Source organism: Saccopteryx leptura, chromosome 3 (genome assembly GCF_036850995.1).
Source record: "Saccopteryx leptura isolate mSacLep1 chromosome 3, mSacLep1_pri_phased_curated, whole genome shotgun sequence".
NCBI lineage: Eukaryota > Metazoa > Chordata > Mammalia > Chiroptera > Emballonuridae > Saccopteryx > Saccopteryx leptura.
Genome location: NC_089505.1, coordinates 161,775,957 through 161,848,045, shown reverse-complemented (window position 1 = coordinate 161,848,045; position 72,089 = coordinate 161,775,957). Strand labels below are relative to the sequence as shown.

General features: G+C 37.6%; 1 protein-coding gene across 2 annotated transcripts; it reads right to left on the bottom strand.

The window, feature by feature from the left end:
* Positions 1 to 35,236: 35,236 nt before the first annotated feature.
* Positions 35,237 to 68,495, bottom strand: LOC136400301 (calcium-activated chloride channel regulator 1-like). 2 transcript variants are annotated; one of them, XM_066376717.1, is made up of 14 exons: positions 68,316 to 68,495; positions 67,007 to 67,147; positions 66,667 to 66,814; positions 66,200 to 66,308; positions 63,505 to 63,685; positions 59,341 to 59,568; positions 57,956 to 58,180; positions 54,903 to 55,080; positions 52,798 to 52,901; positions 52,214 to 52,438; positions 51,652 to 51,922; positions 50,481 to 50,651; positions 49,726 to 49,965; positions 35,237 to 35,373 (listed from the first exon to the last, which is right to left on the bottom strand). In XM_066376717.1, the coding sequence occupies exons 1-14, from the start codon at positions 68,472 to 68,474 to the stop codon at positions 35,252 to 35,254; spliced, it is 2,502 nt and encodes an 833-aa protein (XP_066232814.1). In that variant the 5' UTR covers positions 68,475 to 68,495; the 3' UTR covers positions 35,237 to 35,251. The 2 variants fall into 2 exon arrangements, with proteins under 2 accessions (XP_066232814.1, XP_066232813.1); XM_066376716.1 differs by lacking the exon at positions 35,237 to 35,373 and adding an exon at positions 44,419 to 45,065.
* Positions 68,496 to 72,089: the final 3,594 nt, after the last annotated feature.

Sequence of the window (72,089 nt, the reverse complement as noted above, 5' to 3'; positions counted from 1 at the left end):
CTTTTCATATATCTATTGGCCATTTGTATTTCTTCTTGGGAGAAATGTCTGTTCATGTTCTCTCCCATTTTTTTATTGGATTGTTTGCTTGTTTGTTGCTGAGTTTTGTGAGTTCTTTATATATTATGGATATTAACCCCCTATCTGAACTGTTGTTTGCAAATATCATCTCCCATTTAGTTGACTGTCTGTTTTATTGTAAGTTTCTTTTGCTGTGCAGAAGCTTCTTAGTTTGATATAGTCCCATTCATTTATTTTTGCCTTTATTTCCCTTGCCTTTGAGGTCAAATTCATAAAATATTCTCTATGGCCAAGGTCCATGAGCTTAGTACCTATGTCTTCCTCTATGTAGTTCATTGTTTCAGATCTTATATTTAGGTCTTTGATCCATTTTGAATTAATTTTTTTAAGGAATCAAACTTTACTCAGTTTTATTATTTTCCATGTGTCGTTATAATCTTCCTAGCATCGTTTATTGTAAAGGCCTTCTTTTTTTTTATTGTGTATTTTGGCTTCTTTGTCAAAGATGATTTGCCAATATATATGTGGTTTTATTTCTGGTCTCTTGATTCTGTTTCATTGGTTTGTGTCTCTATTTTTTTCTGCCAGTGCCATGCTATTTGATTATCATGGCTCTGTAGTGTAATTTGAGTCAGGTATTGTAATGCCTCCCGCTTCATTTTTTCCCCTCAGTATTACTTTGGTTATTTGGGTTTTTGTATGGTTTCATATAAACCTGATAATTTTTTGTTCCATTTTAAAAAAATGACATTGAAATTTTAATGGGAATTGCATTAAATTTATATATTGCTTTGGGTAATATGGCTATTTTAACTATGTTTATTTTTTCTACCCAAGAACATGGGATATTTTTCCATTTCATTGTGTCTTTTGATTTCCTATAATAATGCTTTGTAGTTTTTGGTATATAAGTACTTTACATTCTTTGTTATGTTTATTCCTAGGTATTTTTTTGTTGTTGCAATTGTAAAAGGGATTTTTTATAGTTCATTTTTCAAAGTTTCATATTTGGTGGATATGAAAAATAGACTTCTGTATATTAATTTTGTATCCTGTGACCTTACTGTATTGATTTATTGTTTCTAATAGTTTTTCTGTGGAATATTTGGGGTTTTCTACATACAGGATCATGTCATCTGCAAAAAGTGAAATCTTTACTTCTTCTTTTCTGATATGAATGCCTTTCATTTCTTTCTCTTGTCTGATATCTCTGGCTAAAACGTTGAGAACTATGTTGAATAGGAGTGGAGAGAGTGGGTAACCTTGTCTTGTTCCTGATTTTAAGAGGAAAAGCTTTCAGTTTTTTACTATTTAGTATGATGTTCACTGATGATTTATCATAGATGGCCTTTATTACGTTAAGGTATTTTCCTTCTATACCCATTTTGTTGAGTGTTTTAAACATAAAAGGAAGTTATATTTTATTGAATGCTCTTTCTGCATCTATTGATAGGATCATGTGGTTTTTGTTCTTTGTTTTGTTAATATGGTGTATTGTGTTAACTGTTTTACATATGTTGAACAATCCTTGTGCTTCTGGGGTGAACCCCACTTGATTGTGATGTATTATTTTTTTAATGTGTTGTATTTGACTTGCTAGTATTTTGTTTAGAATTTTTGCATCTTTATTCATTAGAGATACTGGTCTGTAGTTTTCTTTTTTTGTATTGTTCTTGCCAGGTTTTGGTAGGAGGGTTATGTTGGCCTCATAAAACTTTTTGAAAGTGTTGCTTCTTCTTCAATTTTTTGGAAGACTTTAAAAAGGGTGGTAACCAAATCTTTTATGAATGTGTGGTAGAATTCACTAATGTAGCTGTTTGGCCCTGGACTTTTATTTTCGGGGAAGTTTTTGATAGTTGTTTCTATTTCCTTCCTGCTTATGGATCTATTTAGGCTTTGCACTTCTTCATGATTCAGTCTAGGAAGATTGTATAGTTCTGAAAATTTATTCATTTCTTCTAGATTGTTAAATTTGGTGGCATATACCGTATTTTTTGCTCCAGAAGATACATCTAGGGTTTTAAGGAGGAAAATAAGAAAAAAAATATTCTGAACCAAATGGTGTGTTAAAATATTTAATAAAATACCATATTTTTTGCTCCATAACATGCATGGACATTTTCCCCTCCACTTTTGGGGCAAAAAAAGTGTGTCTTTTGATGTGAAAAATATTGTAGTTTTTCATAATATTCTACAATTATCCTTTTTATATTTATGATATCTGTGGTAGTTTCTCCTCTTTCATTTTGGATTTTGTTTATATGAGTCCTTTCTCTTTTTTCCTTAGTGTGTCTTGTCAGGAATTTGTCAATTTTGTTGATCTTTTCAAAGAACCAGTTCTTTGTTGTTTTAATTTTTTTCTATAGTTTTTCTGTTCTCTATTCATTTATATCTATTCTAATTTTTATTATTTCTTTTCTTCTGCTGGTTTTGAGTTGCCTTTGTTCTTCTCTTTCTAGTTCTTTAGGATATGATATTAGGTTGTTTACTTGGGCTCTCTCTTGTTTTTCATATAAGCCTGTACTGATATGAACTTCCCTCTTATTACTGCTTTCGCTTTATCCCAGAGATTCTGATATGTTGTGTCGTCATTTTCATTTGTCTGTATATATCTTTCCATTTCTGCTTTTATTTCTTCTTTGACCCAGACATTTTTAGAAGTATGTTGTTTAATTTCTACATTTTTGTGGGTTTGTTTACTTCTTTTTTGCAACTGAATTTTAGTTTCAAAGCCTTATGGTCAGAGAATATACTTGGTATAATTTCAATCTTTCTGAATTTGTTGATGTTAGTTTTGTGGCCCAACATATGGTATATTCTTGAGAATGTTTCATGTACACTGGAGAAAAATGTACTCTGACATCTGTGATGAAATGTCTTAAATGTCTATTATGCCCATTTGTTTTAGTGTTTCATTTAAGGATGATATTTCTTTATTGATTTTTCTATTTAGATGAATGAGCTAGAATCATCAATGGTGTATTGAGATCTCCAAATATGATTGTATTTTGGTTGGTTTCTCTTTAGTTGTCCTATATTTTGGTGCTCCCTGATTTGGTGCATATATATTTAGAAGTGTTATATCTTCTTGATACAATGTTCCCTTTACCATTATGAAATGTCTTTGTCCCTGGTTACATTTGTTGTCTTGAAGTCAGCATTGTTAGATATGAGTATTGCTACACCTGATTTTCTTTGGATATTATTTGCTTGGAGAATCATTTTCCAACTTTTCACTTTGAATCTATTTTTATCCTTGTAGCTTAGATGTGTCTCGAAGGCAGCATATGATTGGGTTTTGCTTTTTGATCCAACCTAACACTCTGCCTCTTTAATGGTGAGTTCAATCCATTTCCATTAGTGTAATTATTGACACTTGAGAACTTTTGAGATGACGTCAGAGTAATGGCGGGGTAGGAAGCGATACCGATAAGTCTCCCCCAAAACTCAACAAGATCTTCAACCAGAAACAGAAAAACCTATCCTTGGAGCCTCCAGATGTTTCGCAATACACCCAAAGGTATTATCGAGCGAAAAATTGGCTAAATATATAACCAAAACCTGAAGGAAATAGGGAGTAAGAAATGCTCCGCCTTCCTCACTAACCTAAACAGGGCGGCTTTCACTGGAAACTGAGAATATAGAAACTAAGGCAGGCAAAGGGGGTGAATAGATCCAGGCCGTGGCACAAACGGCCGAACCAGGCTGTGGCACAGAGATCCAAGCCGAGGAAAAACTGTTCCTGTGGTAACCCGGGCAATATAGCTAACACTTGCGCCAAACCCAGACAAAGAAAGACAAGCAGGGCAGCCATTTTACCCAATCTCCTGGTCAGCGCGCACAGATAGTGGGCGAGAGATTCCTTCCAAAGCCCCGGGAGTGTGCACCCGTGTTGTACCACAGAGGGGCAGAGTCAGGGGCCTTTGTGTGGGCCTAAAGCGGAATCTCAGGCCGCCCCAGCGCCTTGAAAAAGCTGCACATGGGGACGGAGCAAGAGCCAATTCCAACGCTGGAACTTTTCAGTGCATGCGGGGGGTTTCACTCAGAGGGCGAGACTTCGGTCTGACATCCTGGTCTGCGCGCACAGATAGTGAGCGAGAGATTTCTCCGAGTGCCTCAGCAGTGCCTGCCCATGTTATCCCACAGAGGGGCAGAGTCAGGGGCCTTTGTGTGGGCCTAAAGCGGAATCTTAGGCTACCCCAGCGCCTTGAAAAAGCCGCACACGGGGATGGAGCAAGAGCCAATTCCAACGCTGGAACTTTTCAGTGCGGGCGGGGGGGGGGGGGTTTCACTCAGAGGGCAAGACTTCCAGTCTGACATCCTGGTCTGTGCGCGCAGATAGTGAATGAGAGTTTCCTCCAAGCGCCCTGGGAGTGGGTGCCCACCCGTGTTACCGGACAGAGAACTTCCTATTGAAATTTTATATATTGCTTTCTGATTGCTCTGGGTCTTGTTTGATTCTTCTCTTTTGTTTTTGTGTCTTTGTTTTTGTTTGGTGGTGTTCCATCCTTCTTTCCTCTGTTCCTTCTTTTTTTAAGCTATGTGTTTTACTAGTGGTATTTTTGGGGTGGTTACCATTGGGTTATTAAAAGAAAATTATCATATTCATTGTAGTCCATTATCTCATGAGTGCTTCTGCACTCCATCCTCCTTTGCTACTGCCGATCTCTGTCCTCTCCCCTTTTGTTATTGTTGTCACAGATTATCCTTGTTTTTATTGTGACCTTGTTGGAGCTTTTACTTATAGTTTTGTTTTGTTCTTTGCATCTGGTTGGATAATGTTCTTTAGTATTTTTTGTAGTGGGTGTTTTCTGGTGATAAATTTCCTCAGCTTCTGTATGTCTGTAAATGTTTTTATTTCATCTTCATATTTGAAGGATAGCTTTGATGAATATAATATTTTTGGCTGATAGTTTCTTTCTTTCAGTACTTTCAATGCTGGGGTCCACTCTCTTCTGGCTTGTAGACTTTCTGCTGAGAAATCTGATAATAACCTAATGGACCTTCCTTTAGAGGTTATATTCTTCTTTTCCCTAGCTGCCTTGGGGATTCTTTGTCATTTATTTGTGATAATTTCATTACAATTCGCCTTGGAGTAGGTCTGTTTAGGTTGAGGTAACTTGGTGTTCTGTTTGCTTCTTGAATTTGAGGCTCTAACTCTTTCACAGGCTTGTGAATTTCTCATCAATTATTTGTTTGAATATGTACTCCATTCACTTTTCCCTCCCTTCTTTTTCTGATATATCCATTATTCTTATATTGCTCTTTCTGATGAAGTCAGACAATTCTTGTAGGGCTTTCTCATTTTTAAAAAATATATAAGTCTCTCTCTTCTCTCTGTAGTATCTCTAGTTGCCTATCTTCAATGTCACCAATTCTATTCTCTATCTGACTTATTTTATTAGGTAAGCTTGTTACCTCATTTTTCAGTTTATATATTGAGTTTTTCATCTCTGTTTGGTTCTTTTTTATAATTTCAATTTCCTTGGTGATGTACTCTTTTTGTTCATTAATTTGTTTTTTGAACTCACTAAACTGCTTGTCTGTGTTTTATTGTAACTCATTGAGTATTTTTAGAACTTTAATTTTAAATTCTCTATCATTTAGCTCCCAAGTTTCTATGTAATTGAGTTTTTTTTCTAGAGATCTTTTATCATCTATCTGAGCTATGTCTCTGTCATGTGTATTATGATATTTGATTTCTTTCCCCTTGAAGGCATTTGAGAGTGATATTGCTAATAACACTAACAAGAGATAACCAAAAAATAAAAAATAAAAATTGGAAAATACAGTGAAAAAATGAAAATTTTATAATAATAAGTTGAACATAATCTATAGAGAATAAGGAGCAGGAATTGAAGGAAAATGAAAAAAGAGTTAAAAAGTGAAGTTAAAAACAAACAAAACACCACAAAAAGGTATGAATCAAAAATTTAATAATTTGAAGAAAAATAAAGTTCATATGAAAGGGGAGAGAAAGGAAGGAGAAGAAAAGGGAAGGGAGAAAAAAAGAAGTAAAAGAGAAAGTGTCAGAAATTAAATCCTCACAAAAAAAATATAACAACTAATGATAATGAAGTTCAATGGGAAAAAGGGAAAGAAGAAAAAGGAAAGAGAAAAAAGTGAGAAAAAGCAAAAAAAAAAGTATTTTTTTCCACTTTCTAGTAAGTGGTACTGCACTACAAGTTTTACCTCTGTCTGGTTCTTGGGCAGTGTTCTGCTGAGGTGTTGCTGTCATAATGATGTAGGCAGGTCTGCAGTCACTTTGGTAGGAGGGATTTGTTGTTAGGGCTTTGCAAATTTATGGCTATAGCAATGGCAGTCTTAGGTCTCCTTAGCCTCTCCCCAAGTCCCAACAAAGCAGGGAATTAAAACAATGGGCAACTCTGCCTTTTACAAGAGGGAGTGGCCTGGAGACTCAGCTCTGGGAGATTCATTATCCCCACTGTTTGCACAGCAATGAGAGCAATGCAGAATGTGGGAGGCTGGGGGAGATATAGCCTGGTCCTTCCTCCAGTACCACTCAAAGCTCAGCCTTGGGCAGGGCAGGGGCTACACTATGTGAGCTAGTGGCCAAGCTGTGGGAGTGGGGTAGGCGGGGTGCAGATCACAGATGAAGCACAACTCTGTGCCATGCAAGCCACACTTCATGGACCATGCAGGGAGATTAAGTATGCCTCAGCACCCTGTGGGCCAATCTCCATGCACTATTCACAGACAGTTCTCAGGAGCAGGCAGCAGGCTATGTATGTGCCTGGTTCCTGTGATTGCAAATGGAGCCCAGCAATGCTGGCAGATGCTGGGGAACTGTCCTGTTCCTGCTCTTGGTTGTATACCTGTCTTAATTCAGTTCCTTCCCCTCTGCCCTTCAGTCTCTCTACTTCTCCCAACTCCAAAACAAAACCCATGCTGAAAGTGCTTTCCATCCTTAGATCAGTGAGGAAAGAGAAAAAATCGTTCTCCAGCTTTTGTCCTCTATCTTCCACCCACCTTTTCATCCGATCAAACCTTTGTCCATCTGGTGTGTGGATATTTCAGGTGCACCTGGGTCTCCTTCTCTGAATATAGTTGTTGAGTTGTTGAAATTTCAAGAGGAGAGATCAGGAATATCTCTCACGCTGCCATTTTTCTCAGTATCACCTCTGACTACTCTCCTCATTATTCTTGAACAACAAAATCTATAACCTTTCTGAAAGACCCTACATGATTGTCCTGACTTATCTAGTTCATCAAGTCAATAAAATCAAATCCAGAGATGTAAATTTTTTCATATATATTGTCTGGAGTTGACATCCAACTGATGTAGTAATACTAAATCAAACAGGGAACTAAAGCCATAATGGTGAAATTTGCATCTTTTGGGCTTTGTTTTAACAAAAAAAATGGAAATAAGAACACTGATTAGGGAAATGATATAGACTTGGTTTAGTAAAGGTATAGATAGTAATGGAGGAGCCTTGACAAACACTATTATATTTGGCCAACCTCATGGCTTAGGGAGGTATAAGCAGGGCTTTGTTAAAGGGTAGGTCAATTTAAGGATTCAGGATTTATTGTTTTATCATAAGTATAATGGAAGCTGTTTGAAGTATTTAAACAGGGAGAGACATATGATGAAATATATGGTTTAAAAATAACATGCTAGGCCTGACCTGTGGTGGTGCAGTGGATAAAGCATCAACCTGGAAATGCCGAGGTTGCCAGTTCGAAACCCTGGGCTTGCCTGGTCAAGGCACATATGGAAGTTGATGCTTCCAGCTCCTCCCCCCCTTCTCTCTCTCTGTCTCTCCCTCTTCTCCCTAAAATGAATAAATAAAAAAAAATAAAAATAACATGCTAGCTTCTCTGGTGAAATTAATTGAAGGGAGATGAAAAATGAGGACCAATTGAGAGACTGTTTCAATAGTCAAAACAATAGATGGTTCAGCCTCAGACCACAGTTGCTGTCATCGTACGAACACGGCATGGCAAAATGAGGTTTACAGTTGAGAGTATGTGAACACAGAGCTTATTCTTCCATTACTGATTAATCATTCTATTATATTTCATATGAACAATTGCAAACCTGCTTTTGCCTTACTGTGTATCTTCTATACTAATAATTGGCACTTTTGAGTGTGTGCTAGGCATTAATATGCATTATTTCATTTAATCCTCACAGCAATCATGTGACATAAACATTGTTAATATCTTGGTTTTACAGATTAAAAAACTGAGGCTCAGAAATATTAAGTTAGAAGCCAGTGGCTACACAACTATCAGGTAACAAAGCAGGGCCTCTAATTACTTTATCGGTCTCAGAAAAACCCATTTCTTCAAAACAGTTTTAATTATTAGCAATCCAGTCTGTATTATTACAATGCATTTTTTTTGTTATTGTATCATATGCTACTGGTAAAGGGAATAATATCAATATACAGAGAAACTCATGTTGGTTCTTCCATGATTTTCCAACTATGTTAATACTTTGTAGCAACTAGAAGAAAGTTCTTTCATAATTAAAGAGAAAGCATTAACTACATGTGACTTAAGAAAAAAAACCTGTTTAAGATAGTTTTACTTATGGGTAAAAGGTAAAATTGTTCTTGAATCCACTAAACCAAACACCTGTTACACTCAAGGAATGCACCTTGCAGGTTTGTCAAGATATTGAAAGTGGATTCAGTAACTGATAATGAATTGGATATTGGGAGGGAGCTAGGGGTAAGGGACAAGAAAGCACTAAAAATAGTCCCATATTTCTGTCTTCAACAACTGAGCAGGTAGAGGTATTAATGTGAGAAAGAGGAGAGAAAGAACTCAGACATTTAGATATTTATTTATTTCATGTATAGGGAACATGAACAGATATTTCATGTATAGGGCCAATGTATAGTCATTAGACTATTGTTTAGGGACAAGGGCCAAAAACTGTACTGGACAAACTAGGAAAACTATGTCTTCTTTTTGAGCTTCTTTAGAGGTAAACTTATTAGCTAACAGCAAAGTTGTCAGCTTAGTCACTCTCTTCTTTTGAAGGTTGTCCAGGGATAACAATGAAAACTATGTAAATTGTATTGAATTTTTTCCAAACCTATCACTTTCTCAGAGAGGCCCTTCCTAAACTCCCTACTAAATTTAGGTCTCTTCTAAAGTTCTTCATAGATCTAAACAGAATTTATAATTTTATTAATTTACATAATAATTAGTTTAATAACATTCCCCACTAGTCTATGAACTCCAAAAGAACAGGGATTATTTATATCTGCTTTTTAAAAAATCTGTAAAAGTGCATTGAGTTAAATTCAATGCTTAGCTAGCATTGAAGAGCTAGCATTGAATACTTATTTTGAAAAATAATTGAGTGAGATAAGATATGTGGAAGCATCAGTCCAGTGCCTGAAATATAGACAATACACAATTTGATTTTACTTTTTTATTTTAAACATTTACATACAATTCTGCTCTTACATTTACTGGAATGTTAGTAGATTAAAAAAGTGTGTATATTTTAAATCTTTTGGATGGTAACTGTCATTCCACTAGATGTCAGGCTAACCTAAATAATTAATTGCTATAAAACTAAAGGATGACTCCAGTATTCAGTTGAGCTATTAGATGAAGTCCACATTTTCAGTTTAATGGAGAGAATTTTTTAGATAACTTTGAAATTAAGATTCTAGTGCTCCATGATTGTATATTGAATACCAATGGTGTGATTTTCTTGTACTGTAGAAGGTAGTAGATTTTGGGTTCTTTATCAATGATTTGAACTCTATCAGTAATAAGATATTTATGAAATACAAGATAATAGCAGCTAATACTTATTTAGCACTAAATACATGCTAGAAACTGTTAAATGCTTAAATGTTTCATCTGATTTAATCTCAGTATGTTAAGACAGTAACTCAAGGAGTCTCAGTTAATAAAGTAATAGTATTACTAACCTCATTTCAAAAGTGGAGCTTAAAGAGTTGAAGTAGCTGTTATTAAAAACTCTAAAATAAATAGCATAACAGCATAATTATTTACTTACAAAAATAAAGATATTTTAATAATGATAGACTTATCAACATTCACTGTCACTTGGAACTCAGGATTTTATTTATGTGAAGCTAAATAGATGATGTCATTTAGTAGAAGAGAATAGGATGGTGGTGGAAAAGCATAGATTTGGATCTAGGCACACCTTGGTTTGCATTTTAGTATCACCATTTACTAGCATTCATCTGATTAGGGGCAAGTTATTTCATAACTTTGAGCCTCAGTCCCCTTACTAGTTAAATGGTGATGCAATAAAATTTCTACTTCACAGTGCTGATATAAAGGTTAAATAGGAAAATGTATGGAAAGTGCCTACTAGGGTACTGGTATGTAATTAGTTATAGTTCAATATTATGGGTAAAAAAAACCTTTATATTTTTATCATGGTAGATGAATATGCAAAATAGCAATGTCAAGTTCATACTTCAGTGACTCAAAATTTCTCTATAGACAGTTCACATACAAAGATATTTAACTTTAAATATCTTGGAGAGTATTTTCCACTGAAGAGCTAAGAATTAAGCTTACTCACACTCTGGCCAGATAATTCATTTGTTTAAGGCTGCATCCCAAAACACAGAATTTGCTGGTTCAATCCCCAGTCAGGGCACATACAAAAACAGATCTATGTTCCTCTCTCTCTCTCTCTCTCTTTTTCTCTCTCTCTCCCTACCTTTCTTTCACTATCTCTCTCTCCCTTCCTTTCAGTTAAAATCAATAAATAAAACATTAAAAAAAGACTGTATATCTTGTACATAGTTATTATTTTTCAAGTACCTCTGCTACTTGGATATGATCATAAAGGAAGTAGAGAGAGATGAGATTCACTTTTTTCTTTTTTATTACTACTTACTACTTATTTATACTAATACATTCATTACTTCTTGCTTAGATCTTGTTAATAGCCTTCAAAATCATCTATTTCAGTCCCTTTACACATTTTGAAAGATGAATACCCCTAAGAGTGCAGCTCAAACTATACCACGACTTGCTCAAGCATCTGCAGTTTCCATTGCCTACCAAAGTAAGTATAAACTAGTCTTGTTCAGAGTCATGTTGTTTCTCTCATTTTTAATATGGTATTCCCCTGTATACCCAGAGTTGGATCAAGATACGTAGGCACACAAATACCCTTAATTCAAAAATTAAATTTGTGATTTTATTTAATGGGTGGGAGTGAACATATTTTTCTTTTATATTTAAAGAAAAATTTAAAATTCAGAAAAATACAAAGAATGGGTATGACAATATTCTTATTCCTCTGCTATAGAATTAGACATTCTTAATTGTTATCATATCTTGAATTTTTTTTAAAGAGCTAAACATTGCAGTTTAAGATTAAGCCCTAAGAAACTAAAACAACACCCCATGAGTCCCATTCACCTTCCTTTCCCCCTCAAAGCTTTTTTTCTGTGGAGTTTAATGTGCCTCCTGCTCAAACAATTTAAAAAATAGTTTTGTTTTATCTATGTTTATAATACGTTTTGTATTTTATATGGTTTTAATTTATACATGATATCTTACTCTATTATCTGCAGGTTTCCTTAATATTATATATTTGAAATCTGTTTAATATAGATTAGAGATAGATAAAATCTGTTTCTTTCAGCTGTTGTATAAGCTCATCTCTTGAATAAACCATATTTTATTTGTCAAGTACCCTACTGCTGGACACTTAGATTATTTTGTATTTTCACTCTTAAAAACCTTGCTGCAGTGAATGTCTTCCTACATCCCGAAACACAGATGTGAGTTTCTCTTAGGGATCTACCTATAAGTGCATGCATATTTTTTAATTTTATTTTACTAAATACAACCGAATTGCTTTCAGCAAAAAGTCTGTAGTTCCTTCCATTTCACCAAAACTGGATAGATATTGTTATTGGGTAGAAATGGTATCTTCTTTTATTAAAATCTGCTTTTCTCTGGTTACTTTCAAGATTAAGACTCTTTGCCTAAAATGATTGTCCTTTTACATTTTTTTTCTCTGTACAATGACTTTTCATGTTCTGTGCCCATTTTTTGATGATTTGCTGACATCTTCTTTCTCACCCAACCATTTTTTTGTATGAAAATACCTGCTTTGTATTTGTTATAAAGTTAGTATTTTGTGTGTGTGTGAGAGAGAGAGACAGAGAGAAACAAAGAGAGAAATAGAGAAGAGAGAAACAGAGACAGATAGACAGGAAGGGAGAGAGATGAGAAGCAGCAACTTGAAGTTGTGGCACTTTAGTTGTTCATTAATTGCTTCTCATATGTGCCTTGACTGGGGGACTCCAACTGAGCCTGTCACCTCCTGCTGAAGCCAGTGACTGTGGGCTCAAGCCAGCGACCATGGGGTCATGTCTATGATCTCACGCTCAAGCCAGCAACCATGTGCTCAAGCTGGATGAGCCTGCACTCAAGCTGGTGACCTGTGGTTGTGAACCTGGGTCTTCAGCGTCCCAGGTCGAAGCTCTATATTCTGTGCCACCACCAGGTCTGTGATGGATTTTCTCTCTTAGTTTGACCTTTAAAAATGTTTTTTAGTAATTTTTTTTTTTTTTGCATTTTTGGTTGGGTATTTTCCTTAGGTGCTTTATAAGTTTATTCCTATTGTGAATGAGAATTTTTAAAATTAATGTTTCTAATTTATTTGCTTATAAATAACATTATTGAATTTCATATTCATATTGTTTTGTTTACATCTCAATTTTCTATAAAGATGATTGTGGTTTTTAAATATGACAGTTTAGTTACTTTATGTCTCTCATACTTACTTATTATCTTGTGTTTTTACCTCAATTAAGTTTTCCAGCATAATATTGGTTAGTAGCAATGCTGGTGGGTATGCTGATGTATTCCCATCTTTTATGGAAATGCTTCTAATGTTCCCTATAACTTATGATACTTGTTTAAGGTACTCTTAAAGTTCTGTTCAAAACCAAGTTCTCCATGTTTTTTGTTGTTCTTTTTTAAAGTCTGGAATAAGTACTTGAATATACCAAATGACTTTTCTGCATCTGTTGAGACACTCATTTCTCTTTTTTAATGTGTTAGTATGGTGAATTGACTTGACAAGTTTCTTTTATGTTACTATTACTTTTAGGGTTTTGTTATTATCAGTTTGTTCATTTGACATTCAACTATAAAATTTGATTCATAGTTCTCCTCAATTAATGCTACACTATTACATTAGCCCATGATTCCTCTATTGTATCAATTTACTTATTTTTTCACTATCCACAACCCTATTCCATTTCTCCTACCCCCAAATGCTTTTACTTTAATGTGTTTGTTATGTATCTTAGTAAATTCAAGTGTTATTTTCTGTGTATTCCTAATATTAACTTATAAAAATGGTGTTGTCTTAGAGATCTTACTTTGTTTCACTTTCTTTTCATTCAACAATACATATTTAAGATCTATTTTATTGCTGTATATGTATCTACTGTATTGTTTCTAAGGGTAGTACATTATTTGAGATTATATTTACTTATCTATTGCTGAAGCTATGGATACCTATGTAAATTTCAACTTTCTGAAACTACAAAAGAACACTGTGATAAATATCATTACAGAGGCTGCTTTTTGATTTGTATGCTAATTTATTTGGTGTTTAATGCCAGGTTTGTGATTGTTGGAGCATAGGACAATGTGTACGTTGAATTAATTAAGGACCATCAAACTATTTTTTATATTACTACTTCAGTTATATTCCTGCCAGAAGAGAATGAGAAATATTGTTTGTCTACTTTCTTGTCTACATTTGATATTATCTGATATTTAATTTTCATTATCTGATGGATATTAAGGTATATCTCAATGTTGTCATGACTGGCATTTCTCTGATTTTGGTGCACATCTCTGATTTCCACATTTATTTGCCAGAGGGCTTCCCTTTAAAATGATTTGCCAACTTATATCTTTTGCCTGTTTTTCTATTGAGGTTTCCTGTCTTTTTCTTAATCATTTGTAGCTGTTCTTTATGCATGCCATATATTAATTTCTTAGCATATTTTAAACACTGTCTCACTCTAATCTGTCAACTGTTTATTTTACCTTTGATTTTCTATGTGATTAGAAGTGCTGAATTTGGATGTATATAATGAATGCAGAGGAATTAGTGGCTTTAAATGTATTTTTCCCAACACTTTAAATATGTCACTCCACCATCTTCTTGCTTTCATGGTTTCTGAAGAGAAGTTTTGTTTATCTCATCTTTGTTCCTGGTTTTTAACTCTTAAGCTCAGAACACCGAGCCTCTGGAAACTCATCCTTTATAGCTTGAGCTCCTCCTGGCACTGGCTTCATGGGCAGACTTCTGCTCCAGGTAAGTTGTGATTCTCTGCATTTGTCTGTCCCTCTAATTTTGGGCGTAAAATATGTGACTTTAATTCTCTGATGGATGTAAAAAGAATTGTTGCTGTTCAGTTATTCAGATTGTTCCTTGTGAAGATGGAATGATGACATTGAAGCTCCTCACATATCAGACTGGCACTGTTGATTTTTGTAAATTGATCTTGTGCCTGATAGCTTTGACTGAATTCATTTTTCTTTTTAGTTTTAATTATTTGTTAATTCTATTACAACATCACCTGCAAATAGTTACAGTTTTGTATGATTCTTTCCAGTTATTGTATCTTCTATTTCTTTTTTTTCTTACTGTATAGGAATCTTATTTTCCTCTGTAACTGCTAAATCTCTATACATTATATCTCAGTATAGTGGCCATGTAGAGAGAATGCATTATCTTGAGACCTTTTGAGACTTTCATAATCAATAATAGTTTAAAAATGATTTATAGACTCTTCAGTAATTTATTTTCTTAGGAATTTAGAATTTTCCTTCTATGGAATCTAATATGTCATGCATACTGGAGGATTTAATGCCTCTTTTTATTTTATTGTTTTTTATTATTATTGTTTTAATTTATTGTATTGAGATGATTTCAAACATCCCACGTAATTTAACACCCTCTACCCCTGAATTCGTGACACCCATGGACCATGCAAAGTGTTTTTTCATTCCCATTTTATCCCCTTTGCCTTTCCTCCCCCTAGCTCCATACCCCCTTCCTTTCACTCTACTCTGGGAATAGCTGTCCTGTTGTCTGTATCTGTGTGTGTGTGTGTGTGTGTGTGTGTGTGTGTGCGTGTGTGTGTGTGTGTATTTTTTTTCTCTAATCCCTTCACCTTCTTTGTTCTCATCCTCTCATCCCCCTTCCCTGTTATAGCTATGCATTTGTTCCCTGTGACCCTACCTCTGTTTCTGTTTTGTTACTCAGTTTGTGTTCATTAGATTTCACATATAAGTGCAATAATATGATATTTGTCTTTTTCTGCCTGGCTTATTTTATTTAGCATAATAATTTCCAGGTCCATTCATGCCATCTCAAAACAGAGGACTCCTTTTTCATGGCCACATAATATTCCATTGTATAAATGTATCACAGCTTTTTTAGCCACTCATCCACTCACATATACTTGTGCTATTTCCAGATCTTGGCTATTGTAAACTATGCTGCAATGAACATGGGGATGCCTATCTTCTTTTGAGTTAGTGCTTTGGGATTCTTAGGATATATTCCTAGAAGTGGGATAGATGGGTCATAAGGTGGTTCCATTTTTAATTTTTGACAAAACACCATACTGTTTTCCACATTGGTTGCACAAGTCTGCATTTCTACCAGCAGTGCAGGAGAATTTCTTTTTCTCCATACCCTCACCAGCACTTGTTTGTTGACTGCTAATGAAAGCCATTCTGACAGGTGTGAGCTGATAGCTCACTGTGGTTTTAATTTGCATTTCACTTATGATTAGTGATGTTGACCATTTTTTCATATACTTATTAGCCATCTGTATGTCCTCTTGGAGAAGTGTCTATTCAGTTCCTTTGCTCATTTTTTAATTGGATTGTTTACCTTCCTGGTATAGATTTTATAAGTTCTATATAAATTTTGCTTATTAACCCCTTATCAAACATATCAGCAATATGTTCTCCCACTGTGTTTGCTGGTTTTTTAAATTTTGTTAATGGTGTATTTTGCTGTGCACGTTTATTGATTTCGGAATATGGTACCAGCTTTGCATCCCTAAGATAAATCCACTTGATCATAATCTATGATCTTTTAATGTATTGATGGATCTGGTTTGAGAATTTTAGCATTTGTATTTATCAGGCATATTGGCTTATAGTTTTTTTCCTTTGCAGTGACTTTACCTCATTTGGAAATTAGGATAGTGCTGGCTGGTAAAATGAGCTTGGAAGTCTTTCCTTCTCTTGCTTTTTGTAATAGATTGAGAAGGATAAGAGTTAGTTCTTCCTTGAATGCTTGGTAAAATTTGTCTGTGAAGTCATCCAGTCCAGGACTTTTGTTTGAGGAGAGTTTTTTGATAACTGTTTCAATTTTATTTGTTGTGATAGGCCTGCATAGGATTTCTGATTCTTCCAGATTCAGTTTTGGAAGATTGTATGTTTCTAGAAATTTTTTCATTTTACCCAGGTTGTTAAAATTTTTTGGCTTTTAATTCTCCATAGTATTTTTTACAATTCTTTGTATTTCTGTGGTGTTAGTTGTTACTTCTCCATTTTCATTTCTAATTTTATTTAGTTGGGTACTCTCTCTTTTTTATTGTGAATCTGGTTAAAGGTTTATCAATCTTCTCTACCTTTTTAAAATACCAGCTCTTGGTTTTATTGATCTTGTTTATTGCTTTATTTTATCCTCTATGTCATTTATTTCCGGTTTGATCTTTATTATTTCCTTCCTTCTTTCTACTCCCTCTGGGCTTTAATTGTTGCTGTTATTATAGTTCTTTTAGATTTAAGGTTAGGTTGTTTATTTGAGCTTTTTCTTGCTTCTTAAGGTATGTCTTTAATGCTATAAACTTTCCTCTCAGGACTGCTTTTGCTGTGTCCCAAAGATCTTGGGTTGTTGTATGTTTATTTTCATTTGTTTCAAGGAAACTTTTAATTTTTTTTATCTCATTGTTAACCCATTTGTTATTTAATAATATGCTATTTAGCCTCCAAGTGTTTGAATGTTTTTCAGGTTTTCTATTGTAGTTGATTTCTAGTTTCATTCCATGGTGACTAGAGAAGATGTTTTATTTGATTTCAATATTCTTAAATTTCTTGGGACTTAGTTTGTGTCCTAACATGTGGTCTAAACTAGAAAATGTATCATGAGCACTTGAAAAGAATGTATATTCTGCTGCTTTAGAGTGAAATGTTCTGAAGATATCAATTAAATCCAGTTGATCTAGTATGTCATTTAAGGTCACTGTTTCTTTGTTGATTTTCTGTCTGGAAGATGTATCCATTGATGTTAGTGGGGTATTAAAATCCACTACTATTATAGTATTGCTTTCCATCTCATCCTTTATGTCCATCAAAATCTGCTTTATATATTTAGGTGCTTCTATATTAAGTGCATAACTATTTACAATGGTTATATCCTTCTGCTGGATTGTTCTCTTTATCATTATGTAGTGACCTTCTTCATCCCTTACTATACATATAGCCTTTGTTTTATACGCTATTTTGTCAGATATATTTTGTCAGCTTATTTTTTATTTCCATTTGCATACATACTTTTTTCTATTCTTTCACTTTCAATATATGTGTATCTTTTGTTCAATATATGTGCTATCTCTTGTGGATAGCATATATATGAGTCCTGTTTTCTTTTCTTTTCTTTTCTTTTCTTTTATTTATTTAGACAGTTAAATTTAACAAGGTGACATTGGTCAACCAGAGTACATAGATTTAGAGAAAACATCTCCACATCATTTGGACAGTTGATTATGCTGTATACCCATCACTGAAAGTCAAATCATCTTCTGTCACCCTATATTTTGTTTCTCTTTAAGCCCCTCCCCTTCCCCCCAGAGTCCTATTTTCTTATCCAGGAAGCTACCCTATGTCTTTTGACTGGAGCATTTAATACATTTACATTTAAGGTTACTGTTGACATATACTTATTTATTGCCATTTTATTCTTTAAACCTACACTCCTCTTTTTCTTGATTTCTTGTCTTTTTTTAATGCTCTTTTTATAGCAGGTCCCTGAACACTTCTTGCAGTACTGGTTTGGTTTTAATGAAATTCTTGAGCCTCCCTTTTGTATTTCTCCTTCCATTTTAAATGATAGCCTTGCTGGATAAAGTAGTCTTGGGTGTAGGTTCTTGTTTTGCATTACTTTGAATATTTCTTGCCAATCCCTGTAGCTTAAAGTGATTCTGTTGAGAAGTCAGATGTCATCCTTATGGGGTTTCTCTGTAGACAATTAACTGCTTTTCTTTTGTATCTTTTAGTATTCTGTCTTTGGTTCTTATCTTTGGCACTTTAGTTATGATGTGTCTTGATGTAGGCCTCTTTGGGTTTGTCTTTAATCGGACTCACTGTGCTTCTTGCACTTTTGTGACATTTTCCTTCTTCAACTTAAAAATATTTTCACCTATTATTCTTCCAAAAATTTCTCTATTACTAATTCATTCTCTTATCCTTCAGAAACTACTATGGTGCTAATGTTGTTTCTCTTCATATTGTTGTAGAGGTCTTTTAAAATTTCCTCAGTCTTTTTGAACCTCTTTTTGTTTTGCTGCTCTGCTTCTGTGCTTATGTTTATTTCGTCCTTTAAATTGCTGATTTGATCCTCCACTTCATCCAGCCTGCTGTTGAATCCTTCTAGTGCTGTCTTCATTACAAATATTGTATTTATCATTTCTGACTGGTTCTTTTTTTATGATTTCAGTGACTTTTTTGATGCTTGCTATCTCTTTGTTTAAATTCTCATTGTGGTGGGACATAAAGATGAGACTCAGAGACATGGACAACAGTGTTGGGGTTACAGGGTGGGGGGAGGAGAGGGAGGGGGCTGGGGGAGGGGAGGGGCACAAAGATCATGGCTTTTCAGCATTTGCCATATTCCCCCTTTAATGTATAGACAGACAGCAAATATTTACTTATGGTGTTTCCACTATAAAGATGGCTGTCTTAGGGACAAATGCTGATGAACTATTTCAGCAGTTCCTTCTTCTTCAAAGACTTATATGTCAACATAGAGCTCTATGTTTCATAGGACATACTCAAGCTCACTTCATGCTCCCTGGAGCTTTAGCACAAGGGAATGCCCTTTTTTTTCCTTTTCTTTTCTCTTTTCTTTATTTTTTTTATTGTTGTATTTTTTCTTTTATTTATTTATTTTTTGTATTTTTCTGAAGATGGAAATGGGGAGGCAGTCAGACAGACTCCGCATGTGCCTGACTGGGATCCACCTGACATGCCTACCAGGGGGGAATGCTCTGCCCATCTGGGGTGTTGCTCTGTTGCAACCAGAGCCATTCTAGCGACTGAGGCAGAGGCTATGGGGCCGTCCTTAGCACCCGAGGTGGCTTTGCTCCAGTGGAGCCTTGGCTGCAGGAGGGGAAGAGAGAGACAGAGAGGAAGGAGAGGGGGAGGGGTGGAGAAATAGATGGGCGCTTCTTCTGTGTGCTCTGACTGGGAATCAAACCCGGGAATCCTGCACACCAGGCCAAGGCTCTACCACTGAGTCAACTGGCCAAGGCCTAGGAATGCCCTTGTTGATCAAGCTACCCAAAAGAAAATTATATAGAGCAACCATGACAGACTGAGCAAGTCAGTCTCATACTATTCATCACCAGAACGCTGCAGCCTGGTGTAAACAGTTTCAACTTTCTTGGGAAGCAGCACGGCAGATTAGGAAATCCTGTGCAAGGGGTCCTATACTGCCCCTTCATTTAGAGTTAACCTTCAAGGACCCCTACCAGAGCAACTTTGGCAGATGGATGTTACTCATATACCTTCATTTGGCAAACAGTCGTATGTCCACATTACAGTGGATACATATTTCGGATCTATAGTAACCTCTGTCAGAACAGGAGAGGCTGCTAAGCATGTTATAGCTCATTGTCTCTATGCATGGTTCTATTATTTGATTTCCTAAACTGGCTAAACTGAAAATGCTCCTGCATATGGAGCAAAAGCATTTACTGTATTTTGTCATGCTTACAATCTTTAAAGTTAAGGTAGTATTAAAAAGTACTCAGCAAACATTTTAAGGTCAATTAAAAAAATTTTTTTTTAAAGGGGGTAGTCCTATACTGGAACTCCTATGGGTCTACCATATCATACTTTTTACTTAAAAAAATTTTACATTTCTTTTGAATGCTGATGAACAGAAGGCACCAAATCTTTTTCGCCTGCAAACTACTATCTTCTTTATTAGATCCAGCTAATAACACTGTTTTGTCTTTTTCCAAATAGCTCCAGATATATGGAAAAGATTTATATAGGCGGATGGGGATCCTCAAACCCCTTAGTGAGATCTTCTGAGCATGGCTTTTAAGATACCTAGAGGCAGAAAAAGCCCAATAGAGATCAGGGGAACTACCAGCTTGTAGGATACACCCTTAAAGGCTCCAACGCCCCAAAGGGGTCTCATAGGATGCCATCTGGATCCTGCTTCAATAGTGGAAAGGAAGGTCATTGAGCTAAAGCCTGCCAGGCTTACATGCCTCTGCTGTGAGGAAACAGGGACACTGGAAGGTAGGCTTCCCCATCGCTCCTCTAAGGGAGGGTTCAGTCTCTTCCAGCCCTGCTCCAGCCACCTATGACTTAACCTTGTCCAGAAAGCTGGGGTTTGCCACTGAAGGCTGAAGGTGCCCAGGGCTGTCAGCCCCATCTACAACACTGTGGACGAGCCTAGGGTATTTCTTCCAAGAAGCAGGTAAACTGATCTCATTTGTACAAGGGCCACTTAACTATGTTTTGCCTGAATAGTCAGGTCTTTTTACTCTTCCCTCAAAGATCTCTGTTGTGGGTGTTGATAGTCCTATTTTTTGCTGCTTTGCTTAATATATAGTGCTTCCTTTATCCCTCCTATCTCAATGCCCCACTCATATTTCAGGCTGGGACCTACTCCTAATTTAGAGCTCTCTTTCCCCCTTTTGCCAACTTCTATTATGAATCTACCTTTGTCACCCAGCTTAGTGTATCCCAAGGTTCTCTTTACCATGCCACAGTTGCAGAGCCCCAGGGAAAAGCAACCTGGTCTCATCTCTCCAGGCAGAGGAGAACAGAAGCTCGATATCCACGCATGCTGCAAATGGCTTTTCCAGTCGACCTGAATCATTACCAGCTAGAAGCAGCGGTCATTGGGACTTGGACATGAGCTGCAAAGTATAGAATTGTGACAACAACTCCAGTGCCATGCAGACTTTTCCTGGATGTGGACTTTTCCTGGACTCCTGCTCCCTGTGACAGCTCCTAACAGACTGAACTGTGGTTGGGTTGCATTTTTCAGGGATTTGGCATGGTGATGGGGCCAACTTGGACTTGGTGAACATGTTAAGGACACTACTCTTTTATGGATTCTTGCTGTATTGGCCAAGAGTTTGCTTAAAGGCTTTTAATCACTGTAAAAAAAATAGAAGCCTGGATAAAGAAGATGGGGCACATATACACCATGGTATACTATTCAGCTAGAAGAAACGATGACATCGGATCACTTACAGCAGAATGGTGGAATCTTGATAACATTATGCGGAGTGAAATAAGTGAATCAGAAAAAAACAAGAACTGCAGGATTCCATACATTGGTGGGACATAAAAACGAGACTAAGAGACATGGACAGGAGTGTGGTGGTTACGGGGGGTGGGGGGAGGGAAGGAGGGAGAGGAGGAGGGGGAGGGGTACAAAGAAAACTGGATAGAGCATGACGGAGGACGATCTCTCTTTGGGTGATGGGTATGCAACAGAACTAAATGACAAGATAACCTGGAAATGTTTTCTTTGAATATATGTACCTTGATTTATTGATGTCACCCCATTAAAATTAAAATTTATTTAAAAAAAAGAATACTATGAACTGTTCTTAATTAAAGTACAAATGATTGTGATTCTGTAGGTATAAAAAAAAATTTTCATTGTGACCATCCATTGTTGCTTTAAGATCTTTGAGCACCCTAAAAATAATTATATTAAACTCTGAATCTGGTAGTTTGGTTACTTCCATTTCATTTTGTTGTTTCTGGAGATTTTTCTTGTTGATTCATTTGGCTCATATTTCTTTAAATGCCTAGTTTGTCTGTGTATTAGGTAGCTCTGCTCTGACTTTGAAATTTGATGTGGTGCCTTTATGAGGAAAATGGGCTCAGTTGCACTGGCCTCCAGGCCACCTGACTTTCTTACTCTGGGAATGCTTCTTGAGGGTGGTATTTACCTTCCTATTATCTGTGAGTATTGAATGTAGTTGGTCCTATCATGGGTGAAGTTATTCCTTCACATTAGCTGGTTCTAAGGGTTGACTTCGATCATATATATTTGACACTGTGCAGTGTCTATTTTGTTGGGCAGATTTATTTTTAGCAGTGTTTGGTGTCTGCTAAACTCCTCTTTTGGGCATGCTGCTTGTGTAGCTAGCTGAGTCAAGTATTGGTGCTATCTGCCACTCACCACTGGTTGTGTTAGTTCTGAATCTCCTTAGCTTGGTGTCAGATATTGTTTTAACCTGCTGTGGAGCTACTGCTCTGTTCACTGTTTATGTCTGCATTTTCTGTGCTTCAGTAGTGTGGGAGTGGCTAACCTGTGTATAAGAACTTGCTCCCTCCTTTTTAGAAATGACAGCAGCTCCATAAAAGCCCCAAGTTCTATAGTATTTGCCTCCACTTTTCAGTTCCTTCACCTCCTCTTGCAGCTTTGTTGCCTTCCCACAGAGTCTTCTGTAGAAAGACTGTCATGTGAGCTCAGACTGGCCGCACCACACCAATTCCTCTACAGATTGCACACTTGGTGGGTTAGGGCAGATGAGCTTGGGAATACAAAATTAATGGGACCCTCTTCTTCAGGAGTCTCTTGGACAGGAGCTCAGTATGGGGAAAATGGACCCTGCTCCGAAGCCTAATCCCTCAGACACTGTTGTATGCTCCAGTTTGATTTCTCCCCAGTGAGGTGAGCAGCAAGTTTACAGTGGGTGGGGCTGACAGTCCCCTCTGCAGAAGTTAAGTTCAGCTGGGGAGCCCCTGACCTCTGGGAGGAAGACTGAGATAGTCCTTCCCTGGGACTGACTGTGCTCCCCCTGATGTAAAGTAACTAAATCCACAAATCCGTGGGTGTTTGTAGAGGCACATAGTCCAAATAAGTTTTTGAAAAGTTTTATTAAAGGAGGAAATTTATTAAATATCACGGCCGCACATGGCTGACACAGGGCAACAAACCCAAATTGTGCAGCCATATGCATTAATCAAAATAGTAAAAATTGTAAAATAAATTTTTAGGGAATTGCAGGAAAAATTGTAAACCTCATATAGGCTAAAGCAACACACTATTGGGAAAGTAATTTTGTGAAAATTGTATTTAGCTGCTCAATGCAAGGCAGTTAGTTTACAGGTAGCAAATTGATTCAAGTCCTGCTAGGGCAGCGGTTCTCAACCTGTGGGTCGTGACCCCGGCAGGGTCGCCTAAAGCCATCGGAAAATACATAATACATATCAGGTATTTACATTCTGAATCATAATTGTAGCAAAATTACAGTTATAAAGTAGCCACCAAAATTATTTTTTGGTTTGGAGTCACCGCAACATGAGGAACTGTATTGTGGGGTCACGGCATTAGAAAGGTTGAGAACCACTGTGCTAGGGAGAAGTCCCATTGTCTTGCTGAGAGGCTTGGATACAGGACAAACTGCAGAACAAAAAAAAGGTGAAAGCGGCAAGCTCTCAGTTCTTGGAGTCTGCTTTTCCCTCAGGCATCCACCCAGCTCCTCATGCAAAAGAAAGTTAATATCTCTTTACCAGCTAGGTAGTTTATACCAAGAAACCCTTATTGAATAAAAGTATTTTCCATGTTAAAATGCATATATTGTTTCCAAGGCTTTTGTTAATTCTTCTATTTGCTGTTTTATTGCCCTTTAATATTGGAATCTTAGTTTAAATGTTAGAAATTGTTAATAATGTTTTTCTATGTAATGTTTAGTTTATTATTATTTTGAAACAATATTGTTCAATAATAAGTCATATCATGGAACTCCTGCAAATCTATTTTATCATACTTTTGTTAAAATTTCTTTTGAAAGCTAATATACTGAATTATTTAGCAGTGAAGAGATTCTGGAATTCTAAAGGAGACACCCAAACCTATTTTTCTTGAATTGATCCAGCTAATAATGTTGTTTTAGTCTTTTTTCAAAAGTTTATATAAATAGATAAGGACCCTCAAGCCCCTCAGTGAGATCTTCTGAGCATGGCTTTTAAGGTCTATAATGACCAAGGTAGTAACACAAAAGGCAAATAGGCCCAGAAGAGGTCAGGAAATACCAGCTTTTGGCATATCCTCTAAAGGCTCTGGTGCCCAGAAAGGGCTTCATAGGATTTCATCAGGGCCCTACTTCAAGATTGGAAAGAAAGGTCATTGAACTGAAGCCTGCTAGGCTTCCCAGCCCCACTGAGAGACACATCTGTGCTGTGGAAAGAGGGACACGAGAAGGTAAGCTGCCCCTTGCTCCATGGAGAGAGGATTCAGTCTCTTCTAGCCCTATTTCAGCTACCTGTGACCTGACCTTGCCCAGCTTACTGGGAATTGCCACTGAAGGGTAGAAGGTGCCCAAGGCCTGCCATTGGCCCCATCTCAGGACATTGTTCACAAGCCTAAGGTATTTCTTCCATGTTGCAGGTAAACTGATTTCATTTCTTGTGAACACAAGGGCCATTTACTATGCCTTGCCTGAATATTTGAGTTTTATTTATCCCTCAAAGATCTCTACTGTGGGTATTGACAGTCTGATTTTATTGCTTTATTTAATGTATAGTGTCTCCTTTATTCTTCTTGTCTCAATGATCCATGCCTATTGTAGGCTGGAACCTGCTCCTAATTCCAACTAGAATCAGTAATCACTAGGACTTAAACTCTAGCTGCAAAGTGTAGAATGTGACCACAACTCCAATGCCTTGTGGACTTTTCCTGAATATGTGTAACTCCTGTTCTTTGGGACATTTCTCAGACTAAAGTAAGATTGAATTACATTGGCAAATAATATAAAGCAATAGCAATGTCGACATAGACTTAGTGAAATTATGTTAACATGTTAAGAACATTTGTGACTATAAGAATTTTATTTTGAATCCTGTTACATTGGTTAGAACTTTATTTTTTTTAATAATCTAGTAGGCTTTAGTCATTTTATTGTATTAAGATGCTTGTTATAGTATTTGTTAACATTAGCTATTTGAGTTTTATTGTTAATTGTATATTTTTCCAGGCTGCCTGAAAATTGGAACATAGTAATTCAAATGCATAGTTGCCACCCAGAACCAGAGGGGTCTTGGGACCCTTATTGCCAAAGGTATATTCAAAACCAATCAGAAAAAAGGATTTAGCCAGTAGGGAGGGAATCCAATATTAATTAGAAACTAATTTGAAGTTACATTGTGCCCACAGGTACCAAAAGGTTCAGGCAAGTAAAATTTATGAATCAAATAGTAAAAGAAACATAACCACCCTTTCCCTAAGAACTTGCAGGATTTACAGGTTACTCAGCAAACTGTTTAAAGACTGTCCACGAGGCACTTCCAGTATTACATCACCCAAGGACTGACTTTCACGCGGCTAGGTCCACACATCGTAATCCTGACAACTCCCACTGCTGCTAAGGTAGAAAAATAGCATACTCTACTCCAACCACAAACTGGAAGCTGGTTGGTCTATGTGTGGCAAATATATGAAGAAACTAAGTACTCTTCTAATCAGACTTTGGGAAAAGGAAAACTAGGGTAAAAAGAAAATCAACTTAATTGTCACTAAAGTTTAAAGATTTTTAAAATCAAGAGTTCTGACTAGAAAGGAATTGTATGGTTTTGATAATAGAAGGTATAAGGGAGGGGTCCCCAAACTTTTTACACAGGGGGCCAGTTCACTGTCCCTCAGACCATTGGAGGGCCGGACTATAAAAAAACCTATGAACAAAACCTATGCACACTGCACATATCTTATTTTAAAGTAAACAAACAAAACAAGAACAAAAACAATATTTAAAATAAAGAACAAGTAAATTTAAATCAACAAACTGACCAGTATTTCAATGGAAACTATGCTCCTCTCACTGACCACCAATGAAAGAGGTGCTCTTTCCGGAAGTGCGGCGGGGGCTGGATAACTGGCCTCAGGAGGCCACATGCAGCACGTGGGCTGTAGTTTGGGGACCCCTGGTATAAGGTATAGAAATACTTTTGAAAGAAAAAGGAGAAAGCAGTTTGTTGTGAAGGCCAGTTATTTCTGGATAAGAAAATTCATAAAAATTAAGGGTTTATGTAAGTTGCAGAAGGTTTGTACAGGTTGTAGAAGGTTTGTACAGAACAAAAAAAGAATTTGAACAGTCAAAAAACTGGTTTTCAAACAATGATTAATTAGTCACCCTAGCTAACAATCCTATTGTCTGTGGTGATTAGTCCTCTTACTTTAATATTGTCTTGTATTATGTTTAATCAATTTTATAGACAAGTTTGTTCAAGAAAAGGTAAATTGTTACAAAGGCCAATTAGTTTTATATAAATTGCAAAAGAAAATTGTACATTCTATAGGAAATTAATCAGTAATATTTGCTTCTTTAGTGAACTAAAATGCTATTAATGCTGTCTGTTAAATATCTGTTATATGTTATAAGTTAATATCACTAGACAACAGCCTCATACTCTTCAGTTAATTAAGTCAGGGATTTGACTTAGGAAATAGAACCAGTGAACATGTTGTAAGTACCAAAAAGATGAAAATTGATATTGATATTCTGGGAGGAAAGGTCAGGCTTTCCTATCAGGCTTTCTGTCCCATCTCTTTTTTAGGGAGGGGAGGGAGAAGAATGTATAATTTCTGGCTTGCAAGAACAATGGGTCATTCCATTTTAAATCTAAAATAGAGGTTAACCTAGAAACTTCTTCTCTTTCAATAGGAGGCAGAATTTACATACCACCTTGCATTGACTGTAGTTCCTCCCCCTTCCTGGAATCTTGAGGGTAAAATACCTCTAGGCTAGTGAGGGAAGATGAACCCTGAAAGATTTGTAAACATCTTTGATTGTGTTACCTTGAGAGTCTTAATGTTTCTGTGTATCCCCTAAACAAATGTTGCCAGCTCGTACCATGATGTCATGCTCTCCACACCCATGTGTGATCAAGGGTATATAAGCAGTCCCTGAACTATTTTTGGGACTGCCCGATTTGGGCTTGCAGATGCCCCATGTCAGCCATATGTGGCTGGCATTTTAATAAATCTCCTTCTCTAATAAAACTCTTCAAAATTTATCTGGACTGGGTGTCTCTACATGAACTCAGTGAAATGAGGTACAGTGCCTTTCAGAATCTGGGGTGCGGTACTTTATAACACCCCTCCCTACAGAAAGTGGCTAAGCCCCACAACAGGACTGTAAAGCCAGTGGCCAGGGTTACTATCACAGCAGCCTGGCCCATGCAGGTTCGCATTGGATTCGGACAGTCGGTAAAGAAACAAAGGAGCCAAAAACTGATGAGCCATCTTCTTTAATCCTAGCTTGCACCTGGCGGGCAAGTAAAAACACACACTGGGCTCCAAATCCCACTCACATTCAGTGCTCACAAAGCTACTGACTTATCCGAGTTTCCTAGAATCAAAGGTTTCTAGCTCACCAGACTTATTCACCTCTGTTCCCCATCTCCTTCCTTCTCCCTGCACAAACTCTGCCCAAACTGGCTTCTCACTCAACACTCCGCCATCTTGGCTGCTTCTCCTGGCCTCCTCCACGTGGCCTCCTTCTGATCTCTGCTCTGCTCTCTCCTTTAATGATAATCTCAGGAACCAAGAGCCCAAGCTCCCGTTCTGCCCCTATTTTATAGTGTAGAAATCCAAACCTTTAATCCAATATACAAAATAGAGAAGTCTCTAATACAAAGTCACTTATCTGGGGCATGATGGGATTGTACCACCCCACATCAAAAAGGGTGGGAAAGGCTTAATCCTAAAACCAAGAGCCAGGCTACAAGGATCCTGCCTGCCCACAGCCCGCCCCCAGCACACATTAATATCACCTGGGCAACGGCCTCCACGTGGGCAGTGTCATCTTTAACAAAGTGAGCATAATATATTTTATCTGCCAAATAGGGTCTCTGTGAGCCTATTGTTGGGTCCTTGTTGGCGTCAAGCCTCTCTCCTTTCCTCATGTGAAACCTAGCCTAGTGGGGCAGGTATCCAGCACCTGGGCTGGTTGACTGTAAAGCCCCACCCTGTCTAATGCATGAGAGCCATTGTTCTGGTGGTGATCACAGAAAACAGACCTTGCCTCATCTGGGCCCAGTGTGATATGCCCTCCCTAAGACATGCTGCCAACAAGGGTGGTTAGGACCTGAACCAATGTTCTCTGTAGCTGTGTTGGGTAAATAAGTTTGTAAAATGTGTTTGTTTTTTTTTAGATTTGCTCACTTATATTTTGCATTGGCCTGGGCAGCAGTCTGTGAAAGGCTGCAGTGCTTGCCCTCAGGGAGGCAGATTGCAAATTGCAGATTACCTTCCTGCTTGGGAGGGGCCATTATGTTGCTAATGTTTGCTAGAGAAGGGATTTTCCCCCCAGCCTGGATTTTGCAGGAAGAGAAGGAGTGCAGATGTGAAACCAGAGCTGAGGGGTTTTGGGAGCTTCACTGAGGCTGGTGGGGGCCTTTAGTTCCAGGAGGAACTGTTCTTAAAGTAGCTCAGTCCACAGGTACATAGAGACACCAAGGCAGGATACAGAAGAAATTTTAGAAGATTTTATTAATAAGCTGGCTACATATATGATTTACATGGGATACAGCCTACCCAAATCGTGCATCCTCAAATATAGCTCTGAGGCTAGTTATATAGACATGATTGAGGAGCCACTGCCCCACTTCACCTGCAGGTGTTGTAAGGTACCAAAAACTACAGAATTAATATTAATATTTTAAGAGGCTTGTTAGGCAGATAAAATGTATTATGCTCACTTTGTTAAAGATGGTGCTGCCCAGGTGATATTAATGTGTGTTGGGGATCGTTGTAGCCTGGGGTTTGATTTTGGGATTAAGCCTGTGTGTAGTTTTTTACTTGCCTGCCAGGTGGAAGCTAGAATTAAAGACTATGGCCCATCAGTTTTTGGCTCCGCTGTTTCTTTACCGACTGTCCGAATCCAATGCGAACCTGCATGGGCTGGGCTGCTGTGATAGTGGCCCTGGCCGTGGCTACTGGCTTTACATTTGGCGTAGTCTGTGGCAGGATTCGATACAGATAGGCAAGGAGCCTTTGAGTGGTGGAGTAGAGGACTGGCTAGTGTTAGGGTTCCCCATGGCTGTCCTTTTGGGGTTTGTAGGCTGGCTGACTTTTATAGCCATGCGTGAGGAAACCGAGAGCTCTGTGGAAGAGGCTGCCTGGGACCTGCAAATCGAGCAGTGGAAGGAGCTGGAGCAAACGTGGGAGAAACAGATACTGACCCTGGAGCTGGAGGAAGCACTGGAGGAGGAGGCCAACCAGGTTTGCGAGATTCGCCTGGAAATGGAGCAGCAGCTGGAGGAGGATTCACAGGTCTGTGAGTTGCAGCTTGCCCTGGATGTTGCGGAGAGCCAGCAGCGGCAGGAGGCCGGGGCTGAGGCTGAAGCTGAGGCCGGGTCCAGAGCTGCAAGTTCTGCGAAGCAGAAGGCAGCAGCAGTGGACGGAGGCTCGAGCCTGGCAGCCGGAGCTGGTGTTTTCAGTTCCTCTTTGGAGGATGAGGAGAATCGGGCTGGAGTTGCAATCCGCAGTCTCCATAAGTTGAGAGCCCAGCTGAAAGGATCACCTACTACGGCCCTGGTAGTTCTGCGATTTTGGGACATAGGGCTGGACATGCTTTCTGGAACAGAGATGGAAATGCTGACTGCCATTGCCTTGTGGCCCTCTTTGGGACAGTGTAAGACCTGCCAGAATGGCAGGAATGAGGGGGGTGGCTGATGCCCCATGTGCGTGGACTGATTTCCTGGACTATGACCAGAGTAGGCATTGGCTCCTTTGTTGGATGGATTTACGGATTATGGATTTTGGACAATGTGAAATACCCTGATGGGGGTGGGGGGTGGCTTTGCTGGAAGCACTCCCCTGCCCCGGGAAGCTTTTCCCGTAGGCCGAGGACATTTTGCGCTTTGGGCTAAGTGCTCAGAGACTGATGAAGTGTACCTTTGTGATTGTTGAAACTGTATGATTTGTGCTGTTGTAATTTGTGTAATGTGCCTAATTTCCTTGCATAGGGATGCCGGTGATGTAGATTGTGGGTAGTAAAGTGAGCATAGGGGTGGATTTTAGGCAGATAAAATGTATTATGCTCACTTTGTTAAAGATGGTGCTGCCCAGGTGGTATTAATGTGTGTTGGGGATCGTTGTAGCCTGGGGCTTGATTTTGGGATTAAGCCTTTCCCACCCTTTTTTGATGTGGGTTGGTACAATCCAATCATGCCTCAGAGAAGTGACTTTATATTAGAGACTTCCCTATTTTGTATATTGGATTAAGAGTTTGGATTTCTACACTATAAAATGGGGATGGAATGGGAGCTTGCACTCTTGGTTCCTGAGATTAGCATGAGAGAGCAGAGAAAGTAGAGCCAGCAGCGGAAGGATGCCACGTGGAGGAGGCCAGGAAAAGCAGCCAAGATGGCAGAGTGCTGAGTGAGATGCCAGTTTTGTGTAGAGTTTGTATCTGGGATAAGGAAGGAGATGGGGAACTGAGGAGAATGAGGCTGGTGAGCTAGAAACCTTTGATTCTAGGAAACTCGGATAAGTCAGTAGCTTTGTGAGCACTGAATGTGAGTGGGTTTTGGAGCCCAGTGTGTGTTTTTACTTGCCCGCCAGGTGCAAGCTAGAATTAAAGACTATGGCCCATCAGTTTTTGGCTCCGCTGTTTCTTTACCGACTGTCCGAATCCAATGCGAACCTGCATGGGCTGGGCTGCTGTGATAGTGGCCTTGGCCGTGGCTACTGGCTTTACAAGGCTTGAAGAACATTTTATTAATTTGGGTTAAGGTGTGCAGAGAAATTGTGAAAATAGTCTCTGTACTGTGTGATTGGCATAACCAGGATGGCTCTTGGCATTGTATTGTAAATGCAAAGGGAAGGAAAACATGGATTCCCAGACATTCCACCACACCTGTGGGGAAAGGGGTGAATGGCTAGCCAGGTGCAGGGAGAGAAAAGCCAAAATAAACCTTTTCTTATAGCAATGAGCCATTTGTGGGCATTTGTCCCCACGGAAACTACCTCTCCTATGTAAATGCATGTGGTTAATACGTGTGACTCTGGACAGAAAGATGGCGGATAAACACTAGAAAATATAAGAATGCCTTTTAATATGTAAAGAGACATCTTTCTACCATTGTGTTGACTTGTAAATTTTGTTTTCTCCAAAATGATGTATGGCTTGCAAATTGAACATGGTCCTATCATGTTAAAGGACATATGACTATAACCAATAGTGGTAAAGGGCTCCTAATTACAATTTTTGCTTCTGTACTTCCCGCTTACAAAACTATAAAAACTAAGTAGAACAAAGGGCCAGCACGCTCTCCCTCAGACTTCTGTCAGAATTGCTGCCGCTTGGCCAAGCTAGACAATAAAGCTTTGGTGTGTAATCCACGGATTTTGTTCATGTCTTCAGTGTTTCGAGTCCCTCCGAATTAGGCTTAACAATGATCACATATAGGTTGGGGGAAAAGGAGAAAGTGCATGATACAAAAGTTATTTACTGATAAACTTGCAACATTTATCTATAGGATCTATTAAAAGGAAAAAAAACATTCCTACATATGAGAACTTAACAAAATAACACAATTAGTGATAAATGTTTTACACAGTAGTGATAAATGTCATTTTACATATCAACAAAATAGGGATAAAATTTGTTTTACATATCAAAGACATTCCCAAATCTTCTAGGGTATACATTTATCCTTGTTACCACAATAGTGAAAAGTTTTAGCTTAGAATAAAGGGAGAAGCTAAATGATGAAATTCCCTTTGCTAAAAGTGTTAGGGCTAGCCATTAGAAAAACCTAATAAGCTAGTCCCCAGTTGCTTTAGTTTACAAGTTTTATACATATAAAGAATTTCAAAAGGGATTATTATTAGAAAGCATATAAAATGTTACAGAATGCAGGTTTTTCAAATGAGGGGAGTGGGCTCGTGATCCCTTTGTCTAGAGCAGGGGTCTCAAACTCTCAGCCGTGCGGCCCGCCCACCAATTTTGTGCGGCCCGCAGACTAATCAAACTTCGTGGATTAATCTGCGGGCCAGTCTGCGGCCGCACAAAATTGGCAAGTTTGAGACCCCTGGTCTAGAAGTATACGTCACTCTCAGGACTCTAGGAGGGGAGGAAGAGTTAGAATCAGTGGAGGATGTGTAAATATTGTTTCCTAAAGGATTTTATTGAAGGGGAAGAGGAAGTTTTTCAGATAACTTTTATCTTCCTTGCTGTCTAGCAAGTGGCCTTAGTCCTTCCAGAGAACTATAGTTAAACTATGTGTGAGGTCGGATGGCAATGGGGGAAGGTCACGTGAGGAACCAGGCCTGGGAACTTTGGCTGGAACTGCCCACACCCATGCTTGCCAAAAGAAACTGCCCCAGAGCCCTTTGAAAAAGAATGACTGTCAGCCAATGGAATTTCGCCACATATATCAACTCACCACCACCTTGCGGACGCTATAAATTACCCCCTGGTGGGAAAATCTGTAGAACTTCTCTGGCCCCCATCTCATGGACCAGAGAACCTCATCCGGAATGCACTCTGAATAAAGCTTTTACTAATTCCACACTTCGTGGCTAAGTTCTTCTTTCTTCCTCAGCAGGGAAAATATCTTACATTTGGTGCTGAAACCCGGGAGGACCTTGAAGCCCACTAGGGCCACTCCTTTCCCCTTCCCTTTCAAGAAAGAACCAGGACATCTGACCTCCCACCCACTTTGGCACATGTTGTGGTAAGTTCCCTGCCTCCAGCCTCCGCTCAGTTCTTTCCGCAGAGACTCCCTGTCTATAATTGCAGCTGCGTCAGGGACCTCTTATTCGTTCCAAGTGCCTGTGTGCCTGTGCAGATGTCCCGGACATATCCACTCTTACCTAACTGTCTGGCAGCCAGAGTTTAAGTTGTGGGATGCCAATTCTCATCTCTGATCACTCCGAGACTGGGGGCACCCCTGGGGGCACAGGAATCTAAAAATCTGACTCAAAAACACTCCTTTAGTGCCTTATCTGGAATCTCTCCCTTCCTAAAGAAGAAGAAACTGATCTTCTTCTCCACCATGGCTGGGCCACAATACCTACTGGATAATCGAGCCAGGTGGCCTCCTGAAGGGACTTTTGATTTTATCACCCTCACCAATTTAACTATTGCCACAGAGCTGGGAAATGGTCGGAGATCCCTTACATTCAGAGCTTTTAGTTATTCACGTTCCCATCCTAATCTCTGTGCCGCCTGTACTATGGTGCAGGCCCTTTTTGGCCAGAGAAACCTCAGCTATACCCTCCACTCCTGATCTTTCCTCCTTCACCAACCCCCAACTCTCTCCCCCTCCTGTCCTACCCTTGGGGGGCGCCTCTCTCAGAACTCCTCTCTGGAACCTCTGCAGACCTCTCCGCTCAGGTCTCTTCCCTCCAGGAAGTCCCCCTTCCCTGCAGGCCAGGAGCCCCTTCCTTCTCCCCTATGTTCTTAAGGCCCTCCCCCATCAGACCACCCTCCACCCTTTCACTGGCCATTGGTCCTCATGTGGGTTTGACCACATGAGGGCTCCTGACCCCACAGTCCAACCCTGGTCTTCTCGCAGGAAGGCCTGGCCTTGTCCTGCCTCTGGCTCTGGCATTTCCCGCCTGATCTGGGTGCCGGGCTCCGCAGGAGCCCCCCTTCTCTTATTCTCAGTCCCCAAACCCGTATCTGAGACCTGGTGAACATGGCATTTAAATTTTTTTTTTTTTCATTTTTCTGAAGCTGGAAACGGGGAGAGACAGTCAGACAGACTCCCGCATGCGCCCGACCGGGATCCACCCGGCACGTCCACCATGGGGCGACGCTCTGCCCACCAGGGGGCGACGCTCTGCCCACCAGGGGGCGATGCTCTGCCCATCCTGGGCGTCGCCATGTTGCAACCAGAGCCACTCTAGCGCCTGAGGCAGAGGCCACAGAGCCATCCCCAGCGCCCGGGCCATCTTTGCTCCAATGGAGCCTTGGCTGCGGGAGGGGAAGGGAGAGACAGAGAGGAAAGCGCGGTAGAGGGGTGGAGAAGCAAATGGGCGCTTCTCCTGTGTGCCCTGGCCGGGAATCGAACCCGGGTCCTCCGCACGCTAGGCCGACGCTCTACCACTGAGCCAACCGGCCAGGGCTAAATTTTTTTTATTGATTTTAATTTATTGTGTTTACATAGATTCTAGTGTTGCCCCAAATGCATCCCTCTCCCCCATATTCCCCTCAACATCTTCCTTGCCCCTTTCACCATAGCACCCTCCCTCCTTCCCTTCAGGTTTATCCCATCCTATCTTCCCCTTTCCCTCTGTTCTCTTTTCCTCTGGTCCCTTTGGTCTCTCCTCTGTCTCAATTCCGTTCCTCAGTTCACATTGTTCATTGGATTCCTCAAATGAGTGACGTCATATGATATTTTTCTTTCTGTGCCTGGCTTATTTCACTTAACATAATAGTTTCCAGGTCCATCCATGTTGTCGCAAAAGGTTAGATTTCCTTCTTTTTCGTGGCCCCATAGTTTTCCATTGTATATATGTACCAATATATATTTTTTTACTTTTATTTTTAAATGTAATGCAGTGACATTGATAAATCAGGGTACATATATTCCGAGAAAACATCTCCAGATTATTTTGACATTTCAATATGCTGTATACCCCTCACCCAAACTCAAATTGTCTTCCATCACCTGCTATCTAGTTTTCATTGTGCCCCTCCTCTCCCCCCACCCCCCCTCTCTCCGTCCTCACCCCATCCCCCCACACACACCCGCCCTTACCATCACATTCTTGTCCATGTCTCTGAGTCTCATTTTTATGTCCCATCTATGTATGGATTCATATAGTTCTTAGTTTTTTCTGATTTACTTATTTCACTCCGTATAATGTTATCAAGGTCCATCCATGTTATTGTAAATGATCCGATGTCAACATTTTTTATGGCTGAGTAGTATTCCATAGTATATATATATACCAAAGCTTTTTAATCCACTAGTCCTCTGATGGATACTTGGGCTGTTTCCAGATCTTCACTACTGTGAACAATGCTGCCACAAACATGGGGGTGCATTTCTTCTTCTGGAACAATTCTATGGTGTTCTTGGGGTATATACCTGGGTCAAAAGGCAGTTTGATTTTTAATTTTTTGAGGAATTTCCATACTGTTTTCAACAGAGGTTGCACCAGTCTGCATTCCCACCAACAGTGCAGGAGGATTCCCTTTTCTCCACATCCTCGCCAGCACTTATTCTGTGTTGTTTTGTTGATAAGCCCCATTCTGACTGGTGTGAGGTGATATCTCATTGTGGTTTTAATTTGCATTTCTCTAATGATTAATGATGTTGAGCATTTTTTCATATGCTTATTGGCCATCGGTATGTCCTCTTTGGAGAAGTGTCTATTCATTTCTTTTGGCCATTTTTGGATTGGATTGTTTGTCTTCCTGGTATTAAGTTTTACAAGTTCTTTATAAATTTTGGTTATTAACCCCTTATCAAACGCATTGTCAAATATATTCTCCCATTGTGTCGTTTGTCTTTTTATTCTGTTCTTATTGTCTTTAGCTTTTTAGTTTGATATAGTCCCATTTGTTTATCCTATCTTTTATTTCACTTGCCCGAGGAGATAAATCAGCAAATATATTGCTGCGAGAGATGTCAGAGAGCTTTCTGCTTATGTTTTCTTCTAAGATGCTTATGGTTTCACGGCTTACATTTAAATCTTTTATGCATTTTGAGTTTATTTTTGTGAATGATGTAAGTTGGTGGTCTAGTTTAATTTTTTTGCAGGTAGATGTCCAATTTTTCGCAACACCATTTATTAAAGAGGCTGTCTTTACTCCATTGTATTTCCTTACCTCCTTTGTCAAATATCAGTTGTCCATAGAGCTGTGGGCTTATTTCTGGGTTCTCTGTTCTGTTCCATCTATCTGCATGCCTGTTCTTATGCCAGTACCAGGCTGTTTTGAGTACAATGGCCTTGTAGTATAACTTGATATCAGAAAGTGTAATACCTCCCACTTTATTCTTCTTTTTTAAGATTACTGAGGCTATTCATGTTCTTTTTTGGTTCCATATAAATTTTTGGAATATGTGATCTATATCTTTGAAGTATGTCATTGGTATTTTAATTGGTATTGCATTGAATTTATAGATTGCTTTGGGTAATATAGACATTTTAATGATGTTTATTCTTCCTAACCATGAGCACAGTATGTGCTTCCACTTGTTTGTATCTTCCTTGATTTTTTAATCAATGTTTTATAATTTTCCAAGTACAAGTCTTTAGTCTTTTTTTTTTTTTTTTGTATTTTTCTGAAGCTGGAAACGGGGAAAGACAGTCAGACAGACTCCCACATGCGCCCGACCGGGATCCACCAGGCACGCCCATCAGGGACGATGCTCTGCCCACCAGGGGGCGATGCTCTGCCCCTCCAGGGCGTCGCTCTGCGGCGACCAGATCCACTCTAGCACCTGGGGCAGAGGCCAAGGAGCCATCCCCAGCGCCCGGGCCATCTTTGCTCCAATGGAGCCTTGGCTGCGGGAGGGGAAGAGAGAGACAGAGAGGAAGGAGGGGGGGGGGTGGAGAAGCAAATGGGCGCTTCTCCTATGTGCCCTGGCCGGGAATCGAACCTGGGTCCCCAGCACTCCAGGCCGACGCACTACTGCTGAGCCAACTGGCCAGGGCGTCTTTAGTCTTCTTGGTTAAATTTACTTCTAGGTACTTTATTTTTTTGGTTGTAATTGTGAAGGGGATTGTTTCCTTAATTTCTTTTTCTGACTGTTCATTGTTGACATATAAAAATGCCTCTAATTTCTGAGTATTAATTTTATATCCTGCCACTTTGCTGAATTCATTTATCAGGTCCAGTAGTTTTTTGACTGAAATTTTAGGGTTTTCTATATACAATATTATATCATCTGCAAATAATGATAGTTTTACTTCTTCTTTTCCAATTTGGATGTTTTTTATTTCTTCTTCTTGTCTGATTGCTATGGCTAGGACTTCCAGAACTATGTTGAATAAGAGTGGTGAAAGGGGGCACCCCTACCTTGCTCCTGATCTTAAGGGGATTGCTTTTAATTTTTGGCCATTGAGTATGATGTTGGCTGTGGGTTTGTCATAGATGGCTCTTATCATGTTGAGGTATATTCCCTGTATTCCCACTTTGCTGAGAGTTTTGATCATAAACTGGTGCTGGATTTTATCAAATGCTTTTTCTGCATCTATTAAAATTATCATGTGGTTTTTTTCCTACCTTTTGTTTATATGATGAATCACATTGATTGATTTGCGAATATTGTACCAGCCTTGCCTCCTAAGAATAAATCCCACTTGATCATGGTGTATGACTTTTTCCATATATTGTTGGATCTGGTTTGCTAATATTTTGTTGAGGATTTTAGCATCTATATTCATCAGGGATATTGGCCTATAATTTTCTTTCTTTGTGTTGTCTCTGCCTGGTTTTGGAATCAGAATTATGCTTGCCTCATAAAAGGAGCTTGGAAGTCTTCCTTCCTCTTGAATTTTTTGAGATAGCTTGAGAAGGATAGGAGTTAGTTCTTCTTTGAATAGTTGGTAGAATTCAGTTGTGAAGCAATCAGGCTCCGGACTTTTCTTTGTTGGGAATTTTTTTGATAACTGTTTTTATCTCATTTGTTGCAATTGTTCTGTTTAGATTTTCTGATTCTTCCAGATTGATTTTTGGAAGATTGTATGTTTCAAGGAATTTGTCCATTTCTTCTAGGTTGTCTAATTTTTTGGCATACAGTTCTTCATAATATTTTCTTACAATATTTTGTATTTTTGTTGTGTCAGTTGTTATTTCTTCACTCTCGTTTTTAATTTTATTTATTTGAGTCCTCTCTCTTTTTTTCTTGTTGAGTCTAGTTAAAGGTTCATTGATCTTGTTTACCTTTTCAAAGAACCAGCTCCTGGTTTCATTGATCCTCTGTATTGTTTCTTTAGCCTCTATGTCATTTATTTCCACTGTGATCTTATTATTTCCTTCCTTCTACTACATTTGGGCTTCGCTTGCTGTTCTTTTTCTAGTTCTTTTAGATGCAGGGTTAAGTTGTTTATTTGAGCTTTATCTAGCTTTTTAAAGTGTGCCTGTAGTGCTATGAACTTCCCTCTCAGTACTCCTTTTGCTATGGCCCATAAATTTTGAGATATTGTATGGTCATTGTCATTCATTTCTAGAAATTTTTTTATTTCTTCTTTGATCTCATTCTTAATCCATTCATTATTTAACAAGCTGCTATTTAGTTTCCATCTGTTTGAGAATTTCTGAGCTGTTCTATTGTGGTTTATTTCTTGTTCATGCCATTGTGATCAGAGAAAGTGCTTGATATGATTTCAATCTTCTTAAATTTGTTGAGACCACTTTTTTGCCCTAACATGTGGTCTATCCTAGAGAATGTACCATGAGCACTTGAAAAGAATGTATATTCTGCTGCTTTAGAGTGAAAGGTTCTGCAGATATCTATTAAATCCAGTTGATCTAGTGTGTCCTTTAAGTCTGCTGTTTCTTTGTTAATTTTCTTTCTTGAGGATCTATCTAGTGATGTTAGTTGGGTATTGAAATCCCTTACATTATAGTATTGCTATTGCTTTATACCCATCAAAGTCTGCTTTATATATTTAGGTGCTTCTATATTACGTGCATAGATATTTATAATAGTTATATCTTCCTGTGGATTACTCCCTTTATTATTATTTAGTGGCCTTCTTTATCTCTTACTATATCCTTTGTTTTAAAGTTCATTTTGTCTGATATAAGTATTGCTACCCCAGCTTTTTTTTCATTTCCATTTGCATGAAATGGTTTTTCCATCCTTTTACCTTCAATCTATGTGCATCTTTTGTTTTAAGGTGTGTCTCTTTTAGACAGCATATGTATGGGTCCTGTTTTCTTATCCATGCAGCTACCCTATGTCTTTTGATTGGATCACTTAATCCATTTACATTTAAAGTTATTATTGATATGTAGTTGTTTATTGCCATTTTATTCTTTAACGCTGTATTCCTCTTTTGCTATATTCTTTTCCCTCTTTGATTTGTTTATAACAGGCCCCTTAACATTTCCTGCAGCATTGGTTTGGTTGTAGTGAATTCCTTGATGTTTTTTTTGTTTGTTTGGGAAGCTTTTTACTTCTCCTTCGATTTTAAATGATAGTCTTGCTGGATAAAGTAGTCTTGGTTATAATTTCTTGTTCTGCATTACTTTGAATATTTCTTACCATTCCCTGCTGGCCTCAAGTGTTTCTGTTGAGAAGTCGGATGTCATCCTTATTAGGGCTCCTTTGTAGGTGATAGCTTTTTTTTCTCTTGCAGCTTTTAATATTTTCTCTTTATCACTTAGCTTTGGTATTTTAATTATGATGTGTCTTAGTGTAGGTTTCTTTGGGTTTCTGTTTAATGGATTTCTCTGTGCTTCTTGAACTTGTGAGAGTTTCTCCTGCATTAATTTAGGGAAGTTTTCAGCTATGATATGATTCAACAAAGTCTCTATCCCTTGTTCTTTCTCTTCTTTTTCAGGAACCCCTATGATGCGGATGTTATTTCTCTTCATGTTGTCACAGAGCTCTCTAAGAGTTTCCTCAGACTTTTTGAGTCTCTTTTCTTTTTTCTTCTCTGCTTTCTTGCCTTCATTCAAGTTGTCCTCCAACTCGCTGATTCGATCCTTAGCTCTATCCATCCTGTTTTTAATTCCTTCCACTGTAGTCTTCATTTCTGATATTGTATTTGTCATCTCCGACTGATTCTTTTTTAATATTTCAATATCCTTTTTTATACTTGCTATTTCTTTTTTTAGGTGTTCGTAATGACCATCCATTGTTGTTCTAAGACCCCTAAGCATCCTTACAATCATTATTTTAAACTCCACATCTTGAAGTTTGATCATTTCCACATCACTCAGTTCATCTCCTGAAGGTTTCTCTTGTGGTTTCTTTTGGATTGCACTTCTTTGTCTTCTTATTATCTGTGTTTGGGTGTTTTGTTTGTAGAGTTGGTTAAGTCTAGGCTTGGTGGTGTCTGTGTCCAGTTTTCAATTGTGTTATTTCTAGGTCTTCTTTGGTTGGCATCAACTATTATTTGTAAACCACTTTTGTATTTGGGCCACTTTGAAGTTTTTATTTGTTTTTTTTCTTAACAGGTGATAGTCTTGTTTACTGATCTCAGCAGGGAGCTTCCTTGAAACTGTATCCAGCAATGTGGTGGGTGTAACCTGAGACTCTGAAGGCCTCTTCTACCAATTTACCTCTCTGGGGGCAGGATGTTTTCTCCACTTCAGTAGGGGGAGGTGTATCTCAGATCTCCATGGAGACCTGAGTTACTACCCTTCCTCCCCACTTCTTGTTTTCAGTTGTGTCTTGTTGAGCTGATCGGAACTGGAGAGATGTATGGAGATCTGTGATCTGGAAGTAATTTAGTCTTTTGTTTTGTGGAAGGATCAGTCCTTCCCCCAGCTATGGATGCCTCCAGCACTGGATGTGTCAGCTTTTTAGGTCATCCCCTGCATTCCTCTGCTCCTCACCATCTGTTCCTCTCTCACCCCTTTCTACTTGGAAGATAAGCTGGTACTTTCAACACACCTCGCTCCCTGGTCGCCAGGCCAGTGGCTGTGAGCAGTATTTCTGCTCTTTTTCCTGGAGCAAGAGCCCCTCTGGGCTCTCAGCCTCACCCCCCCCCATTCCTGTAAGCAGGGGAGATTCAGGCACTCCCTACCAGGTTTGTTGTGGCTTCTTCTTTGCTCCTTGGTTTTTGAGAGCTGTTCTTGTAGTCCAGAGTTGGTTTTTCACACTGATTGTTCCTAAATTGATTTGTATTCCAGTTTGGTGGTGAGAGCTGGGAGTCTGTGTGTCTGCCTACTCCGCTGCCATCTTCAGGTCCCGGCATTTAAATTTTTAATGGTCACAGATAGTAGGAAAAGGCCAAGGTTGCTCACCAGACACGCATGCAGCAAAAGGTGATGCTCCAAATCCAGGCTCTTGTGGCAGCCCTGAGGCTGGCCGAGCAACAGGGGCAAGGCATAAAAGGTGCCCAACCCAATTCTGGGCTGCAAAGAGGATCCCCACCAGGAGCAGCTTGCTTTAAATGTGGCAAAGAGGGTCACTGGGCCCAGCAGTTCCCCTTTCCAAGGCTGCCCACTAAGCCCTGCCCTATCTGCAAACAGCCTGGTCACTGGCAGAGCAATTGCCCCTTTTGGGCAATGGCCTCTTTCTCGGCACCTCTACATGGAGGACAAGACACCCAAATGGGAGGCCAAGCCAGCCTGGCAGGCCCATCACTAGAACTTTTTGGCCTCACGGACGACTGACACGTCACAGACTTGGAGACCATTATCAGCCTCGCCAAGCCCTGGGTAATGCTACAGGTAGCAGGTAAGTCCATCTCATTTTTTTGTGGACACAGGGACTACCTTCTCTGTTTTGCCATCACACTCTGGACCTCTAGTTCCCTCACAGGTCTTTTCTCCTTCGCCCACCACTCCTGACATGCAGTTTGAATGGGACCCCGTATGGTAATATTGACTACTCCTACTGCAGCCAAGCTCCTAGGGCAAACACCTTGGTACCATGTCTCTCACCTCAAGCTTGCCCCCATGCAGGACTGCTGGCAGTCAAAACCACTGGGCCCCACCCATCTTCGGCTCACCAAAAGTTTGGGCCCTGCAGATCCCCCTGTTGCTCCTGTCCCTCCCACTGGGAACCTGCTGCCAGAGTGAGTTAAAGCAGGGAGCAATGCTGTTCAATGAGACTGGCCTGATGGAAGAAAACATCAATCTCCTCAATCGTCTGCAAGAGGAACTGCACAAGGATCTCTCCTCCTACAACCTGCTTAACTCCTGGTGGCAGCCACCCATCCTCACCTGAATTGCCCCTATCCTAGGTCCTCTTCTAATTATCAACATATTACTCATATTTGCTCCTCTTTTTTCTTAAATTCTTACAGGCCGCATCCATGAGGTTTCTCAAGTCACAATCAACCAGATGTTCCTACACCCATATACATGTCTCCCCTCAGAGCCACCACCTTCTGACTTCCCTTCCCTACGATGCCCCTAACCAGCAGGAAGTAGCCAGACAAATAGTGGCGCCCCTATCTAACATAAAAGGTCGGAATGTGAGGTCGGATGGCAATGAGGGAAGATCACGTAAGGAACCAGGCCCCGGAACTTTGGCTGGAACCACTCACACCCATGCCCGCCAAAAGTAATGGCCCCAGAACCCTTTGAAAAAGAACAACTGTCTGTCAGCCAATGGAATTTTACCACATCATATCAACTTGCTACCACCTTACTGATGCTATAAATTACCCCCAGGTGGGAATATCTGTGCGACTTCTCTGGCCCCCGTCTCGTGGACCAGAGAACCTTGTTCAGGATGCTTTTACTAATTCCACACTTTGTGGCTATGTCCTTCTTTCTTCCTCAGTGGGGAAGAAAATACCTTACTCTATGATTAGTTACTAACTTTTGCCCCTTTAATCTCTTTCTCTGTTTTTTTTTTCTTTTCAGAAAGGAGGGGTAAGAGGGCTTGACTCTTCCTTTTAAAATATTAATGTTAACAATTTTTGCAATTCTGTAGCACCTTAACACAGAACTAGAAATTTTTTGGGTTGTGGAACCAGAGAAAGTATCAGGGCTTTGGAAGCTTTGAATGAGAGGAAAGCAGTTTTCCCTGCCTGTTTGCTTGTCCATTGGTATGAGATTCTAATAAATGGAATTTCCCAGTGCCAAGTGCTTAGCTTTTATTATATCAAGTCCTCATACTACCGTGAGCACATCATATTTTGTGCATATTTTTAATGTAATGGCTCAAATTTGTATTTCCTTGATGGTATGAAAATATTCATTTCTTTAACAAATATTTATTGAATATATAGAATGCATTGAATAGTATCCTAGAAGCTGTGGAGACAACAATGAAAAAGATTCCTGCCCTGATGGAGCATCTTGGTGAACCATGGGGTCATGTCTATGATCCCACACTCAAGCCAGTGACCCCACGCTCAAGCTGGTGAGCTCATGCTCAAGCCAGATGAGCCTGTGTTCAAGCCGGAGATTTCAGGGGTTTGAACCTGGGTCCTCCACGTCCCAGTTTGACACTCTATCCACTGCTACACTGCCTGGTCAGGCAGCAACTAATTAGTATTAACGAAGTCATGTAATTAAAATATTTACTTTTGTACATACTGAGGACCCAATAGTGATCTCAGGATGTAAATAGGACTTCTTCAATGGTGCACAATTTATACAAAAAAGCATTCTTGCTCTCTAATAGTCACTTCATGTCTGGAGTCAAAACTTTGACATACCACTTTTAATCAATGATAAAAAACAATGGTCTACTGCTTTAGACCATTTCGCATTGGAAAGCTATCTTTATAGTTTATTTTTTCTATTATAGTTCATGTAAACATAAAATATTTTTTCAGAATCAAGAATAAAACTGAATAATCTTACCATAAGATTATTTTTATTGTGGATACAAAATTTTTTCAAATAGCTCGGATAAATTCTGATTTTATTAATATACCCAATGAATTTGTAGCACACTCTAAAATATTTCTTAAAAAACCTATAAGTACATATATGTACCTTCTTTTTATATTTTATTAATACATTTATTGTCTAAGATAAGCAATGGCATACTAATTTTGATATATGTTTAAGAACTAATTAGATTTTTTTTCATTTTTTTGACAGAAACAGAGAGAGAATCAGAGAAAGGGACAGATAAGGACAGACAGGAAAGGATAGAGATGAGAAGCATCAATTCTTCATTGTGGTAACTTAGTTGTTTACTGATTGCTTTCTCATATGTGCCTTGACTAGGGGGCTACAGCAGAGTGAGTGACCCCTTGCTCAAGCCAGTGACCTTGGGCTTCAAGCCAGTGACCTTTGGGCTCAAGCTAGCAACCATGGGGTCATGTCTATGATTCCACACTCAAGCCAGTGACCCCACGCTCAAGCTGGTGAGCTCATGCTCAAGCCAGATGAGCCTGTGTTCAAGCCGGAGATTTCAGGGGTTTGAACCTGGGTCCTCCACGTCCCAGTTTGACACTCTATCCACTGCTACACTGCCTGGTCAGGCAGCAACTAATTAGTATTAATGAAGTCATGTAATTAAAATATTTACTTTTGTACATTCACTTAAAAATTATTTTTATTGAACTTATTGGGGTAACATGGGTAATAACATTATACAGGTTTCAGGTGTACAATTCTATAACACATCATCTCTATATGGCACTGTGTGTTCACCACCCCAAATCAAATTTCCCTCCATCACCATCTATTCCCAATGCTACCCTCCTGCACCTCCCCCATCACCTTTTATATTCCCTTTTATCTTACAAAGAGTTTTTTAATAAGAAAAGGATAGCAAATTAAATTCTACATTAATGTTTACCAAAGATGTAAACAATTGAAATTTTCTTTTAATATAATTTCCAGTTTAAAATATAGATAAAACCACAGCTAATCCTAAAATTGCCAAACTGATAGAAATCTTGGTGCCCAGATCAGGGACACTGGTTTCCTGTGGAGGAATATACTTGGTTGCTTGTGCAATGTTAGAAAGTTCTGAGGTGAGATTTGCTTCACCGATGGCTCGAATTGCAATATAGAATATGGTGCCATTTTCTATTTTAAAAGGTTCTGGTTTAAATTCAAAATTTTCTGTTGAGCCAGCCTCCTTAGGTTTCAGAATAGAAGTGTTTACTACAGAGGCATTGTCAAAATGTTCTTGCAGCTCCAGGAGATACTTACTTATTCTTATACTGTAGCAGTTGGCTGGAAAACAAATAGACATTTCATGTATATTAAAATCTCTGGGATGCTGTACTGCCAACACACTGCCTTACATTTAGGGTCCTATCAGAAATGTACACTGGGTTTTGTTTATGGAAGTCTCAATTATAACTGTTTTCTGGTTATACCTTCTTCATTATTTGAATGACTGATATGCAAACAGTTCTTATGTAGTTACCTAATTACAAGAAACTTAATTGAAAATTATATAAAATTATATAACTAAAATTAAATAACTAAAAATGGAATCTAGATTTCTTTTTTAGAAATATAACTATAAAGAGCTGAGCCTGGCTTGTGGTTGCACAGTGGGTAGAGCAATGACCTGGAAGCCTGGGGTCTTCTGTTTGAAACCCTGGCCTTGCTGGTCAAGGCACATAAGAGAGGCAATTAATGAATAACTAAAGTGAGACAATTACAATCTTGCTCCCTCCTCCCACCCCTAAAATCAATAAAAAAAATCTTTAAAAATAAATATAAAGAGCTGAATCCACTTTTAACTTAGAACAAGGAACACAATAATGTTCGAGTATAGTGGCCCTGGTCGGTTGGACAGTGGTAGAATTTGGGCCGGGTGTGTGAATGTCCCTGTTAGATTCCAGGTCAGGTTACACAGGAGGAGCAACCAGCTGCTTCTCCAGCTTCCCCCCTCCCCCTCCTCTCTCTCTCTCTCTCTCTCTCTCTCTCTCTCTCTCTCTCTCCCTCTCCTGCAGCATGGATAGATTGATTCAAGCACATCCACCTAGGGTGCTGAGGATGACTCTGTGAATCCTCTGCCTCAGGTGCTAAAAAGAGCTTGGTTGCAAGCATGGCCCCAGATGCACAGAGCATCAGCCCCAGATGGCAGTTACAGGGTGGATCCCAGTCAGGGTGCATGCAGGAGTCTGTCTCTGTTCTCCTCCTCTCACTTAAATAAATAAATTTTAAAAAATCTCTGAGTATAGTAAAAATATTCAGATCCCACCTCTGCATTATTTCTTGATAAGTTGAGAGAGGGAGTAATAGGAGGGGAAAACAAGAGAGTAGATAAATAGAGTGCAAGAGGGGTAAGAATAAAGAGCAAAGGGAGGCAGAGAGTGTGGAATGTGTGCTAATTTTTTTTTTTTTTTTAATTTTTTTTTGTTTGTTTTTTTCATTTTTCTGAAGCTGGAAACAGGGAGAGACAGTCAGACAGACTCCCGCATGCGCCCGACTGGGATCCACCCGGCACGCCCACCAGGGGCGACGCTCTGCCCACCAGGGGGCGATGCTCTGCCCATCCTGGGCGTCGCCATGTTGCGACCAGAGCCACTCTAGCGCCTGAGGCAGAGGCCACAGAGCCATGCCCAGCGCCCGGGTCATCTTTGCTCCAATGGAGCCTTGGCTGCAGGAGGGGAAGAGAGAGACAGAGAGGAAAGCGCGGCGGAGGGGTGGAGAAGCAAATGGGCGCTTCTCCTGTGTGCCCTGGCCGGGAATCGAACCCGGGTCCTCCGCACGCTAGGCCGACGCTCTACCGCTGAGCCAACCGGCCAGGGCGTGTGCTAATTTCTATGTGCTTAGGAGCTAGGCAGACCTTGATTAGCACTTTAATTCTACAACTTTCTAGCTGTGTAATGAAGAGTAATTTACCGAACCTTTTTAAACCCAATTTTTTTATCTATGAAATAAAGATTCCATCATTCATTTCATTCGATAAATTTATAAATTCTTACTCTTATAGGATGAGATTTATATATAACAATATAGAAAAAGCATTTAGCACAAATCTGGGAGTTAATAAATATTTGACATATTTGCAATTATAACTGTTATTTTATCAAGAAAGGAAGGAAGATATTGACATAAATGTTTCATTCCAAAATGCTTTTATAAATTCACCAGAGCCATTAATATAAAAATATATTTTCATATTCTGAAATGCCACAAACAAGAAAACATAAAATGTCTTTTTTTGAAGTGAAGACTGTATTTTTCAATAAATGTTTAAGGTGTTATAAGTGTGCGGTGAATAACTTAGATTTAATGTTTTTCAGAAATTCAAGCCCTATGCCTTAATATTCTAGCTTTTCAATAAATAGACCTTCTCAATCATTCTTCTACTCTTCACACACACCCTGGGTTCCATTGAGATGGATCTATCTATCATCTATCTATCTATCTATCTATCTATCTCCTATCATCACTCTATCATCTATCTTTCTATCATGACTCAGTCTATCTATCTTTTGCTCCCTCTCTCACTTTAACTGAAATGTTGCTTTCTTGACCTCAATCATAATATTTTGTTCCTTCTTGCCCTGTCACAACTCCCTGGAATGTGCCTCTATCTCCCTATCTATGCAAATTGTACTAATTTTTCTTGGCCCAATAAGATGCCCAACTTATGCATAAAATTGTGTCATTTATTCATTCACCTTCATGACTCTTCCATGAACTCTTATTGGATGGATAGTAGTTTTCCAGATTGTTTTAAGGAGGTTCAATTTATCTTTTCAAGTAGATCATATTATCATGGGGGGGGGGAAACCTATGTTTTATACTTTTTTTGTATCAACTAGAGTATGTGGTACTATTTGGGCACATATTTTTTTTTTTTTTTTTTTTTTAGCATTTGACTTTTTTTTTAAAATTTTATTTATTCATTTTTAGAGAGGAGAGAAAGACAGAGAGGGAGAAAGAGGAGAGAGAGACAGAGAGAGAGAAGGGGGGAGGAGCTGGAAGCATCAACTCCCATATGTGCCTTGACCAGGCAAGCCCAGGGTTTTGAACCGGCGACCTCAGCATTTCCAGGTCGACGCTTTATCCACTGCACCACCACAGGTCAGGCTGGGCACATATTTGAGCTACTTGTTGGTCACCACAGTGTTATTAAATTGACACATCAAATGATGGAATGAGAGAATCATAAAATATTAGAATCAACTCTATTTGTTTTAGTAATTCTAGGTCATCTCAACTAATTTGCATATTTACAGGTATGAAAACTGTGTTTCAAAGAAATTAAATACTTCATTTGAGATCATAGATATTCATTTCTTCTTTGGGATGCTGCTACTACCTACTTTTGTAATACCTGAAGGCAGCATGATAGCAACTACAAGTCCTTGTCATGGAGGAAAGGAGATTAGAGCCCACCTATTATAGGCATTTGTTGTTGAACATAGTGAATTTCTTTCTCTCTCAGTGCCCATATATAATGCATTCTTCCTTCTTTTAGTTTCTATAATTAGACTGAGTGACATTTATTGTGAATCCAATCTTGAACTAAAGGGTTGGTCTTGACTGAATGGCATTTAGAACTAAACATGTGGTCAGGTATTTTATTTGAGGCTTTTCCAGTGGAAGTATTATTCTTTTTTTGTTTGTTTTTAAATTCTGCTCTATATTTATGGGTTATAGCATAGAGAAGTAATGTATTTATGAAGTTGTTATGATGAATATTTCACACTGAAGTAGAAAAGTGCTCTTTATGAGTATTGGGTTTTCTTTAGCTTTAGAATGATTTTTTTACTTGTATAATGATAAAAAGAATTGTAGCTTTGAAAAATGCAATGTAGGAAAGATTAAAACGGAGCTTTTCTATTGAGTGCATACAATGAGAGATTTGCTTTAACCCAGGAGAAAAAGTACTAAACTTTTTCAGTCCTTTTCAGCACTGACAACTCGTGAGATATTGTGTATTTTGATAATGCATGTTGCTTTCATTTTAGTTTTCTATTTTAAAGGAAAACAGCAAGATTGGCTTTATCTCATATGAATCTACTAATCTAGCACCATACTGGAACATGGTAGACATTCGATACATACTAATGAAACTCATGTAAATTTAAAGCAATGAGCAAAGTGGTTTATTCTTCTGAAATGAGAGCAGTTTATAATAAGAGACTTTGAATGAATGAGGTATTTGGCCTTGAACTTTATTCAAACTCCATGGTCTAATCTCTCAAACCAAATGAATTTCTCTGCCTGTGATCCTCTCTTTTCATGGAATATCTTCAATTAACTTGGCTTATTTTCCTCATTCTTCAAGACTTAGGTCATGGATAGATTTCCTTGGAAAGCCGTTTAAGATGTACCCCATGGTCCTACCTACAACCAGGAATTAGTGGTCTTCCAGTGTGCTGCCATATCCCTCTGTGCTTATAATACATATCATTTATCATGTTCTGTAAAGTTATCTGTTTACTTGCATAAATTGTCTTCTGTACTCAACTGAATGTTGAGAGTAGGGATTAATTCTTAGGAAACTGCTTTGCTTGACAATTTAAAGAAAGTCAGTAAATGAATGAAATTGTAAAAGTACAGAAATACTTAGAAAAACTTTTCCTTATTAGGAGGAAAGAATGGAACAGAAATCTATCAATTATCTTCTCAAAGTACTTTGAATTTCTAAGATGGTTCATATTGCGAGAGGCAACTTGGTCCAATTGATTCTGACAAGAGTGGGTTGGATTTGTAAGGTATTAAATATAGAAACAATTTGGGGCAGTTAATTATCTCTTAGAGCTTCAGTTTTCACATATGAAAAATAGGTGAATATTGTAATGTCCCACAGTAAACAATTCAAACATGTAATTTGTAAATAGGACATTAGTAAATTCTTAGCAAATGAAAGACAATGGGATCTCTTTTAGTATACTTTAAAATGTAATATCAAACTTACCTGTTCCTTTATCGAGGGTATTCCCGGGGGCAGTCCATGAAAGTTGAATTAGATCTTCTTTAAACTGAGCCGTGAGGTCTGTAATTTTTCCAGGTGGGAACACTGAAGTTTGATCACCAAAAGGAGGAATTCCTGATATAATAAAGGACCCTCCAGAAGTTTCTCTGTTGAAGTCTCCTACTTCAGCTTCTGCCCTTTCATCTTTGATTTCTGGTCTGGGTGGGTTCAGTATAATTGTACCTAAGGGCAAAAAGTATTTTTGTAACGTCATATTGCCATAACTATTTTTATCTTCTAATCTCTTCCTGCAGTTGTAGAAGGTTAATATTGATAGTTTTCAGTGAAAAAAAAAAAAAGGCTTGCTTTAACATGGTGTCATGTTAAAGTTGGTGAGGAGATATTAGGCAATGTTAGAATATTGTTTAATTTATTTTTACTACTTGAATGTAAATTCTTTGAGGACAAGGATGGTATCCTATTTACTACCTTTGTAGCTCCAGCATTTAGCACAATGCTTGCCACATTATTGGAGCTCAGTAAATTTTTTTCAATGCCAATGAAATGAACTGAGGGGATGTAAACAAAGCATGTTGGAAGCATAGTCAATGCTAGGTCCATTATATGGTATATCTATGGTTTTGAAACATGCATAATTTTATAGCTGTTACTTAGGCTCTACATAGTACATTATATTTTCAATGCTTGACATGTAATTTACCTTCAAAAGGATACATTTCTATTTTAAGGCCACTTACCATTTTCTATGTAGCCTGGTACATACAGAGCTTGGTTCTGCCTTTGTCTGAAACTTATTCTAGCCATGTTTTCTCTTGCCTGGGCACGTACTTTTAAACTGTATCTACCATTTTCATGGTAATCTGTAAAATATCTTGAGTAGACGCCATCATTTTTTACAGTATCAGCTCCTTGATATTGAAAGGCAATAATCAGTCATTCAACAGAGTAAAAATGACAATCCCAATTATTCACTAATCCTAATGATAGCAATCATTTTGGGAGACAGTATAAAACAATGTGTTAAGTACATGGACCCTGGAAACAGACTGCTTAGGGTCAAAGCCTGGCTTGGCCACTTGCTAACCCTTGACTTTGGAAAAGAACAGTTCATGGTAAGCATTGAATTGATATTAGCAGTGACTCTTTCATAAAGGAATCTTAACAAAATAGGAAAAACATACCTAAACTGGAGAAAGCATATGCAAAACAATGACACTAATAAAAATAGAAAATATTCTACTCTCAAATACCAAGGGGAAAATAAAATTGTTCATAAAATTTATTTATTTATTTATTTTTTGCATTTTCTTTTCTGAAGCTGGAAACAGGGAGAGACAGTCAGACAGACTCCCGCATGCGCCCGACCGGGATCCACCTGGCACGCCCACCATGGGGCGACGCTCTGCCCACCAGGGGGTGATGCTCTGCCCATCCTGGGCGTCGCCATGTTGCGACCATCCTGGGCGTCGCCATATTGCGACCAGAGCCACTCTAGAGCCTGGGGCAGAGGCCACAGAGCCATCCCCAGTGCCCGGGCCATCTTTGCTCCAATGGAGCCTTGGCTGCGGGAGGGGAAGAGAGAGACAGAGAGGAAGGCGCGGCGGAGGGGTGGAGAAGCAAATGGGCGCTTCTCCTATGTGCCCTGGCCGGGAATCGAACCCGGGTCCTCCGCACGCTAGGCCGACGCTCTACTGCTGAGCCAACCGGCCAGGGCCATAAAATTTAAAGAAGATAATGTGCTCATGACTTCTCTAGTCAAGGTAACTGAGTAGGACATCTCAAAAGCATTAACATTTAATTGAATTCACTTAAAAATATGATTCATTAGCATGCACAGGAAATACTGACTGCTAAGTGATTGGTAGTAAAACTGTAAGTTCAGTGGAAGTGGATGCAGATTCTTATTACCTGCACCGTTGTCCCAAAGTTCCAACATTACTTGATGTCCATCTTCGTTTTCTATAAAGGCTGTTACATTGGCTCCCAGAACAGGCAAAAACCCTTGACTGATTCGTGCATAAACAATCATTGGGCTGGTGTAATTTGCTGTATTTCGACTCATGTGAGCTGTTGCAGTTACTGGGAGTAAGGTAGGACTTTTTGCTCGACTAGTCACAGTTACCGTTACCATTTGAGATTTGATATGCTTATTTAAAAGGCTGTAAATCCAAGTACCTGTCTGAAAATAAAAAGTATCTATTTGAGAGATTCTGTAACATTTTCCTATCATGTTTAGAATATAAAATTATTTAGATATGTAAGCAGAGTAATAGTAATGATTTTAATATGTGGTTTTATAAACTAGTAAATAATATGGTTATGAATTCCTAATTATTCTTTTTAACTTCCTTTTTATGACAGCTGATTTGTTATTGTTTTAATATTGATAATATATAAGATGTTATCTGTATTTTTTTCTCAAAATTGATTGATATAGCAAGGAAAAAACAAACAAATATATAATACTTACCTCTGCAATGCCTGGTATTCGAAGACGGGCAGCTCGAATATTTAGTGGTCCTCCTTTGAAAGCTGAGGTTTCATATATCTTTCCTTTCGGATCTTGGAGAAGAATTTCTGGCTTTTGTATTGTCCAAGTGACAACAAAAAAGGTGTCATTTCCAATTGTACTATCCACAGGCACCGTACCATTTATCCATTTCCCTCCCATAATACTCAAGGCTTTACTTTCCAGCTGTTACATAAAAACAAGAGACACATAAAACTATTTTTTAGTACAGTTAATAGAATTTCAAAGTTTGGTCCTTTCAGAGAAATTTTAAATTTATTTTTAAGGTTTCAATTAAAATAACTAAAAATTATTTTGAAATATTTTCCAATAAAAATCATTTATAAAATAAAGAACAGAAGAATCAAAAGGGAAGGTGGCTATCAGTGTTCCACAAAAGCAAATTCAGTAAGGATATTTTTTCCTCTGCATACCTGAAATATTTTCAGGCAAAAGCATTATTTATTAGAGAAAGAAATTATTTTTCAGTATGATACAAATTTATTACAATGTGAAAAGGCAAGAAATATTTCTGCCATACCGACCTGAACAGCCTGCTGAGTGATACTGCCACTTCTAGATGAAATGCTACTGAAGACGTTCATAAGGCCACTTATATCTTTACTGGCAACAAAAAAACGATGTCCTCCTAAAATGGAAGTTTATTTACTTTTATACTACTAATTTTAAATGGGAAAGATCATAGTTTTATTGTGCTTTTATCAGTATACTTTAAAATATATTTTAAAATTTTATTTCAAATTTACTGAAGATGAATTTCCCAGAACTTTAGGAACTTTTATTATATCAGTGTCCAAGATGTAATCTTATAATAACTAAAACCTCGCTCAAAAAAAGTCATAATGAAGACAATTTAAGACATAATGGCCAAATATTATTGTTTTGTATTAATCATGTGGCAAGAGCTTGCCACATTAGTAAAGCTGTTCTAATCATTAAATAATATTATAAAAGTAAAATATAAGACAATATTTTGAATCAGTAGCTTATTTTCTAGTTGTGGCTAAAATATACCAAAAACAATCAGAGAATTACAGTTTAAAATTGCATAATAATTACATACAGAAAATAAATAATTTTTCTGTGTGTGTGAGAGAGAGAGGTTGGGAGAGAGAAAGACAGAGAGATAGGAACATTGAGTTCCTCCTGTATGTGTCCTGACCGGGAATTGAATTAGCAATCTCTGCATTTCTGAACGACGCTCCAACCAACCGAGCATCTGACCAGGGCTTAATTTTTTATTTATTTATTGATTTTTTCAGAGCGATAGAGAGAGAAAAGGAGAGAGAGGGGAAGAAGAAGGGAAGCATTCATTTGTTGTTCCACTCAGTCGTGCATTCATTGGATACTTCCCGTGTATGCCTTGACCAGGGATTGAACACACAACCTTGTCATTTTGGAAGGACACTCTTACCGACTGAGCTAACCAGCCAGGGTCAGAAAATAAATAATTTAAGAGTTAACAAAGAGACCTTGGCCAGGTGGCTCAGTGGTAGAGCATTGGCCCGCATATGGGAGTCCTGGGTTCAATTCCCAGGCAAGGCACACAGGAGAGGTGCCTATCTGCTTCTCCATTCTTCCCTCTCCCCTTTCTCTCTCTCTCTTCCCCTCCTACAGTCAAGGCTCCATTGGAGCAAAGTTGACCTGGGTATTGAGGATGACTCCATGGTCTCCATCTCAGGCGCTAGAATAGCTCTGGTTGCAGTGGAGCAATGTCCCAGATGGGCAGAGTATTGCCCCCTGGTAGGCATGCAGATGTCTGTCTCTCTGTTTTTCACTTAAGAAAATAAAAAGTTAACAAAGAGTGAGATTACTTAGGGGTGGGATTTGAGGAATTGGAAAAGAATGGGTTGCAGAGGGCAAGGTTTATTTTTAGGACTCTAACTACATATAACCTTGCATTCTCTAAGTTTCCATTTACTGTAGGATTGAGCAGGACTGACACTGAGGAAGAATTTTGGAATTGCAGTTGAGTAAGTCATTAGGAGCCATTTGGGAAGAAGTTTCAATATGGATGTATTGGTAGAAAGTGGTGAGAAATGAATAAAGGCAAAAAATGCTGACTATTATCAGAAGTCAGTATAGGTAGACATGGAGAGATGTGAGGGGGTGAAAAGATAAGATTAATTTGAAGAACAAGGACAAGGAATCGATGAAGATAAATTTTTAGGTAGGACATTATTTTAGTAGTCTTGTAGATTAGGAGAAAGAACCCTTAGAATGGGAGAGACTGAAAATATATATTTTTTCGGACTTTTTTTTTTTTTTTTTTTTTTTGTGACACTGACAGAGAGAGACAGAGAGAGGGACAGATAGGGACAAACAGAGAAAAGGAGAGAGATGAGAAGCATCAATTCTTCGTTGTGGCACCTTAGTTGTTCTTTGATTACTTTCTCATATGTGCCTTGACCAAGGGGCTCCTGCAGACTGAGTGACCCCTTGCTCAAGCCAGAGACTTGGGCTCAAGCTGATGAGCCTTGCTCAGACCAGATGAGCCCGCACTCAAGCTAGCAACCTCAGGGTTTCGAACCTGGTTACTCTGCGTCCCAGTCCAACACTCTATCCACTGTGCCACTGCCTGGTCAGGCTTAAAATGTATTTTCTATTCAACTATGCTCCAAAGTTTTACCTGTCATATCTGACAGATTTTTCAGTTCTTTGGCAGCGGAATTCCCCAGAGCAATGGTGTGGATGATTGCCCCACTTTGTTTCACATCTTCAAAGCATGAGCTTATTTGATCATCTTCCCCATCTGTTAGTAATACGATTTCAGAAGCAGAAGTGCTCTGGTTACTTTGAATGATTGCCTGATAGTAAAAAACAAACAAACTATTAATTATGAAATATCATTTCTAAATAAATTTAAACTAAGAATAAACTTGTTCTTTAGGATTAGAGAAGTCTCTAGGCCTATGCATCAGAGGAGGCAAAAAGAAAGGTTTTTGCATTGTCATTACAGCTGAGTTGGCATGGACATGAGTGTAATGTTCAATGATCTTGTAAGCTTCCAAGGATAAGGTATTATCAGAATAGACTCAGACCACCAAAGATGAGGAAGAATAAAACACTTACAATAAGCCTAACTCAAGTACTCAGTAAATGTTAGCTGTTATTATTATCCCACAAGATACTTGTGGTGGAGGTATATGACCCAGGCAATTTTAGAATTGTGAGGATGAGACTGCACTTGCAAATTCATGACTAAAGGCAGGAGTGCAAATTTAAATTCTACGACATGACTTTTAGGCATTTTGGTTGATCCTTGAAGATTCTCACATTTTCCTAGAGAAAATATTGACCTACCATGAAGAAGGAAGTTCACAGATTTATCAAGTATTAGGTTTTTTTTTTTTTTTTGTCTTTTCCTGACTTCTACCAAGAGTATTGGTTAAGATTTTTAGTCAGAAAAATTGAGAGTAAATTCCAGCTTAGTCATTTGCTGACTGGAAGAGCTCGTGCTTAGTCAGCCTCTCTCTCTGTCTCTATTTCTGTTCTTTTTTTCTCTCTCTCTCCTTGACACATGATAGAGTTCCATAAATAGCTCTGTGTAGTGATTATCTTTTTTAGACTTTGGAGTAAGAAAGACCAGGTTTTGGGTCCTCACCAGGTAACTCAGTTGGTTAGAGAGTTGTCTCATTTTACCAAGGTTGCAGGTTTGATCCTCTGTCAGTACATATACAAGAATCAACCAACAAATGCATAAATAAGTAGACCAACAAATTGATATTTCTTTCTTCCTTCCTTCCTTTCTCTAAAAATCAATAAATTTAAAAAAATTGGCCCTACCTGGTTGGCTCAGTGGTTTACCTGGCATGTGGATATCTCAGGTTTGATTCCCGGTCAGGGTACACAGGAGAAGAGATCATCTGCTTCTTCACTTCTTCCCTTCCTCATTCTCTTTCTCTCCCTCTCATCCCCTCCTGCAGCCATGGCTCTATTGGCTCCAGTGAGTTGGCCCCTGGTGCTGAGGATGGTAGCACCTCTGCCTTGGGCACTAAAAAAATAGCTCGATTGCTGAGAAATGGCCCGAGATGGGCAGAGCATCAACCAGTAGTGGGGTGACTGGGTGGATCCCCATGAGGGCACATGTAGGAGTCTGTCTCTCTGTCTCCCCTCCTCTAACTTAATTTTTTTTTAAATAAGAATGACTAGGTTTGGAATCGTAGATTTGCTAACTACTGGTTATATGATCTTGAGAAAGATATTTAATTATGAAGAAGCATAGTTTTTTGTGTGTAAAATGGGCATTATAATAGTCCCCAACTAAAAAAAGAGTAATGGTTAGGATAAAATAAGGTCATGCACATAAAACATTTAAGCATAGTTAATAATGTAGTATATTCTCAATAAAGTTTTAATTATCACTGCAATGATTATGTAAGTGAAATGCTTATATATTGATATGGTTTTACTATATAAGTAATTAATAGATATTTATAGCTTTAAATGTGAATTGACAGAATCTATTCAACAATAGACTCTGTGGTCAAAATATAAGATATATATCAAAGTATATTATGACAAACATATGAATTACTATGTGCAAACATTATGACACATTTCAGTATATAGTACTGTCATATTTTTGAAGTGAATAGACATACAGTATGGGGAAAAAGTGTTTACAGTTGTTCATATGGACAATAATAAAATAATAAGTAGTAATGTAAGAACATACTTTGTGTTTTACATACTTATGACTATAAATCTATTTTTTCTCTACCCTGTATTTATGTAGAAATAATTATGGTTATTATAGCAATAGCAATTTTTTCTTGAGCACTTACTTATCTTCCATAATTGTCACAATTACATGACATAGGTACTACTATTTTCCACATTTCCTTGGTTGAGGAAACTGAGAGTTTTTGTGTTCAGTAACTTACCAAGGTTATTTAGCTAATAAGTAATGGAACCCAAATCACTGTTCATCTGAATCCAGAGCCTCATGCCTTCTTAAACCAATATGCTTTATAACAAATGGACATGATGATGAACGCTAAGAAATGTCAATCAGTGGTGTGGATAAGAGTAACAACCTCTACATTTTAGCTGAGGCAATGAAAGGATCAGTGAAGGAAAGCAGTTTACTGTTTTGTGATTAAAGAATGACAACAAATAGGCTTAAATATAGGCTAGTTTTAGTTTGGAAGAAATTCAAATGAGTACCAAAGTTCAAAAGTCACTCCTAAATTTTGATTTCAGTTTTATTTCATTAAACTTTCACTGGTGTCTCAGGTTTGGCACTATATTGCTTGAGGAACTACTTCTATGTTTGTGATTATTAAATATCAATTTAACTTGATGAAATGGGTTTTCCTTATTCTGTAATACAGAAATGTTACTAATTATTTTCTTTCACAATCACCTTAACAGCATTATTTTCTACTCATACAGGTTACTACTTTGGGAGTCTTTAAGAAAGGGAAACTACTCAATGAAATCATGATGGCTGTGTACACCCTGAGTTTTTCTTTCCTTACCTAACCACTCCCCCATGTAATACAGAATCTCCAGCTTAAACAAGAGACATAGGAAAGCCTTTTGTTTCTTTTTCTTTTTCTTTTTTAAAAATTCTTTAAATAAAGGACCTATCATGACCCTTGTTCTAAAACGGTAGGACAAAATTAAAGTCAATGAGAATGACAAACAATATTTTAAAAAGCATTTTTAAAATTTTACCTGGAATGCAGCTGTGAGGCCTCTGCAGATTGAAGTTCCTCCCTCAGCTACTTGAGGCAGATTCGCAGTGATACTTCGGTAAGCAGTATCATTGGTTATTTTTGTAAGATAATTTTGGATTGTAGCCAAACTGTCAAATGTGACCATCCCAACCAATGATCCCATTTCAATAATTTGAATCAAGTATAATTCTGCTGCTTGATTCATTCGAAAGAGACGGTCATCCTGTAAGAAAAAGATGTACAATTCCAGAGTTTCCTAAAATGTTGACACATTGGTGAAAGACCAAGCTGTTTGTATGCCAGAGATCATGATAATAATTGATTACTCTATTTTATAATTTATTCCTTAATTTATTAAAAAGAAGTAATATTAAAGAAAAAATTTAAAAATTAGGAATATTTTTATTAGAAAAGCCTTAACAATCTATAAATTTTTTTAGTAGTTTAATATCCAAGAATTTCTGCTAAGGAAGTACTTTAAAAATGTGTACGATAATGTTCATCACAACATAATTTTTAATAATAACTTCAAAAATCTCTAAAATAATCAGTAAGAGGGGATCATTTGACTAAATTATGGTAGGTGCATATAATATAATCATTAAAATAGAGTCATAGACCATAAGGAGTACTTAAGGTATATGGTAAGTAAAAAATTTATATTACAAAACATATAAAATATAATGCCATTTTTGGAATGGAAAAAGAAATATCATGAACTGAAACATCACTGGAATGACATACATTTATTGGTGAAATTATAGATGATTTTGTTTTTCTTTTTGCTCAATTATATTAATTCTCATTTGTTAGAACTAAAAATTAACATTATTTATAATTCAGTAACTTTGAAATAACAATTACTTTTATTTTAATATATCTCTTAGCACTTTGCTATATAAATAATTGTACTAAAATTTATTAAAATAATAAACATCGGCCCTGGCTGGTGGCTCAGTGAATAAAGCATTGGCCTGGCATATGTACATCTCAGGTTTGATTCCTGGTCATGGTACACAGGAGAAGCAACCATCTGCTTCTCCCCTCCTTTTTCTCCCATTTTTTTCCTCTTCCCTTCCCACAAGCAGTGGCTCTATTGGTTCGAGCATGGCACCAGGCACTGAATAGCTTCATTGGAGTGCATCAGCCTTAGGTGCTAAATATAGCTCAGCTCTCGAGCATTAGCCCCAGATGAGGTTGCCAGGTAGATCCTGGTTGGGGCACATGTGGGAGTCTGTCTCACTATCTCCCCTCCATTCACCTAAAAAATAATAATAATAAATATATATTTTAATTAGCTTAGTAAAGCTAAGTCTAAGATTAAATTATATTTCCATTAACATAAATACTTAATTTAAGAGAGATAACAAATAAATGCCTTACTGTACTCATGCTTCCAGATTTATCGAGTACCAAACAGACTACTCGTTGTTTGGTCCTGAGCAAAGAAAATGTAGGAGGAGGTGGTGGATTCTTTCCTTCCATGGGAGATGCATTCCGAAAATCATCAGAGTCCTTGATTACATCCCATGTGCTTCTGTGATTGCACATTTTGTTTTGTAGGTTTGGAGCTTCTGTATTGTGTGTTTTTTCTGTACAAAATTCAGTCACCTGGAAAAAACGGTGAGAAGATGATATTATGGTGACTGGTGAGGTATTACCTTCCTTTCCAACCATTCAGCAAATACATACTCCACATATTTTATCTCCTGACAATTAAAAATAATTTCATAATCTAACATCTGACATGTATTTTTGATATTTGAGTGGAGAGGAAGCAAAGTAAAATCGTGAATATGCCCTGGAATGCTTCGGGGGATTCTTTCAGGTATAGGTAGATCATGGCAGTGTGGGGTGGCGATGGCTGGCACAACTGCTTAAGTTAACTTCTAAGTTTCCCTTCTAGACCCTTGGGGGACTCAAACCTTGAATGAAGTTTAATGGGAAAAGGGACAGGATTTGCAGTGTTTTCTAGTTGCCCCTAAAAGTGGGATAAAAATGGCTTTCTTTAGTTGCCTAAGGATTTTCTATCTCTTTATAGTTGATAGAAAAACTTGAAAAGAGATATTCTAACAGCCAGCATTCTTATTGGCTGTGGTGAATGCTGACATAAAATAATAATACTGGGAAAGTAATAAAAATGAACTAACATGATTGTTTCTCTTTAAGTTGCAAATGGTGAGTTTTATCCAGAAATTCTGCCAAATTCTGTTTCATTACTTAGAATCTGAAAATCCTCAAGGTAAAAAAACTTAATAATTTGGAAAAATGCTCCCATAAGCTAGTGCAGCATTCAGGAAGGAGTTTATCTTGCAGTAAGTTTCAATTTATATGAAATACTTGTAGAAGTGTAATTTCATTTTTGAAACAATCTCACAAGATTAAGTCTTCAGATGTAAGCTCAGATTTAGAACTAAATTATTAAATTTGGATACCTTTTCTTTAAATTTTAAGAGTTTGTTTTCCTTCTGGTATGGTTCCGGTTTACATTTTCCAAGAAAGGTTATATTGGATGGTGAAATCAGTACCATTTGCAAACAAATTAGTGATTCATAGTCAAGTCTTTCTGATAAGAAATGCCTCTCAAGTGTGGTCTCTCTTTCTTCTGCCTTTACCACTGCCTTTATTCAGGGATTCAGGCCTTCAGGTCTCTTATCTGCTTATGGCTATGGCCTGGCAAATGGCCTCCCTGCCTCCACTACTCTCTCACTCCATTTTGTCCTTCACAATTGATAGGATTATATTTCTGAAAGAACTGAATGGATTTCGTTCCCAGTGTGAAGCTGATAAATTAAAATCTGAGCCCCTTAGTTTTGGTCAGAATTTCCTGTTTCCGTTTCCTTTCTTGCTTCTTGCTTAACCATGTATCCTTTGCTACTGTACCACACTAGCTTTTTCCTGTCCTTAGAATATAGGATAACCTTTCATAAGGGTCTCTGCTAACCCAAGTGGGAAAAGGGAAGAAAATTTTATGCAAATTAGAAAAGGTGCTCTTCTCTCAATTTTTTTCACTGCTGTTTACCTGAAAATTGTTTTTAATAAATACTAAAATCTTTAGTGACCATGAAGTAAATACTTTGGGCAGTACTCAACCTGTGTAGTATTACACAGCATCCCTGTATCTCTCCATTCTTTGCTTTAAAAACCCTGTTTCTTTGCTTAGAATACCACTCCCTTCTTTCTTTGGCAAATTCATATTCTTTTTTTTTTTTCAAATCCCAGCTCAAAACTAGTATCTTTAGAAACCATTTTCCCATGTACAGTTGGAGATGTTGGCTGCACTCTCATAGCTCTTGGTTTATATCTTTTTTCTTTTTCGCACTTATATATCCTTTCCTTGTATCTTTTCTTGTCTCACTAAACTAAATTTCTCAGGGACAGTTACTTTTATATTATTTCTGTATTTTTCACTCCTAACATAGTGCATGAAGGGGAATAATGATGTTTTAGGGAAGGGTTATTTTTTATTTTTTATTTTTTTTATTTTTTTTTTTGTATTTTTCTGAAGCTGGAAACGGGGAGAGACAGTCAGACAGACTCCCGCATGCGCCTGACCGGGATCCACCCGGCTTGCCCACCAGGGGCGACGCTCTGCCCACCAGGGGGCGATGCTCTGCCCCTCTGGGGCGTTGCTCTGCCGCGACCAGAGCCACTCTAGCGCCTGGGGCAGAGGCCAAGGAGCCATCCCCAGCGCCCAGGCCATCTTTTGCTCCAATGGAGCCTTGGCTGCGGGAGGGGAAGAGAGAGACAGAGAGGAAGGGGGGGGGGGTGGAGAAGCAAATGGGCGCTTCTCCTATGTGCCCTGGCCGGGAATCGAACCTGGGTCCCCCACACGCCAGGCCGACGCTCTACCACTGAGCCAACTGGCCAGGGCCGGGAAGGGTTATTTTGAAATTGAACATTCAGTATTTCAGATTGTGTTTCTCCTGGGTCTGATCTTATGCCCTGGGTATAGATGATCTGCAATATATTTAACGTGTTATGATAATTAGAAGTTAGTGTTATTCTGGACAAGATGTGTGGTTAAAGTAGAGTATTTATCTCTGAGTCATATCTTACATAAATAGTTGCCCTCTCTGTTTCAGCTGCATGATTGTCTTCATTATTATGTATCTCCCAGGTAGGCAGTGGGAGTTATCTTCTAACAGTCAAGTGCTTTGGGGACTTTTAGTTTGTTATAGACAGTACACATTCCAGTTATCTCCCTTTGTACATGATCTGATGTTTCTTTGGATGCTGAATTCTTTGGCTAGGCTTTGCTGATCCCAATTCAGCGGGTTAACATGACTTTTCTTAACTCATATTTCAAATCTTTCCAGGTAGGAGCTTTATTAGGCTGAAAAACAATTTTTACTTTAATATTCAATTGGATTTATTTAAGAGTTTTAGAAAAAAATGTCGTCTTTATTGTACTTAAGACCTTCATTATTAATTCCTTACATGTCAAAATGATTTTAAATTTTATTATTAAAAATGGGTTTAAAAAATATCTCCACTTTGCATTTGTTGCTAGTGATTTAGTATATGAAAATTTGCTTCTTTAAATAAGTTAGTCTTTATATGTAGTGTATTATTCCTAATTTTGACTTGTTTTTGTTAACTTTCATCTGTTTCATATTCAAAAATATTTTTTACATGTTTACAAAGTTTTATTAGATAACTAGAATGTTTGCATTAATTTATATTGGATTTATTCAGGGAAAAAGACAATTTACTTACATAAATAGTTTTTAAATTTTGAAATTAAAAATTTATTTTTTACTTACCTTATGCTAAACACAGTGATAATACTTTATGTATATACCTAACAACAGTGACACTGTGAAGTGAGTTTCATAATTCCCATTTAAAAGATGAGAGAACTAAAATTTAGATTTAACAGTTTGCTTATTGTAACCCAGCTTGAAAATGACAGACTGGGTTACGATATAAAATTTATCTGACTCCTAGGCACCTGTTCTTATGCTCCAAGCTTTATATATTTAAACCAGATATTTCAGATCAAAATTCACTTTGGAAGTTGAATTATTGTGTTGTTAATTTTTAACTGGTTCAGTAAGTGATTGTGAACTTTTTTCTTTAAGTCTATCCTGGAGATAGAGCTATACCTGTTTTCTCAAAATCATTTGCAATAGGCTGTTGTGCTTTAGTGTGAAGATCTTGAACATTAATACTTTCCAAAACTACAGAATGAATTATTTTGGAAAAGTAGTCTGAGTGACATTTAGAAGAGAGAATTACAAGTTCAGTTATAGTTTTAGTCATAAGTCTACAGAGTCAAATGAAGGAAGGTCTGATATAAGAAATTATGAGACACCAGTGAGAAGGGTACAGTTCTACATCTGAAGGAAAGAAACAGGTTAACAAGAAAAGATGGAATATTTTCCAGACACACCCTGCACAGGTTGGAGAAAACAACTTTTCATTGAGTAATTTTCCTCATTTCTATTGGTGTATACATAATTTCATAGCAGAAAAATCTTGCTTCCCTAATCAATTTCTGCCAAAGAGTTTTTTTTTATGAGACTTGAAAAAGAATGTACTTACAGAATTGAGACTTTGCATAAACATTATGGATTCCCTTGCAGACTGGGATTTTTCTGGGATGAAGGTACAATTTGCTTCATACAGCCCTGTCTGTGAGTCACGCCTACATGGCCTTGTTATACAACTGTTTCCCTGGCATTGTTTGAAAACCACGTTCTTCCCAGTCATGTGAGTTGAACATCTGTGATGAGAGAATTAGATTACACTTATATATGAAGACCAGACAAATTATGAATAAGAACTAACATCCTAAAATCTTTTCCTCAATGATAATTGGTAGAGGTCATGTACCAAACATTTTCATAGAAGTAGGCTCAATGTCTAACCCCTATTTACCATAGATTCCAACAAGAACAATGATGTCAGTACATATTTATTAGCTTTCATTGCTCACTAATGTGATCAATAAATCTATTATTCTTGTTATGTCAACCTAAAGATAATAATTCCTAAATCAAAGGGACGTTGCAAAGATTAACTGAGTTAAGAAATACAGAGGGGTTGCTTGCTAGTGGGATGGGGAGAGTGATCTTTATGATTAAAACCCTCTTGCTTGACCTGTGGTGGTGCAGTGGATAAAGCATCGACCCGGGATGCTGAGGTTGCTGGTTCAAACCCTGACTTGCTTGGTTGGTCAGTGCACATATGGCAGTTGATGATTCCTGCTCCTCCCTCTGCCTTTCTCTCTCTCTTTTTCTCTCTTTCTCTCCCCCCCCCCCGACATTATTATATAGATGCATATGGATATATGTATATATACCATACATACAAAATCATGGGTCATCTTGTGTTTTCAGCATTTTTCAATTTACAATTTGAAAACTGCTGCTCACATTGATTTAAGAAAGAAATAAAAATAAACCCCGTATGGACTTGCTTTTGCGTTAACCATTCAGTTTTTATGATAAGATAATTATCCAGTACCTATCAGGGAATGTGAAGTGAGGTATGTGTACAAATTCTAAAGAGTTCCTGTTTATCTGCAGGATTTACTTCCATTCTGTGTTGACATTCAACTTTATAACATTAATCCACTTTAATAAATTTATTTGTATTGTAAGGATTAAAGGAGATGGTGAGTCATATTTCCAAGAGGATTAGCTCTAAAGTAAATGTGAAAGTTAAACACACTGCCTCAAAATGCCTGTAGGAGCTCAATAAATGTTATTTTAGCATCTTATTTTTACTGATATATCTATTTTTATGACTGATGAAAACTCATTTGTTTTTCATTGATTTATTACTTTTTTCTTGTTTGATCCATTTTTGCTTAGCTTTCATGTACTTTGACCAGGCCTGTGGCCGGTGATTAAAAAACAATCACTACTCAAGGATCTTGAAGTCTGTGGGGAGAAAATAAAATTACATAGACAATTCCTGCCCAGTGTGAGGGAAACCCATGCATATTCCTTTGGGAATACTGTCAAGGATATCTAACACCAAATGGAGGGAGAGAAAAGACACTTAGGGGAGAAACATTTAAACTGAGTCTAGAAGAGTGAACAATATCATTGGGTGAGGGAGGTGGTCTGGGGAGAAGTTGTGTGGGATGAGGCAGAGGAATGAGTGTCCTGGGTTGACAGTCTAAGCAGCTCAATAGAGGTTAAGCAAACAGCACAAAGAAGATGAGAGGAGGCATTTTTCTGTCATAACTCTTTAATATGACATTTTTTATTACACTGATTTTTATTGTTCTTCAATATTCTTCAAATACTACATATACTTGATATCTTTAAAATTAAATATCTCATAAAAATGAAACTCATGGATATAGGTAAAAGTGAAGTAGTTACCAAGGGGAAGAGGCAGGGAGGGGAGGGGAGTAATGAAGGACAAATATATGCTGAGGAAAATTATTTGACTTTGGCTGAGGGGCACACATCACAATTAAGAGTTTAAATGTTATAGAAATGTTCACCTAAAAATGATGCATTCCTATTAATCAATGTCCCCCTTTTTTATAAGTAGGACCTAATTCTACCCAGAATTATATTTCTTTTAAAATTTTTTATTGATTTTAGCGATAGAGGAAAGAAGAGAGAGACAGGAACATTGGTCTCTGCCCATATATGCCCTGTCCAGGAATTGAACCAGCAAGAATTATATTTCTTAGAATACCAATTTACTTATATATTTTTAAAATACTTTATTTTCAAGCTCAAGATTAAATAAAAATAAAATATTTTTAACATGAAACTCTAGTAGCTGATTTTATTGGAACAAATTCATCTTGAAGAGTTATGAATCAAATGGAATAAAAGAAATAGAAACTAGAACCCCAATTTTTTGGTATCTTAAAGTTTAGGCTAGCTTTTTCCTGTCTCTCTTGACAATAATATTTTTTAATAAATTGTCGTGAATATTAAAATTATTCCCAATTCTTGACTGATCTTGATTTCAAGGTAGGATCCTCAGTTGTGGGACATATCATGATGGAAAAAAGGTAGGTTTATAGATGTGAGTATGCAAAACTGAGGGTTTATTCTTATATTTTATTTATTAATTATTGTATCTTCTTTCATACAAATGACTATAAACCTATATCTGCTCCACCCTCAACATAGTGGGGTAAGTTGGATATTGTAATTAAGTGAGCACTCAATTACTGAGAAAGCTTTTTTTCTTGCTTACTATAAAAAAGAAAAAAGTCACAGGTAGAAAATTTTCCAAAGACATTTGTTCAGTACAACAATACCTTGTTGCTTCAATAGTTTTCTTGCTGGAAATATAGAATGGCTGATCCATATTGTACTCATCAAATACTCCCCATCGAAGATGGGCCCACTCGTGGACAAATACTCTGCCTATGAGAGAATATTAACACTTACAAATTTATATTTACAATGTTTTAATTCAGTTTTTTTGTGTTCTAAATCTCCCTGCCTCATATCCTTAACATAATTGAGTCAAGGAACTCTAGAAATTGACAACTTTCATTTAGCCAAAAAGAGATGTAATGGGTTAGTATCAATAAATGACTAATATTGTTATATACATATTAAAAATATATATATAATTAGGTTGAACATGACTAATAGATTCCCAACCAGAGATATTATTACTTCTTTTTCTCTTTTAATAGTCTTTAAAAATACCTTTAATCACAGTGTTATATTTGTTTCTAGTGGAAATAAAAATAAAAGCATAAAATAGATGCCTTACCTCGGGATCCATAGATAGGCAAATTATTAGTCAACAAAAAGTTTGGCGTAAAATGTATGTATTGTCCTTTGTCTCCACATTGTCCATACTGAAGTGTGTAGGGATCATCTCCATATTTTAGGTAAGGATTAGCAACTATGATGTCTGCCTAAAAAGCAGAACAAACAAACCAAAACAGATATTAAGAGCAATAAAAACAAGAAATTTTTCATGTAAGTTAAGATAATATTACTAATTTAATTACTAAACTAGTGATTAGTAACTACAAAAGTATTATGAGTGTTAATTTTAAAAAGTACAGGAAGTAGAAATATTTTAGCAGCTAGATAAAATACCCTACCTGGTCATATGATTCTCGTTTTGGCATTAAGTACTCAGATTTTGACTTCCAGGTCATTGGAATTAAAATGCTTACATTCCTGAAATAAATTCTTCGTTCGGTTGCTTGAAACAGGTAAGTAGAAGCTTCAGTTACCATTTCCTGACAAAATTTAAAATACCTTGTGGTAACAATTTCACAATGAAATGATCTTAAAAGTGTATATATAGTATAGTACATACAAGAAACACAAATTCATCCCATCCCCCCTTTCCCCAAACATTTTTTCAAAGACTAATTGAAAAATAGGTTGAATTTTACCATATCTCTCTGGTGTGTGACTTTTCATTTTTATATTCTCAAAAGTAACTTATTTTTTAACTTATATAGACCTGTATTCAGCATTATAGTTTGGAAGGGACAGTGAGGGTACTGACCGAGGTATAAAAGTGATTAAGACTGTAGGTAAATTGGCTTGTTCAATCATATGAAAGTGCTTATAATTGGGTTGCGATTTTAAAGTTTTGTCAATTTTGTACTTGTTAATTAAAAATAAATTTGCTAGATTTATTTTGGGTTACCCTCTCAAAGGAGTGTGTTCATAAAGGGCAAACTTTTACTGAGCAGTAATGAAAATAAAATATATACATCTTTTGGTTTCAAGTTCCAGCTTTGCCATTTATTGTATGACTCTACAAATCACTTCTCTCATTTATACAGCAGGTGTAATCATCGCTGTTCTTGACCATCTCAGTGATATTGGGAGGATCAAAGAAGATAGTATGCATTAAAGTGCTATTATATATAAAGTTTTTTTTATTATACTAACACAAATAAATGAGGAAATAAATCAACTTCAAAAATATATGGTATTTTATTTAAGATCAAATACAAAAGAGTTTTTAAAATTTCAGATTTGAACAAGTATGAACAACTAAAAATTGTATAAGGTACTGAACCTCTAGGGCTTACCATAATTATGTTATTTAAACATTTAAAATTAACTTTATAAAGATAATATTTGAAAATAATTCGCCATTAGCTCTAAGGTCTTTCTGTTAGTTTAATGAATTGAAAAAATACAAATAGTTCTGCCTTTAAATAATTTATTAGCAGAGTGACTAATACTGTTAATATATGAAAAATCATGCTTAAACTAAGCAAATATTAATCTTGACAGTTTAGATATATACTCTGTAAGTTATGAATATTGTCAAAGCAATTTTGAAAAGTTATAACTCTGTGTGTGTATGACTAGATAAGCAATATGAGTAGAAAATACTTATTGAAATATTTAAAAATAAGTGGATAATAAAATTTTGTTTCTTACCTTTATTTCTTTAATGAGTTGTTTATTTTCTGCTACACTGGGGTTAATTGCAATGACGATGCCATCATATCCATTATTATTCAATTGTACCAGTGAACTTTTCACTCCAGGCAAGGGATATAAAACTAGAAGCAGAACAACAGGCAGATTGAGTGCCATTTTTGCATGTTGCAATAAATCGTTTGGAAATGTAAGGAGAGTATTTATATATCTGCTTATCTTGGGAATTTGAATCTAGGCCAAAATATTTGCATAGATATAATCAATTCCTAAATATGTTGGTGAACTTCCTTATCTTACATATTCTGCAGGTTTAGTTGTTAAGTAACAATTGGGATTATGTTGAACACATTTGTCATAGGTTTTATGACAACTAAGGTGTTTAGTAGTCATTGAATTGAGCAGTTCTGTTAGATTTGTAGTCATCCTCATTGTGGTCCATCCTCCTCCTCTTCCTTCTCAGTCTGTTTATAGAAATATACTTTATGGAAGAATGTAAAATTGATATGAAAAGCACCAGGAAAGAGCAGATGAAAAAGGCTCACTTAGAACACAAAACAAAACAAAGCAAAAAAATGAATAAAGAAATGGAATGGGAGTGGCAGTGAATTATATGGTTTATATCCTTCCTTTATATAAAGGTAACACAAGCACAGTGTTTGGAGAGAGCTATGTGTCAAAGGGAAAATGGGTGTTTTGGCTACCTTTTGTGATGACTGCTTGTATATTTCAGTTTTCAAATAACACTGAATGCTTTAAGTCCTTATGTAACTTGGAAATATACTGCAATTAAAATTTCTTTTTCGTATTGAACAAAATCTTCCAATGTTTCTTAATTTTAAATACTTGTACACATAGAATGTGAACTAGCTTTTGAGTGAGACGAATATAAACCTAACCCTAGCCTTTGTCACTTAAGAGTTACATGATTGCTAGTAAGAGTTGTGTGGCTCTTTTTTTTTTTTTTTTTTTTTAGTGAGAGGAAGATAGATAGCAAGACAGAATCGTGCATGTGCCCTGACCAGTATCCACCCAGCAACCCCCATCTAGGGCCGATTCTCAAATCAACTGAGCTATCCTCAGCACCCTGGGCCAACATTCAAACCCATTGAGCTGCGGGCTGCAACAGGGGAGGAGAGAGAAGGGGGGTGGGGGGGATGGAAAAGCGGATGACCGCTTCTCTTGTGTGCCCTGACCAGGGATTGAGCCTGACCATCTGCATGCTGGGCCGATGTTCTATCCATGGAGCCAACCGGCCAGGGCCTGTGTGGTTCTTTTTAGGTCTAGATTTTCTTTTGTGATATTGGAATAATTGTGGATGTTTAAATGAGATAATCTATGGACAGCACTTTACACAAGAGTCCTGGCACCTTATAAGTACTTAAATTTTATTCACTATTAATAATCATTATATACTATGAATACAAAGCTCAATGTAAATTTTTGCCTGTTATATCCTACATTATCATTGGTTTCTTTTTTTTTAAGTTTTTTTATTGAATGTCTTGGGGTGACATTGATTAATAAAATTATATAGGTTTCAGGTGTATGATTCTACAATACATCATGTACATATTGCATTGTGTGTTCACCAAGTCAAATCTCCCTTCAACACCATTGATGTTCTTTTTTCTTTGCTTGATCCTTTCACCTTTTTCACCCAGCCCCAACCCCCATCCCTCTGACAGCTTTTTAATTTTGTTTTTATTGATTTCAGAGAGAGTAAGAGAGAGAGAGGTAGAAACATTGATTTATTGTTTCACTTATTTATGCATTTATTGGTTGATTCTTGTATGTGCCCTGATTGGGGACTGAATCTGAAACCTTGGCATATCAGGATGACGCTCTAACCAATTGAGCTACTGGGCCAAGGCTCATTGGTTTCTTTTGTAAAACTTTAAATATAGTTTTTCTATGTTCAACTGGGGAATGAGGAGTCTCTGAGACTTCCTGCAAAAGACTAGAGGAGGAAGTAAAACTATAAACCCTTCAAATGCTCTTGGATTATTTTTTTCTATGGGCAGTATCCTGTTCTTGCTAGTCCAGATTAGGTGTGGTGCACTCATAAAATTCTTCTCAAATCTTTATGCTAATCTTTCTTTCTTTTGAATTCATTTGAGCCACTTATTATATACTACTTGTACTGCATTTGTTATTATTAACATACATAATTCCCCTACTAGACTATAAACATCTTGGAGGAAGAGATTATTTTTTCTGAGTTAAATTTTCTCCACCTGAGTTTCCTAATACCTATTTGGGAGGGATGTTGTCAAGGTTAAATGAAATAACATGTGTGAAAGCACTTACTGTAAGTGCCTGGCACATAGTAAGCCTTCAGCTGATGTTTACTCTTTGCCTTCTCTTATCCCTTTTGATTTATATGAAAAAATATATGAGTGCTTCTATGTGTCAGGTTCAGTGCTCTTCTCTTTAAAGAACAGAAATGAATACACTGTCTTTATGCCAATGTTAGTGGGAATGCAGATTGGTGTAACCGCTATGGAAAGCATTACAGCGTTATCTCAAAAAATTAAAAATGGAAATGCCTTTTTACCTGGTGATCTTGCTTCTGGGAATATATCCTAACAATCCCAAAACACTAATTCAAAAGAATATGTGCACCCTTATGTTCATTGCAGCATTATTTACAATAGCCAAGATCTGGAAGCAGTTTAAGTGCCCATAAGTAGATGAGTGAATAAAAAAAAAACAAACCTGTGGTACATTTACAAAGTGGAATACTACTCAGCCTTAAAGTTTGTGACAGTGTGGATGGATTTGGAACACATTATGCTAAATGAAATAATACAAGTACTATATGATTTTACTTATGTGTGGGATCTAATGAACAAAATGAACTGACAGGCAAAATAGAACAGACTCATACATACAGAGTAGGCTGACAGCTGTCAGGGGTGGGGAGTGGTGATTGGGATGGAAGTTTATAGCAAAAAAGGACAAAAAAACCCTTATGGCCATAGATAACAGTATGGAGATTGCCAGGTTGAAGGGAGGTGGAGGAGGGTATAGGAATGATAAATGGGATGGATGAAGACTTGACTTGGGCAGTCAACACACAATACATCGTACAGAGACAGTTTCAGAACTGAGCTTCTGAAACCTGTATAATTATGTTAACCAGTGTTGCCCCAATAAAATTCAACTAAAAATGTTAAATACAAACAAAAAGAGAATTGAAATGAGTAAAACATAAGCACTGCCTCCCAATAACTTGCAGACTCATTGCATGAATTAGATTAAAATACAAAAGAGTAAAATACAAGGTAAAGTAAGAAAAGTTCTATAAGCGAGTTACTAATACAGTGCTAGGCAGCCAAAAGTGGGTAATAGATTCTATGTGATGGAGAGAATCAGAACAGATTTTAATGAAACATTATTCTTCAGGAAACTGAGGCACAATATTAATTAATTTGCCCTAGATCACACTTTCAGGAAGAGACAATTTAGGATTTGAACTCAAGTCATCCAGTTTTGGGGTCTGTTTTTAAAGTATGTGTGGCATGTACTACTTCTTAAAAGGTAAATCAGTGTGACCCTTGAAAATTACTGTGAAAGTAGTTTATTTTTGTTTTTATTTTAGACTAGTAGTTAGCAGAAGATCCAAGAGAATGTGAATTGCTATAATCAAGTTGTATGAATCGATATAATTTTTTTTAATCTTGGTTCAATTTTAGGTTACATAGTGAAATTTTCTTTTGGCCGTTTGCCATGAAAACTTAGTTAAGTGCAATACAGGTCTTTCAAAATGTA

What these genes read in the sequence shown, in the direction of transcription:
- LOC136400301 (XM_066376716.1), bottom strand. Translation starts at nt 68,474, where the DNA reads ATGGCACTCAATCTGCCTGTTGTTCTGCTTCTAGTTTTATATCCCTTG. An exon ending in GCCTATCTATGGATCCCGAG is followed by an intron (nt 66,309 to 66,666) that starts GTAAGGCATCTA and finishes ATTCTCTCATAG; the next exon opens with GCAGAGTATTTGTCCACGAG. An exon ending in AATCTGGAAGCATGAGTACA is followed by an intron (nt 58,181 to 59,340) that starts GTAAGGCATTTA and finishes TTTTTCTTACAG; the next exon opens with GATGACCGTCTCTTTCGAAT.